This window comes from Atractosteus spatula, chromosome 4 (assembly GCF_055471065.1).
Source record: "Atractosteus spatula isolate fAtrSpa1 chromosome 4, fAtrSpa1.hap1, whole genome shotgun sequence".
Lineage (NCBI taxonomy): Eukaryota > Metazoa > Chordata > Actinopteri > Semionotiformes > Lepisosteidae > Atractosteus > Atractosteus spatula.
In genome coordinates, this window is record NC_142709.1 from 59,197,724 (window position 1) to 59,269,812 (window position 72,089).

Consider the following 72,089-nt stretch of genomic DNA (forward strand, 5'->3'; position numbering starts at 1 on the left):
ATAAAGACATACCATAGTGGCATAGTTTACTGACGATTCGTGGCTACAAGCTGTTTCTGGATTTTAAATGCTGTTTTAATACAGATTACTCCAATTTGACTTATTGAGACGATATTTCTTCTTCACGCTCAGATCTCAAATGTTCCCTAGTGGTTCTGGCCCAGAAAAGCCTTCCCATTGGGCTTATCTCTGTGTCCGTGTCTGTCTTCGCTCAGCAACACACAGCTATCAATCCTGTTTTTTTTCTAAAATGCCTAAGGAAAGAGGTGCACATGCTTTTTTATGTACACTTCAATTAACAAAATGACTGAACATGGCACAGTTCCAAAAACTCCTCTCGAATTTTTTTTAATTTAACAAAAGCAAGCTTAACTTTCCTCAGGAAACAAACAAGGACTGGAATTTAACATCTGAGGGTTCAAAGGTGATATCCCTCTTCTCTAACAAGTGTCATGGTTTTAATTTGTCTAAGCTAAAATATGGTTCCTTGTATCTACAGTAAGCTTTGTATCAGTTGCATGTATCAAACCTTTAATGTGCTAAAGTTCAGAATCATGTTATGAAGCTACAGTAACATAATCTCAGTAAAGCTTTTTAACCAGTAATGCCCAAATACTTTGTGTAGAGACATTACTGCAAGATTGATGAGATTTGATGTCACTAAGGCGGTCAGTGATCGTGGGTGTTTCACCTCATTGTTTCTTTTTTGTGAAAACAATGCCTATTATATTGGAAAATACCTTCAATTTTAAAGGGGCAAATTGCTTTTTGACTCCGTTCACTGCTATGGACCTCATACCAGCACTGGTGAGAAAATGCAGGTCATATGCACATGTCCTCTGAAACATATTCTGTCAGCCATGTTCTTACTGCCACCAATGCTTGGAAAGTGCCAGGTTAACTAGCACATTAAGAATACCATGTTCTAGCTTAGCCAGTTGTGTCTCCCTGTGTGGGGAATCCTAGCTAAGGACATAATCTTGAATCAAATCATTGAGCCCTGGGTTCATTTGAAAACCTGCTTCGTGGATGAAGCATTAGGGAGCAGAGTTGCAAAATGACTTATGGCATGTCTGTGGGATCCTAAAACAGCGCATCACTGTAGACAAATGTCTGACCAGTGTAGTTGTTCTCTAATGTGACTGCCCAGATACTGTCTGCATCCATTCTATACAACATTTATTAATGATCCTGATGTGAAAAAGCAATAATTACTTTTTTGTGTGCACCGGATAATTACACTGTGCTGACAAATGAGCATTGCAGTCTTTATCACATTTCACACAACACAGAGCTTTTTCTTCACTTCCCTGTGCACCTGAGAGAAAACACACGTGCAGTCTTTACAACACACGTGAGTTTAGCCCCTCATCATAGCTTCTTTTCCTGGGATGTTGTACTGGCAACAATCTTTGGAAGTTTTCCATGCATCATAATTGTTTTCTAATTCAGTATGTTAATTAACTAATTAATTTGGGAATAGGAGATTAGATCACACTCTAAAATAAGCTGTTCTGTCTAAATAGCTACCCTTTTAATATTAAAAATGAAAACTGTCAGCTTCTGTCTTTGTCTGCTGTGCATTTCCTGGATTATTAGTTAAAAGCTATATGAGCAGATTTGGTTGAAATGGACATCTTTAACTGTTCAGGCAGTGGAAACCAGTTATGAAGGCCACCCTAAAACATAAATTACACAACTCTGGTGGTCTCTGTTTAGCTCTTAGAGGGCAGAATAAGTCATAAGGAAAGTATAAGCAGGCACAGGGTACAGGTCTGGAAACCATCCAAGAAAAAAAGGCTGTCTAATCATGATTATTGAGAAGCTTAGAGTTCATGAGATAAAATGTTTGCAGCAGTCCCGCAGTGCATAATAACTTGTATTACTATGTATATACTGTCTGTGCAAATAGATTAACATAGTTTTTGCTGCCATCACCCCCACCCAATTTTTCATCACGTAATTTTCAATGGATCTTTTTGTTTAGTTTTGCATTTTTAAGTGTCAGCACAATGCTTCCAACAACTGTTGCAACTGGAAAAATTAGGACTCCTTTTCAGGATGAGGATGCCTTCATTTTTGAATGCACCAAAGCCCATAGATATTAATTATTGACCTTCAGAGGTAAACTGGACAGTCACTGTGGTCTCAGGCTTCTAAAATTTAAAAGCAGTTTAAGATGAAAACCACAAGAGGGCAGACAATGTTATCATTTTTGAAGAACTTTTTACTCTAGCTTTGACAAATGTCATTTAGACTCCTTCCATTTGCAAGTAAAGTATCAATACATTAATTGTAAAATATTCTGTTTTAAAATGTACAAGGTGTAATCATTTAATAAACTTAAAAAATGAAAGAAAAAACAAGTGTGGTTGAAATTCAGCTTTGTATGGATTTCTATAGAGCTAGTATTAGCCACGGTGATAATCATTCTTCTGGTTTTAGTTTATTAAATAATAAATAAATGACTGTTTCCTTATTTGAATTGTTTGAATTATTTTATAGACGCTCGTTTTTGTTCTGTTTTTTTCTACTGCTTAAAATGAGTCTGTAAAGTGACTCTGTATTGTAAACATCCTGTGAGGATGCACTTATCTCAACAGCAAACAGAAGCAAGCCTGTAGTTTCACCTATTTATGGCAGAAATGAGGAAACGGAAATTGCACACTGGTAAAGAATCAAGAGTTATAAATCCTTCCTTTGGTTCTGATAGGAACTTTCTGTCCAGCTGGATGTACTGAATTGCAAACATATTGTCACACATTTCAAGTTGTGTGACAATATGTAGTTTCATACATTTTGACTATTATATCGAAGAATCTTTATCAAACATGCGTTTGTGAAGATTTGCATTGAAAAAAAAGAAGTCTTAAACTAAATTAATTAGAGGTTAACCATTTAACATCAGTGTCCAATATGTTTGTCTGGCTTTTGTAAATGTGTCCACAAGGTGGCAGCACTGACATATCGTAAATTATTAAACCCTTTAACCACTCGCGGTGTTTACCATCTTTCTAACATGAACTGCAAAGGGAGCATACGAGAGCATGAAGACAGAATCTTTATTATCCCTAAGAGGCCATTTGTTTTACAGCAGCAGAATAAATAAAGGGAAACGCAAATAAACAATACACATATGCATGCACAAGAGAATAATCTGTGATGGTGTTATTGTCACAGGTATAAATGAGAACCTAAATCTGTTTGTTTTTAAATTGGGAAATCTGTATCTGCATTCTGAGGGGAGCTGTTGGAATTCAATGAACAGACCCTGTGAAGGGTTTTCTAGGTTGGAATATGCTTTACACAAGACTCGTAACTGACAGACGTGGAAGAGGGCTGAAAGACCAGCACCAATGACTTTCTGACGTATTTTGACAACGCTCCCCGATTTGCTCTTCCTTCTTAGACTCAGATTGCCAAACCAGCAGATAAGTGCAGAAGTTAAGACAGATTTTAAAAATGTGATCAACAACGAACTATCAGCCTTAAAGTGTTTAAGCCTCCGCGAGAAAAATAGACACTTTTGCGCTGTTTTCGAAAATAGAATCGACGCTTGCCTCAAATTTAGCTTGCGGTCAAGAACAAGGGAGAAATACACATTTTTGAGGGAACCAGTGGAGGAATACAGCTTGTTAGACAAAGCAGTGTTGACTCTTCTGCAAGAGTTAAAATTCTGTCTGTTAGGAAGTCAGTAACCCTGCTGACAAGATTAAGATAAAGACCAAAGTAGATATTAGTTGCCAGTAAATACTGTTGCATACAATTAAATGCTGAGGAAAAATCCTCAAATAGCATCATTACATGAGTCTTATTTTCCTCAAGATGCTAGAAGACAAGGTGAAGAAGGCATATAGTAGCATCGTCCACACCTCTAGTCAGTTTCCTATCTGCATAGAAGAAATACAGCAGGTTTCACTGAAGGAAATCATTTAAAGTGGCTTTTGGAATACCAGAATAAAGCTGCACCATGATAAGTGCAGATTCTATTTGTCTTTCAGAATGGTAAAAGGAGTTATGATGCATATAAATCAGCACCACTCTGGTTCATGTTATCTTTCATTGCTGGTTTCCCTGGTGTAAAGTGTTTGTGCTGTATTTTCAGGATTCTAGCAGGAGGAATCCTTTCCAGCTTAGTCAGATGAGATTCTATAAGAAGGCTGCATTTTATCTGCTTTCATGGTTGTGTTACTATAATCTTATCTCTACATTCAAGTGCTGTGCAAATAGCAGGCAGGAACCTTTATTGACATGTTTGACAACACTTCTAAGTGAAACTGATCATTGGGATGTGGAAAAATACTGCTTACCTACAATCACACTAAATCTAAGTGATTGTCAAGTCACTGGTGATGTCTTAATTTTCTAGTAATCGCTCATTTGTGAAGGAAGGCCTGGATTTTTCTCTTTCTTCATATTAAAACAAATAAGGAACATATAAGGAAATGTATGATGGACTTCCAGTGGCTGACCTTAAGTTCTAATTAAATGTTAAGTTCTGTTAAATGTAAATGAAACATCGCCTTACTCAATGCTGAAAACACATAAACAGAGAAGTATGCTACTGGTTATCATGGTATACCCTGTCATATAATCCAGTTTGCTTTTCTGAACCATTATGTTCCGGAGTTATTTTTTGTCTCAAGCCAAACAAAAAGTAATATTGTTTCTTGATTGAAGACTGTGTCATCCTGTACGTAAATTAATAACTCCATAAATTTCAGAATAGGTGTAATATTCTCCACTTTAATATCATGGTGTATTTAGCAGAAGTGATTTACCCTCCCTAATATTAAAAAGTACATTTTAGTAGAATACATTACCTAAAATCACCTGATGCCTTGCTGAACTTGATACCTAGGAGAGTTTTGTTTAAATGTTTTTTATTATTAAAGGCAGCAAATCTTTTTCAATCTACTGCACTTTGCAGCATGAGTTTTGGAACAGTACTGTTTAACTAATCAGGTTACTTGGTTATTGCCTTAAAAGGTGCCTTATATAGATTTCATACCCCACAATGTCAATTTCTTTATGTATACTTTATGATTTTCCAAGCTCTGTTCAATTTATTACACCTTGGAAAATCATATGACTGTGTTGTTTTTGGTTGTAGTTTTATGATTACAGTTACTGAGAGTGTTAGGGCTGGATTATAATTGTGGTCAGAGTTTAGGGTAAAATTGTACTTAGTACTTGCTCTGTACTTAGTGTTAGAACTGTCCTTAATAGGTAGAGTGGAAAACCAAATTAAAGCTGAGTTATAAAGCTGAGTTATGGTTTAAATGAAAGTTACAGAATGTAGTAAGTGCTAAGATACATTTTACGATCTGTGGAGGAGAGTGCCCAATACAAAATTTGCTTCAGATGAAAACCTAAAGAAAACATGACTTACCAGTACAAGACTAACAGAAATGTTATATATATATGCTCGTTTATTTTCTAAATAAACAAAACCCATCAAGAAGCAAAGTAGCTGTATTTATTCAGTCACTGCAGTGACAAAGATTTTAGTCCTTACAGGGCCAACGCACTTCTACAAGGAATGTACTGTAACTGATGCCTCATTGTGATAATATGTTTGTTTATAAATCCCATTGATTTATTTTTCTATATTAATGGTCTTTTTGAACTTCAAAAATTAGATTTTGGATTGCCACTGGCTTTTGGTAGAACTGTGTGAAGAATCCCCCTTCTCTTTAAAAAAAAATCTTTGTTTTTTTTTTCGCAGATTTCATAAAATGGTTAAAGATGTGTTTCCTTGCTCACCAAGGTCAAAACATTCCTCTTGGCCTCGAATAGTCTTGCCAACAGGTATTTATAGTCCTCAGGCAGCAAGGACGCCTACTGTCCCTTCTGCAGCCTCAAAAGGTTGTTCAGGGGCCACTTGAGGTCCATGTAGCACAGTTGGCACACATGGTGATACAAGATCATATTTTGGTTCCACAAGGGCTCAGTTTCACCTTGGACTCTTGTCTCCTGGCTATGAAGCCTGGCTGCAGTAGGTCACCAACCACCCACTTCCCCTTCAGGCCAACCAGACAAAGTACATGGACCTTCCCCACCACAGGGTTTCATGGTGACGGCCTCAGAGGAGGTAGAATAAGGTACAGGAAGACTGTTTAAGTCACCAACACACTCTGTGCAGAGCAACCTTTCCATTTACCACTCAGATGAGGCATGTGCATTTATAGACTGCATGGCATGATTTATATTACCTTGGACTTGGGCCAGTGGAAACGGCAGTCTTTGGTTTGGATAGTAGGTCCACCCACACCCCCTGCTGGAGAGGTCAAGAAAGCTTAACCACCACATGCCTGCGACTAACTTTCCATCGTCAACCTCTCTACCCATTTGCATGGTGATTCGAAGGACTGCCTTCTCTGTTAGATATTCCTTAGGTAGAGTTTGAACTGTTGCTGTCATCACAGATGCTCTGCTGCTGTTATGTGGTTTCATCAGTGGGCATTTCTTAGGTTCCAGGCACCATACTGCCTCTGAAGAGAAAGTGGTGGTGAGGTAGTAACAGGACCCAGGCAGAACAGAAGCTTACTTAGGCTGAGCAAGGCAGGTCTCAGTATAGGAAGGAGGGAATGTGTCGATCAAGAGAAGTGTGCCAATGAAGGCGAATCGTACCAGCAGAGGAGGTCCGCAAGACACCAACATGGTCCAGACGGGCTGTCTGGGGGGGAGAAAGGAGACGAGCAAGACAGAATTCCTGCCTTCTACACCACTCAGTTTTGTCCTCAGTCTGCAAGCGACCTACCCATCTGCTGCAACATCATTGTCTTTGTTGTCAGGGTTTCATCCTGCTGTCAACATCAGTTGCCACTTTGAAAGTGTGGAGATGGTGTTGGTGTTAGTGACTGAATAGGTTCATTATGCTCTGCTGTGGAAACCCCTGCTTAAACATGGCAGGTCTCACCAGGTATACATTCTGTTCTGTTTGAGTGAAACTATGGGCTGTGGACAAAAAAAGGTAGTGACCTTGACTCACTTCAGCACTGTCCGTTTCTGGGAAGCTGTTTTTTCATCAAGAGACAAATGTCTGCAACAAAGTACTCAGCAACTCCTCTGTCTTTTCATGTAGCAAAAAGACATGTTGGCAGAAAACAGTAGCAAAGCTTCTCCCTTTTGCTTCCAGTAGGCTTTTAAAGCCTTCTACGATACTGTCATCCATGTCTACCACTGATGGGGTTAAAAACAAAAAATGGAACTAAAAACAGTATGATGGGACCAACATGACCAAACAGCTACCATTAAAACAGAACATCAGAGCAGTGTAATCTAATCTTGTCAGTCTCAAAGTCTGTTCACGCCTCATCCATCGTATCCATTAAAAGAAATGACCCAGTAGCCTCTGAGTGCCACAATATGTTGAAACACCACAGCTGCAATTAAACTAGTCATTACAATACCCTACCAATATCTTTGTTAACAGGATGGGGTCAGAATGATGTTGTTAGATAGTGGTGTTTGCTTTTCCTGCTTAAAGTTAATTTTAACAGCACATAAAAAACCCTCAGTGATTTATGAGCGAAGACCTTTACAAAAACATAAGTGAATTCCAAGGTGTATTAAACATTCTTGGGTTGTAATTAAGAAAAACAAAATAACTTTTTTTCTCTTAACTCTTAACATCCCACAATACCAATTACAAGACAGCAGTGATACATATAATATTTGCACTTCTTAACAAGCAAAACTCTTATTCCTTGCTAATAACACTGCCTATATCCTACTAATAACAAATTATTATTTATTAAAATTAATTTATCAAACCTTTTGTGCTGTTTACTTGGAAACATCATTTGAAGCCTCCTTATAACAGGACTATTCAACCATGAAACAAGGATTCTGAATTTTCACAAAAATGGAAAGATTCTGTACATATATTCAGTACGTGTAATATCTAATTCTTATTATTCTAACGTAAAGCTTTAAACTTGACAGAGAACAATATGTTTTACCTGTCTAATTTCTGCAATATTTATCTGTATTATACTGTATGTGTGCAACAAAGCTGTGAGTATCTGTAGCAATGTGACATTGGGTTCAATTCTGGGCCTTGGATGTTATCTTCTTGTAGTTTGTATGTACTTCCTGTTTTCATGTGGGTTTTCGCAGGGTGCTACAGTTTCCTCCCACAGTCCAAAGGGTATGCTGGTAGGTTAATTGTCTTCTTGGAAAATTGTCACGGATATGAGTGTATGTCTATGTCCGTGTCTGTGTGTGGCCTGCAAGGGACTGGTGTCCTATACAGGGTTCTGTATCCCGCCCTGCACCAGTTTCTTGCCAGGTTAGGCTCTGGCTACCCTACAACCCTGCATCAGGTGAAGCAGTTAGACAATGGATGGAAGGAAACACTGTTTTTGCTTGGTAGTAAGACCCAGAAAACATTGTGCTTTTGCTTGATAGTAAGACTAAAAAACATTCTTACTGTCATTTGCAATAAAAAATTGATTCACTGCTATTCTTTTCTTTTATATGTCTTATCTCTATGCAGTCTTTATTTGTTTATTAATCAAAGTTGTATTTCAATTCACTTAAAGTACCTCTTGAGGAATATTTGAAGATTTCTAAAGCAGGACACAACTACAAGTTACATTGTCTTTTTCTACTTTTCTATAGATTTTGTGTTTTGAATAATGAGTTTAATATCAAGTACTGTTTTTTTATCTCTTTTAAGATGTATCTCATAATTCTTTCTCATCTTTGCAACATTGCCCACGTCAGGCCATGTTGTATGACTAATGTCTTGTTTTTGTTTTGTCACAGATAGATTATTGTAATGCTTTCAATGCTGCAGGCATTTTTTAAAGGAAATCAATAGTTAAACTTCAAGAGACAGAGACAGAGACAGAGAGACTTCCTCTTGATGTGCTCTGCATTCAGCGAATGCTGGTTTGATCTAGCCATTTCCAAATCCAGGATTCCTACTATAAGAGACAGTGCTTTATTTTTACCCGTTTCCTGTTTTAAAACTTTGTTCAGCACTTCTTTTATTCTTTGGCTTTAAATTAATTAAAGTCCATCCATGACCTATTGTTTTTTTAAAATTAGAATTTCCAAAAACCTTTTTTATGTACTCAGCAATTAGGAATTCACCGATAATTTATGACCGGCTCTGGGCCAACAACCCTTTCTGTATCTGGGAGAGAATGAGGCATGTTGATGTGATCTTCCAACATGCTTCCCTGCGGCACCTTCATTTGGCACAATGGAAGCTCCGCAGTGTCTGATAGGTGACGCAGCATTGATCGGAGGAGTGGCACAACTAACATCAAAGCTACTATGCAGACCTCATGCTAGTTACTGCTGGGTGGAAACCCAAAGAAAGCATTGGATAGCTATTTTTAACCATCTTACAACAGCTCTCCACCACTCATGGAGCTGCTGCTCGGCTTGCTACATCATTTAAGCTCAAATTTCTAGGCCACAGAGCTCAGCCTGCACTGAGCAAGCTCCTTTCATGGTTCAGCCACCAATGAACCCCTGTGATTTCATTTTATATTTTCATTTAATCCATTCTTTTTCGAACTGCTTTATCCAATACAGGGTCACAGGGGGACAAACAAGCAACAGGCACAAGGCAGGGTACGCCCTGGATGGGACACCTGTCCATCTCAGGGCACACACAGACATAAACACCAACACACCAGGGCCACTTTTTTCCAGAAGCCAATTAACCCACCAGTTTGTCTTTGGATTGTGGGAGGAGCACATGGACGAAACCCACACTAATATAGGAAGAACATACAAATTCCAGGTTGAGAATTGAACGCAATGCTAACCTCTCCTCCAATGCCACCCTATTTTCATTTAATGTTTTTGTAGATTGCACCGTGTTTTGATGTTTATGGAATGTGTATAGAATTCCATAAGCATATTATGGAATATGCTTAATAAATAAATTTGTTATTGAGAGAAAATTACTTAGGGTCTAGCTCTGTGTTGCCTGTGACAGACACCGTACAAGTATCTGATTTAATGTACTGCCTAATAGGCAGTGACTTTTAATACAACAAAAAGGAAGCTACCGTTCTTATAAATCAATAATAAAGGCAGACCAATGACAAAAAAAATAAAAAATGGAAACAGCAAAGAGAACTTTGCTAATAATTTTAATTGTTTTATGCTTTTTTTTTGACAGACTATAAGTTACACAAGCCTTGCTTTGGTAGGGGTCATACTGTAGCTGATACAATTAAAAAGTGTGGGCTAGATGGACCAAATGGCCTTCTCTTTTTTATATTGCTATGTTTCAGAAAATAATAAAGGTACAGGAAAGATTGGTTAGACAAAATACATATTATATGTGATTTCATGAAGTAAAAATATTGACACCAAGAAACTGTAAAAAGCTCACAAGTTCAAGATGAAGTGTGCGCATTCCTCATTAGGATAATGGCCTCATGCATGTACAGAAAAGTTTTATGGTCTGCCTAGTAGAGCTCAGACAGAGATCAGGGCCATTCCTGGGGTTGGGTTATTGGATTTAAATCCAATCCAACCCACTCTAACCTCTACAGATTTTCCTCAAGCATCTGGCATGCCCATATCCTGTGCCTATTAACAATAGCATGCTGTGATTAATTGAAAACATACGAGGTCACCATTGCTACTGAAAATATTTACAGTGGTCTTTAGCTTGTCTTTCATTAGTAGCAACTGATGAGTTGATGCCTTGGTAAAACTCTTCTTGGTAAGGCAACATGTGGGGGAGGAGACGGGAACTAAAACCTCACAACTAAGGCATGTGCAGACACCAAGGTAAATGCCTTAAAGACAGCTTTAGGGGGCATTTATTCACGTTTATTCACAGGGGGCCACAGCTGTTCACAGAATCTGGGTCGGAAACACACACGTGGAGCTCAGTCACCAATATTTTGAGCTGTTAAAAGCACTTTAAAGCACCTTGCTTTCCAGACCATGTTCAGGTTTCACCTTTACATCATAATGGCTGATTCTGACCCATATATCTCATTATACAAGGAACATGTGATTTTCTTTCTGGCACTCAGACAGAAATAATGATAAGAAGCAAATCTGAAATGCGTAGAACAGTGTCTTGTGGACATCCTGTGCTCTCCAACACCCAGTGTACTGTGAGTATGTTTTTACTCTTCTTCACTGTCAGGCTTTTGATTCTAATGAGGATCCCCATGGTTATTTTCTCCAGCTATCAGACTTTCCTCTGACTACTTCAATTTTCAGTTTTCAAAGCTCATCCTGAACGTGGCCCCAAGAAAGCACCAAGTTGTCTGCGCTTCACAATAAATGATTTTATAATACTACTGAGTTTTTCAGATTTCTCTTGAGAGCCAGCATAAAGTGGTTAAAATGAAGGCTACAAATATAATTAATTATTAGACTGAGACAGTTTTCCTTTAATCATTTGTGAAGAATACGAATGTTGCATCTTGGTTCTGTTGTTGCCAGTCCTAATTCCGGAAATCTCATATAGACATGCATTGCCACAATATTTGTGGCAGTATTTTTTTTTCTTAAAACAGGATTCATGATAAACGTCTGCAATAAAATCATCATTTTCTCACCTAAGCATTTTTTTCTGAAACACTTTATTTATTAAACACTATAAAAAAAGTTTTAAACATCTGTCAACTACTACGCTTCAGCTGTTGTTTTGATCTGACTCAGGGGTGCTATAGGACAAATACTGTAAGTAGTCTGCTCTGTAGTCTCAGGTCTCACTGCTCGTTTTTTTCCACTCCAGTCTAATAAGAAAAATCCTTCTCTCCAGAGAAATTAGGAGCTACAAATCCTTCACATGGAATTCTCTATGAAACAGATTTGTTGAAAGTCATCTTTTTGAATGGATGAAATTTAAAATTAGATGGAACTGTTCTGCTTTTCATCAAAACTTGCGTTCTAATGTAGAAAAACCTCTGAAATAATATGAGAAAAGTAGCTACTGTAAATAAGACAGACTTGCTGTTTAATATCAAGGTCACACAAGTCTTTTTAAGCTGGGTTCAAAGAAGAAAATATACAGACTTAGAGGAAACTTAGAGGAAACAAACATTGGTTCTGTGTTCTGTCTGAAGCAGTGTCACAGTGACATAGAAAAAAATATAATACAGTATTCTTATCTATTACATCTACATTAAACCTTATCTTGTCATTTGAAATGAATGTGAGAATGAGTAATAAGTTTATGCATCATCATTATTTTGTTGTTATATTTCTATTAATAAATATAAGATTGCTGTACCAAACTATGTATTAATGACGAAGAAACAGTAAATTGAAACATGGGAGATCACACTGGGGATGGAGAAAAGTAAAAGATATATATCGATTTCTTTGAATTAAAACATAGTTCGTAAAGTATTTTATTACACCATGAAATGCTATCCAGAGAGACTCGGCAAAGTTTATTTCCAGATTTCTTTTCACACAGGAAGTTTCACCCACTAGAGGTTTATATTAAGCCAAATTCAAAACTACCACATTCACCCTATATTGCTCCTTTGCCCATTGTGCTATCTGGGAATATACTGTAACATGAGTGATGAATTTAATCATTTGGGGTTTTTTAATTGAAAAGAGTCACAGAATTGAGCAACAAAGCAGAAAATCAATCCCCATGTGGAAACTTAGGGAACAACTTTAATGCTTAATTTAAAACATATATCATTTCTCTTGAAAGATCACTTTAATTTAACATATCACTTTACCATAAAGTTATAACATAGCACTGTGGGGGCTGTAAGATCACACTTTCACTTAAAGTGGTTTTAGGCTAGATAAAGAAATCATAACTACTCCATGGTTTAAATCATACATTTAGTAAAAATACATTTTACATATAAAATACACTCTACATTTTAAATAAATATGTAGTCTTGTGAGAATCATAGCCAAAAAGCTTTAATTTACCAAAAACAATTCATTTAACAACTGGCCTTTTTGTTGCAAGAGTGTTTGTCACAAGGAATCAAATCACCAATAACCCATGTAAAAAACAGTCGGTCTAATCTGAAATCATGAAAGCAAATGTTGATTCAGCTGTTGTTGCACCATATTGTGATTTCAGGAGAATTATATGGGAAAAATATGGTATTTCTCTGAATGACATCTCTAAATGTGCAATTCAAGTTCTCTGGTTTTCTGCAGTTTGACAGTTATCACAGTTCCTGTTCTTGTACTGAGTTGATAATAATATTCACTCATACTGCATTTATGAGTGTAACAGATGGTTTGAGAAGTTGTGTAATTTGTATGCTTTCACAAGTAAGGTTACAAATGAGAGGAGAGGAGACCATTCTAACCCATTTGATAGTATTAGATAATTGATTCCAGGATCTTGTCTAGCCATTTCTTGAAAGAAACCAGGGTACCAGCTTCAACAGCATGGCTGGGTACCTTGTTCCCACAACCCGGTAAAGAAGCAATTCCTGTTCTTGGTTTTAAATATATATCCATGTATTTTGCAACATTCTATTGCCTAAGAAGTGGATTCAAAGTAAAGTACAAAATAAGGACATGATTACATGAGTCATAATGTATTAAAAGAGACCTTTTGTCCTTTTGGGAAGTAGTATTTGTTTTTCTAATAAAATAAATTACACAATAAGCATCTTACAGTAAGTACACACTCGTGCAAAGTTATGCCATTTCTTCTATATTGCAAATGTTCTTAAAAAGAGTGATTGTCCTTTATCAATCAGAGCAAGTGGATGCTGGGGCTAGATTTGTGCACTGAAAGAGTCCCTCCAAGGAGCTCAAAGTAGCAGGGATTTCCTCCTTAGTACAAGGCCCACAATCCCCTTCCAGTGCTCCCTCGCCATTAAGAAGCCCCATTTGGCGACGTCGTGCTTCATCCTCCCTCTGAGGTCCACAGGGATCCTCTCCTCCAGCTCCCTCGCTCCCTGCTCTGTGTTGTGCTGGATGAGAGTGTTCCTCGTGTTCCACAGTCCTTGTCTTGTGTGGGACACTAGCAGCCAAAGCAAGTGCTGTGTCCTTTTGTCCAATCCAGTTCGTGCCAGCTCCAGCAGGATGCAGTGGTAACTGAGCACCGCTCCCACTCCCAGGAGTTGCATAGTGTTGCCCCACACTGCTCTGGCAAAGGGACAGCTCCAGAACACGTGCTCAAGCGTCTCCTCGATGAAACACGTGTCCTGGGGGCAATACTGGTTCCTGGTGAGCTTATTGCATAATATGACTTTCTCTTCCTTCCAGGCTTTTTGAGGTTTTGTGTCTGGCACATTTGTTCTCGCATATTTTTTCAATTCAATTCAAAATTAGTTTTATTCAAGTCAAACTTTATTGTCCCATTGGGGAAATTTGTTTTACAGAACATTACAATGCAATGACAGACAACATTTTACCAATCTAGAAGTCAGTGCAGCAGTGTTACAGCAAGATAAGGGAGAAGATAGTTACAAGACATTGTTTGAAAGAGATATGGCAGCGCGGATGAAAGTTTCCTGTTTCTATCAATATTACACGTGGGGACGCAGAGAGACACAATCCATAATACACTTTGCTTTCTTTGTCACCCTTTATTTGTAGAGGATATTTAAGGCAATTTGATTTGCCCCAATTAATCTGCTACTTATTTTGACTAGTTTTCCCAGCCTATTACAGTCAATGGTTGCCCAGTAACACAATGGGTAAAGGACCAACAAGTGAGACAGTATGTTAAGATACTTTCATTAAAAGACTTGTAGAAAGATGTTAGGATGGTTCTATCTACATTGAAATAGCTCAGTTTCCTTTTTTATAAATGGTGTCACAGCATTTATCTCAACTCAGGTTTTTGGTTTTTGACCATTCCCAAGTATTTGTAGTCAATGACAAGTTCTACAGTCTGACCATTAATCTGCATCCAATCCATTAGTCTGCATTTTTCCTAAAAATCAATGACCAGCTCCTTTGTTTTAAAACATTTGCAAAGAGAATTTGCATTTGCTGTTTAGCTAGACGTTCTTTAAGAGTTCAGGTGGGTAGCTGCGTCAGCATGCGTAGGCTGCAAAGGAACAAGTAATAGGTTTATTCCATGCTGAAAAAAAGAAGAAAGAGAACACAATGTTTCGGCCGTGGAGCCGTGCTCTTCCTTCTTCTTTCTGGCTTTGTATTGCCAAAACTGAAATAAAAAAAAATTGCAAGAGCACTATTAAAACCTTTCTGGGGAGTCTCTAAAGAAAGAAATCCAGAATTTAAAATTGGCTCTTAAATTAATGGCCTGGAGATGATAGGTCACTAATTTTACCATCTGGAAAAGGTAAGTCTTCCGTTTTAAGACTTAGCAGTATGCATAAGGTCTAACGAGACCATGATAACTTCACATTTAAAATTTTATTACCTGTTGTAACAATGTGGTAGTGGGAGGAGCCACAGTGAACACCGGTAGAAGTCAGTGCCCTGCTTAAGGGGGTAGAGAGAAAGAAAGCAAAAACAAAAGGAAAAAAATGCACCGCTTTGCACAGCGGCGTCCAGATTGGCCTGTCCCCGTTTAGCAGGGTGCAGCCTGGGAAAAAAAAGAACCGCTTGTGACAGGGTATCCAGACTGGACTTTACCTCTCTAATGGGGTCCAGACCAGAAAAAAAGGAGAATGTGAGGCCAAAACAGAAGAAAACTCAAATCTGCCCCGGTGAATCCTCACAGCGGAACAGAAGAAAAAACGAGGTCTCAATTCTCTCTTGACTGTCGCTGGAATGCACTCCCCTTGCGGGGGTTTGCATGTCCCTCTGGGGAGGTGCTCAGTGTGTCTTAAAGGGCCTCCACAGCTGTGGCTCGTCCTAAATTAGCCAGGACAGCAACGCGTCAGTCTTAATCCAGGGCTCTGCCTCCACACTGAACACGCCTCCGTGTCATGCCACACTGTAAAAAATGACATGTTGCGCATGTAATTTGCATTTTGCATGCTTACACTGCATGTCAATAGTCTTTCACGAGGAATGACAGCAGCCGAAAGCTTGGGAGAAATTAGAATCGTTTATTGTGATGTGGAGATTTGGCGTAACCCGCTTGGCTGAGGGCCAACCTCCCGGCCATTGGACGGGGAGGATAGGACCCCCATGCGACCAATGGGGTAGCTGCAAAGGTGGAGAGGGGGTGGAGGAGGGATGCAGAAAACGAACGAGGAAGAGGAGAGGGTGACGTTTGATATTTATGGAGACCGGTTGCTTACGTCAGGATTAGTGAGAATTGCAGCAGCTGTGTCGAATGAGCGCGGCTGCCTTCATTCCTCCCGAACTTTCATTAAAAACTCCATTTCACGAGGAATGACAGCAGCCGAAAAATTGGGAGAAATTAGAATCGTTTATTGTGATGTGGAGATTTGGCGTAACACGCTTGGCTGAGGGCCGACCTCCCGGCTGTTGGACGGGCAGGATAGGACCCCCAAAAGAACCAAGCAGGACCCCCAGTCACCAGTGCAGAAAAACAAAAACAAAAGATTATTGGGCCAATTCAGCTGAGGAGAGAAAGTGCCTGCTTGAGGATACCGGGGTTAGTTTTAATGTATGCATGGTAAGCCTCGGAGGATCAACGGCCGAGTTGCTTGATGAGATACTCGGGTATGCCTTGGCGAGCGGCGGAGGATGCGGCCCCTGATCTAAAGGAGTGCCCGGAGAATTGTTTAGGAGGGTATCATGATGCGGCCCTTCTCATTTGCGAACAGAGGGGCGGTAGGCGAAGCTCCGGCAGAGGTGCGAAGATGTGTCTAATGGGATAGAGGCTCGTAAGGGCTTATGTAGGAACAGAGTTTTGAAATAATAGATGAGAGTGGCGGATCTGAGTTGGTTGGTTTTGCTTTTCTTGAGATAGAAGGTCAGTGTCTCAGAAGATAAGATGGAGATGTTGGATAAGCAGGGTTGAGGAGAAGGATCGAAGGATGTGGAATTAGCGGTAATTTCGGAGCGCCTTAGGAAGATAAAGAAGGCTAACAAGAATAAAGATTCAAGAGGGCGGTTGACCCAGGGTGAGTGGTAACCTGACCTGACAACTTTGATGCAGGATTCAAGGATGTCTGAGGTAAGTGGTGCGCGTAGGTTCGGAAGTGGTTTTCAAGCCACTGAAAGCCTTTAAGGAGAGTAATTTGAGGGTGGATAAGGGATGGACAGATCGTGCTGAAAAGGAGTGGATGCCGCACAGGTATACTTTGGTGGTGGATGCTCGTACCTTGAGTGAGTTTCTACGATAGCAAACGAAGGATGATACGGTGAGAATGTCGAAAGAACGGAATTTTATGTTCGCAGAGAGGTGGAAGGATTGGAAGCCCTTCCGGGCAGTGCAGTAAGAATTGAGAGTTTGAGGGGCGATCCCTAAGAGGATAGTTTGCTGGGCCAGCTGGAGATAGCGATGGAAAGGATGATTCAGAGGAACGTGAGTTTCGAATAGGGAGGTACTGTGCATGGGTTCGGTCTTGCATCTGGTGCCAAGTTCCTGACTTGAAAGCGAGAGATAGAGTCAGCTATCTCATTAAGGTGGCCTGGAATGTGAGCAGCTACGCGGATGAATTGATGTGTGAGAGAAATCCATTTAAGGCAGCAGAGGAATTTCATGATGGATTAGGATGAAGACCTTCCTTTGTTGGTTATATGAACTACTGCGTGGATGGCCGAATGGATGAGGACGGTTTTTTGTTTCCAATTGTGGCCCCAAAGAGAAGCAGCAACGACAATTGGAAATATTTCTAACAAGGCCGATGACTGGTTGGCGAGAGGGATTGGAGAGAAATCAGGAGGCCAAGGGGCCGCGAACCATTGGCCTTTGTAATAGCCTCCGAAACCGACTGAGGGGGCTGCGTCTGTGAAAAGCTGGATATCCTCTGTGTCAGAGAGGAGGTCATCGTAGAAAAGAGATATGCTATTCAAGTTGGCCAAGAGAAGCTGCCGAAGCCTGAGCTCGGATTTGCAGTTGGCTGAAGGGCTTACGTGGTGGTAAAGAGAGGGCACGGAAGAGGCGAGGTCGAGAAGGTAGACCGTCCTTGAGGGATGATACGCATGGCGTAATTGAGGTGGCCGTGCGGAGAGAGAAGTTCCCTCTTTGTGCGAAATTTGGCGGAAGAATAGATAGAGATATACATCTGGATCCTGTCGATTTTGTCGCGAGGCAGGGAAGCGGAGAAATTGATGGAATTGAGGGTGATCCCGAGGAATTGGATTATATGAGAGGGGCCAGTTGTTTTGTCCATGGCAAGGGGTACCCCTAGTTTCCTAAAAATGGAAAGAAGTGTGGTGGAGGCTCTTGCAGGTGGGGTGTGAGGAAAGTCTATGGTAAGGAAATCGTTGAGAAGGTGGACGAGAAAAGGAAGCTTATAGTTATTCGAGGGGATCCAGCCGAGAGCTTCGGCTAAGGTACTGAAAATGTTTTGGGCTACTCCTACGTCCGAAGGTAAGGCAGACTGCGAAGAACTTGTTCCGCCAATGAACTCCGAAGAGGTGCCAGAGGTCTGGGTCAGGAGGCATAACTTTAACGGCGCTGGAGATGTTGGCCTTAGCGAGCCAGGCGCCCAGACGGACCGCTATGCCAATGGGATTGATGTGGTATGCAGGGAATGGGGAAGAGTCAAGTGGGCCAATCATGAAACCATTCTTGACTTTGGATGCTAGCAAGGAATCAACGGACTGGGGATCGGCGGTGGCAGATTGCAAATTTTTGCAAAAGACGAAGGAAGAAGGAAGTGTGCACGGGCCTGGTGAGAATCCGAAGGAAAGGCCGTCGAGTAAGATGTGGGTGGAAGAGGGGTCGGGGTGACGGAGCAGGCCGAAAGCAAGAGCGGGGATGTCGATTGGGGTAGACAGAAAAGCCAGTAGTCTTTTGGGAACGCTGAAGGTGGAGCGAGCATGGAAGGGCCAGCGGGGGCAGGCAGAGCGAGCATGAGCTTCGCCGCAGAAGCTGCAAATGTGAAGGAAGCGACGAAGGGGAGATGTACGTGTAGAGGAATTGAAGATGTTGGAAATTTGTTGGCCTCTGATCATCACGATGGGGCGACCGCGAACATCTTTGGACCGGGAAGGTTTGAAGAAGACCTGGTGGGAGAATAGATGCTGTGGGGGAGAAGGAGCGGGAGTCAGGGTTGGGCTTGTGGACGGTATCTGGGCAAAGATTTGATGAATGTGTCCAAGAGGAACAGAAGTCGCAGGAAAGAGCTTGGACACCGGTGAAAGTGCGGCAGTAAAGCTCAATGTCGAGGGCTCCCCAGTAGGTGCGCTGGTTCCGTTGGAGTAGGCGGGCAGCGGCCTCGGCCAAGAACTGCTTATGGTAATCGTAGAACAGGGAGCCCTCGAAAAGGACAGATAGATCAGGGATGCTGTGCATGTAATCGTCGAGTTCCTGACGACGTTGGGGAAAGGCGGAGCACGTGATGTCGCAGAAAATGCTGAAAGCCAATCAAAAGTCGGAAATTCGAAGGACTGGAGCAGAGTGAGGGTCGGAAGATTTGAGAGTAACGGAAATCGAGCCGCAGTCGACTGTTCTAGTATCAGAGTTGTAAGTGGAGGAAGAGAGAAGGTGAGCTAGATTGACGTCCGCACCTCAGAATTTTCGCCGGAGTGAAAAGGGAATGGGAGGAGGACTAAACTTTAGTGTGTTAGGAGGAGCTGGGAGAGGAACGGCTGTTCGGAGAGAAAAGTCCTTAGTAAAGGGGAGATTGGAATCCAGGGCCGAAGGCATGGGATGACGGATGCCGTGTTGGACAACGGGGAAGGGAGAAGATGAGGAGAGAAGAAGAGCGGAAAGCAGATTGTGGTAGGAGGGGTTTGACGGATCTGGGGCCTGAAGCTCAGTGGCTTGGGATATGGAAGCCGAAGACTGTTGAGGAATTGAAGCAGGGGCGAAGGCTGCGTTAGGGACTGAGGAGGCTGCCGAGTCGTCTTGGACGCCAGGGGGTGGGGGAGGGTAAGGGCCGCCTGCTGGCTGAGCTGGGGGTCGTTTACTAGCTGGCCTTCGGGCCGTGGAGACAGCAGCATGGGCCGAAAGAAAAGAAACCGGGGCCGAAGGCACCAAGCTGGCGGAGCTTGAGCCGTGTTGGACGCCGGAGGTAGAGACAGAGGAGAGTGCAGAAATTAGATTAAGCGGAGAAGGGGGGGGGGAGGGGCGTGAGCCTGGGGCCTTAGACTCGGCAGCAAGGAGTTTAGGGCAGGAGGCTGGGTGGAAGAGGCTAGGTGCAGTTGTTCAGCAGAGGAATGGATTGCTTGGGAGAAGAGAGACACGGATATATCAGGACAAGACAAGACAGAAGATGCGACAGGCAGAGGCGCGGGCGGCCTCGGGGTCCTCACGTTGGGATGAGTGGCGGCGGCGCGGGTGATGTCATCAGAGGGTGCCGGGGGAAGCTGGGGAGTTGATGTTTCCTTGTGTAGACTGCGGTTAAGTACAGGGAAAACAGCTTTTTTTTTTTGGAAGCGTTTCTTTTAAAATGGACGCCATGTTTTCGAAGTATCCTCTGGAGGCTTGCTACGGTCCAGTTGGAAATCGCGAGAGATGATCCAGGAGAAGGGGGAGCCGATGTGCATGAAGCGCGGCGGAAGGGACATCCTCAAGAGAAGCGGGGGTTGTCTGGAGATTTTGCCGTGGACGAACGGGAAGGCTGGGTTTGTAATGAGAGAGGGACTACGACGGCGGAACGCAGTCTTCGGCGAGGAGTTGGATCTTGTGAGGACTGGCTGGGAGATGAGCGGCGCTGATGTGGCACGGCGGCTGAAGGAGGCGATGAGACGGAGGTGAGGGGAGCTGTGGGGGGTGGACTGGACGAGAAGGGTAGGAGAGTCTCCTGCGCTGCAGAAAAGGTCTTCATCGGAGCGGCGGATTTGTAGATCCATGAGAAGGGAGCACGGATTCGAGCTAGGCAAAAACAAACCATGCAGAAAACGAACGAGGAAGAGGAGAGGGTGACGTTTGATATTTATGGAGACCGGTTGCTTACGTCAGGATTAGTGAGAATTGCAGCAGCTGTGTCGAATGAGCGCGGCTGCCTTCATTCCTCCCGAACTTTCATTAAAAACTCCATTTCATTTCTTATTTGCTTCCAACATAGCATGTTGTAAAGATAAATTACTCCAGACGCACTTGAAATGAATGAAAATAAAAATAGCAATAATTGAAATCAGTAAGCAACGATAAAATTATATAATATCTGGATTGTGTGGAAAAATGTCCATTTACATACATGTAAATGTTTTTACTGTTTTATTAGAACCTTTCTCAAGTGTGTGACATTTTAAAACTCATAGAAAGTTTGTAGAAAAGCCAGAAGTTTTTTGTAATAAATAACCTTAATAACCAAGAAGACAAATCTGTTGTTCAGAGGCAGGAACATTACATTGACTGCTTGAAGGCAACATTAACTTTTTGCCATGTGATTATCTAATTTATTTCCCAGAGAAGCTGTGGTAAGTAACCTGTTTATCTAAAAAATATACCCAGTTCTTCTTCCCTTTATCACAGCTCTCAGCATTATTTCATTATGTCTTCATAATGGTCTCATAATCTGACGATTTCATTTCTGCAGCACATCTGAAACTCTATTCCGAATACATCCCACTGTAAGTGATGATTATATTTAATAATGTGATTGCATTGTATTTTGGAAAGCAAATGATTTGTTTTCTTCTTAATTGACCTTTTTCCCAGTTTACTGTTCAATTCCAACCTTTTGTATTATTTTGAATGACGGACATTATACAGTATATGGTATTTATTATAGTATACAGTAAATATATGACATATGGACAGAGGATGTAGAGTATACAGTTCAGAAAAACTGCAGACAAGATAGTATACAGCAGGTAATTCCATTTACATTATCATTTGCATTATTTTTAACAACTAAAATACACGATAAATGATTCTCCTTTGTGTCAACAATATAAAGTATTAGTATAATCTCTTTTCATATTGATATTAAGATGGGCCTGTAAAATTCCAGATCTTCCAAATATTAAAGCCAGCTCCAGTTTGTGTTATCATTTGATTTAAATCACTGTACATAATTTTGATATTTATTTTCTTGCTTTAAAATATAAAATTCAGTTTTAAGATCTGTCAGACATTAACATCCAAAAGCCAGTCTGATTAACCTGCTTTGCCTCTCAGACTCCATGATACCTTTTCTGTTCAATCTCCTTGTTTTAGGTTTTCAATTGTCTCAAAACGTTCAAGAAAATAAGACCAAGAACTCAGTCTTAAGTTCAAGGGGAGAAGCAGGGGTTAGTAAACTAGAGAAAAGAGCACCCGGACTGCACAGGGGAACCCAGGTGGCCGACTGGGTTGGATGACTCGGCAGCCGCTGGGGCATGAAAACATGAACAAGCCTGACTTGCGGAGAGTTGGTAGAGAGGCGCTGCGTCACAACTGGGAGCTAGGCTCTTGGGGGTAGGGAAGGAAGTGGGAGACTCCCCTTATTCCCCCTGTGGCACTGTCTCATGACCAGGTGCTGCCCTCAGGGGACAGAAAGGAGGAGATAGCCCCTTGACTCGCTGAGAGTCGCATGAGAGGCACTGCCTCGCAACTGGGAACGAATCTCTCAAGGGGGAAGAGAAAGAACCCCTGACTGGAGGAATCACTTTGAGAGTTGCTGCTCAAAGGGTCAAGAATGAAGAGAAAGCTGCTCAAGAAGGAAGCAAAAGAAGTCCCCTGGTTTCTTTGAGGTGCTGCCTCGCGACTGGCATAAACCCTCAGGGGATCGAGGGAACAAGAATTAGTTAGAACAAGAAGTTAAAGTTCCAGAGAATAATGTGGCCATGGGTCCCCTCTGGCTCGTGCTTGAGAACCTCCCCAGAAAGGGTCAAGGTGGCATTGCCATCCTGAGGTCAGACCCCTCAAAAGATGGACCCCGGACAAACACTTTTTCTCCAAACACCCATGAGGACAAACAAAGTGTGTGCCAATGCATAATGAAACAAGAGAAAATAACAGGAGAGGAAGGTAAAGAGGCTATGTGTGAGCCTGACTGCACAGTGGAGAGGATAAAACCTCTACATGCCAATTCAGGGGAAAACCTCTGGAGGCCCTGGCAGAACAGATGCCCCCACTCCGGGCATATTAGCAATAGATAATGTGTAGCTGAAATGCCTGTGGTGTTGATGTAAAGGTGGACTGCAGAAGAGGACGACTGGCTTTTTGTTTAAATAAGTGGAATATCAAGGATAGCTGGAGCAGTGGAGATGGCAGCTCCAATTCTGAAGAAACAAGGAGAGTAAACTGGGGGTTGAGAGCAGCGTTGGAGATTGAAACTCACAGCTGAGGAGAAAACATGTATCTGGGAACTGATGTATCCACAACGAAGTGGGTCAGGCTAGAAAAAATGAGAGGCTGGGATAGAAGTCAGGTCACTCAATTCTGGAAAGCAGAATACAGAACTCTTAGAGATGCTGTCTCTGGATTCCATTAAGTGCAAGATGGAGTGCTGGAATAGAAAGCAGTGAGGACATTAAAGGGACTGAAACATGAGGCAGAACTGAATCTCAGAGGTAAGATCGTGATGCACTTGGAAAACAGCAAGAAGAGCGAGGTTAAAATGGAAATAAAGGTGGCTGGTGGAATGGGGGAAAGGTAGGGCATGCAGTCCTGGCAGAAGAGTAGGCCATGTCGGCAGATGGGGCTAAAGCATGTAGTAACATGTCCATTGAAGCTGGGTGGAGATTTGATTCTAGATGACAAAAGAATGCGGAACTCGGAACTTGAAGAGGAAAAGAGCTGAGATGGGCATGAGGATGCAGGATTTGGGTAACTGCAAACGGTAAAAAGCGTTGGTTGTAGCATTGGAAAGGCCAGGGAGGAGATCCTCGCTAGAGCTGAAGAAAATACAGGTGAGATGGAGAAAGGAAATTTGAAATTAGGGGAAGAGGACCTTCTTTTATCAGTAATGGAAGTAGTGGATTTGATGTCAGAAATAAGATTGATCACTGGTCCTGAGGTGTCACAGACATGAATGGCAGCAACAATAGGGAAGAGCTCAAGAAGGGCTGATGATTATACAAGGAGAGAGACAAAACCACTGAGTGTTGAATATCACTGAAAGACTGATGGAAGAATTAGAGAAATGGGGGAGGTCATGCAGAGTAGAACACCAATTCTTGTAGAAGAGAGAGGCAGTTCTGAAGACGGAGTAGAGATCCACAGTCTGAAATCCTTCCAAGCGTCAGCTGATATAGTAACATGGGCATTGAGAGATGATGGTTGTAGAAAGCGAGAAGGTGGGAGAAAGATTTGGCTTGAGTTATAATGCAGATGTCATAATTTTAATGCACCAACTAGGATAGCAAGTCATAATTTCAAAATCTGAAATGAAAACAGACAGCTGTCGGGAGGAAGGTGAGCTGCAAATTTAACCGTATTTAAAGTGAAAGGGCTGTTCTGCTGGATGCTTACAAAAACCAATACCAAAGGGGTGATCCAGAATGATGAAGAGGAGACTCTAGGAAGGATGGTGGACTGGTGGAGCTGAAACGAAATCACATAAAAGTAAAAAAAAAATAACGGGGCTAAGTGAGGTGGAATAGGAATACATCTGTCGAACAGTGATTTGAGTTGCCTTGGAAGAGGCCAATCCTTGTAAAGGAGATGAGTCGACGTGTCAGAGGTGGTGTGGCGGTGTTTTGAACGGAGAGCTACTATGTAATTCTATACCATTCTATAGGAATGCCTGCTACGAATGTAAGTGACCAATTGTATTTAAAAAAAAGTTATCTCCAGCAAATAGAAAGATAGGAGAATGTGCATGATTTTGGAACAACGCCAATCTTGTAAGCACAGGAAAGCATAGAAATGTGTACTACAAACGTAAGTGACCAATTGTATTTAAAAAAAAGTTATCTTCAGCAAATGAGGAGGTAGGAGAATGTGCATGGTATTGGAACACAGGCAATCTTGTGAGCACAGGAAAGTGTGATAGATAACAGAAAAATATTTAATAACTGTTCGAGGTTAATTTGAGAAAAATACACCTTGCGTCTCTGTGTTTCGCTCCCAAGCACATTAAATAAAAACTTCTTTTAAATTCTTAGACGGACTCCTGAAACGGAAACGGGGAAAAATGCAAGCTTGCAGATTGCTAAAGCAGGTAAGCCCCACACTATTTGTGAAGAACTTTGTTTACCGTTGGCAAAAGAGCTGACTCGTATTATGTGTGGAGAAAAAGCTGCTAAACAGCTCAATCTGCTGCCCCCTTCAAAAGACACAGTCACTCATAGAATTATTGATATGGCACATGATGTCAAACATACGCTGATAAAGCATGTTAAGATGAGCAGATGTTTTTCACTCCAATTAGATGAGTCTGTAGATGTCTTTGATTTGGCCAATTTGCTCGTTTATGTTAGGCGTTTAAGGATATGTCCCATGATGACTTTCTGTTTCTAAGCCACTACCAACAAGAACTACAGGAGAGCACATATTTCAGATTCTGAATGAATTTACTTAGAGAATGGCATCGACTGGATAAAATGCGTCGGAATTTGTACAGACTGTGCTAGAGCGATGACAAACCGACACAGCGGTGTAGTTGCATGAATTAGAGAGGTTGCTCCAGATATGAAGTGGACGCACTACAGCATCCACCGCGAGGCCTTGGCCGTCAAGAAAATGCCTGAGGATTTAAAATCTATTAGACTCTGTTGTGAATTGTATCAAGGCTTGACCAGTGAATTCACATCTGCTTTGCTCAACTAAACAGGCTCACCCCTGTCACTGAAATTATGCTTTTTTATTGTTTATTTTTAATTGTTGTTCCTCTTGTCATTCTGTAAAGTACTTTAAGAAGCCACCTTTAAAGATGCTATATCAAATAAAGTTTATTATAATATCTATTATATGTGTGTGTGAGTGTGTGCGCACGCTCATGTTGGTCATTGAGATTTTCTGTGGTTCTGTGGGAAGATGACTTGTAGGTGGTACTTGGATGCTTTGGTTTGATCAGGGGAGGTACTTGATCCACAAAGTTTGAGAACCACTGATTAGAGCATTAACACTCTCAAATAGCTGTTGATTCTCAGGAATTTTGGATTCAAGACTTCAAAGTCTAATTGCAATGTTATTATATACATTATCTGTGTAGGCACCTTGTGAGATGTTTTGAGCTACAGAAGTCTGTTGAACAGTTTGCTCTGTCTCACAGAAAACAATGACAAACATATTACATATACACTACTGTAGCTTGTACACCCATAATTAGGGATCATCACTGAAACCCTCCCATCAGCATGGAGCAGATGAGCACTGTTCTGTTTCGTCTGAGAAATGCACTGTCAAGCACCATCTACAATACTTTACAATATGAGTCAATCATTGCCCACAGTAGTGTCAAAAAAGTTAGGAGGAGTGGAGCAGCTCTCTCTGAGAGTACTGCCAGTTCAACTCTAGGCAACTCTAGGGGTCCATGTTGTGTGGTAAGATGAGGAACTCTGACTTAACAAGCCCACAACAATCCAGAGCCATTCCAACTGTTGTGTATCTCTGCTTGGGAATTGCAGTCAAAGGTTGACTGGAGCTCCATTCTTAGTAGTGCTAGATCTGCTCTCAGACTGAGGGCCATGCCACTCGGGAAGCCTGCATTGTGGCATTTTTTAATTCTTCCTGACATTTGATGAAATAACTCTGGGGCTGATCATCTCTTTATTGTATTTTTCTAACATGAATCTTTTGACTCTACTGTAGCTGGGCTGCTATAGCAGGCTTCATAAATTTCAAAACCTTCAATGTTTTAATAATCTGTCTGCACAAACAAATAACTGAGCACAAAACAAAAACGTATTTGAAAACGATTTCAGTTCATGGTCTGTGAGATATTTCCTGTTTGCATGCAAGTATTTGTTCTCACTGTCATATCTGGTCATTCTCTTGAGTTATTGAGTACAATAACACAATAACACACTCATCCTGGTGTCCAGTGTCGCTCTGATAACTATGACATGTTCTTTCTATAAATAAGCAGCACTCCACATGTGAAGAACCAATTTCCATGACGTCGAGCCTTACACAACTTGTTAAGCCTGTCTAATAATCAGACCAGGATGTACATCCTTAAAATGTGCCTGGGAGTTCTTACTACTCTCATGAACCAGATTAAACTTGGGAGAAACCTAAAAGGAAGGTTTTTTTTCAGTAAGTCATAATTAATTTTCATACTTATCATTTCCTTTAAGATAATAATCTGTTTGAAAGTTATTTTCTAACTCTGTTTTCATTTTATTACAGGTATAAACAGGGTTAATTTCACATGTTTTCAGAAACCTGATGTAGAGAGAGTAACATACAGAGTTATTTCATGCAGTTTTTCTTTCAACCTGAGTGTGTTTTCATCAAAATTCTCAAATGTTCAAGAAAATAAGACCTGGAACTCAGTCTTCCATTAGAGCATTAACACTCAAAATAAGTTCATAAGGATGTTCCTGAAAAGGTAGGCCATTTTCTCATTTTTAGAATACCTTTGGAACACTTACTATAACCAATATTGAAAACTAATATTTGTAACAGAAAGACTGATGAAAAAGTGTACATTGTAAAGTTTTAATCTGTTCCAGTGTAGTCAGCTTTCAGAGGGTTGTTCTATTTCTGCAGCAGAACTGCAGTACTAGCTTGTATTCTTTACATACTGTATCGAGCGTTTCTTGAAAATCAGCTTCAATGTCCTTGATTTAGACCAAGTGTATGTAGCATAAAGGCAAGCTATTTTTAAAGCAATACTTGGCAAAGCAATTCATCATAGGTACTACTTTATTTTTGTTGCACAATAAATCTTTTGTTTATTCAATCCAATGGTCACGATACATACTGTAATATACACTTACATTATCTAAAATCACAGTGTTGTGTTTTCCTCATCCAAATATTTTAACAACCTTGATAATCCAACATTGATGAATCACTTAATATACCCATGGCCAAAAAGGAAGAAGGAAAATAAAACAAGTAGAGGTTGACTTGCAGCCGTAAGTGGTATCATGAAAGGTCATGTTATTAAAAGTGATGTTAGCTGTATCAGCTCCGGGGTGTAGTGTCATGATTTGAGGTGGGATGGCATTGATTTTTGCTTGGCCTCTGTGTTATTTAACAAGCTGCTTGTTAGCTCTGCCACCACTGTACATCCTGTGGCAAATTTACACTCCCCTTTGCTCAGCATTGAGAATCATTCATCTTTTCATTTGCACTTATTAATTAAAATCCCTCTCTGAAAACACGGCTGACAGGGATAGTTTTTTATTGTTTCTTCCCTTAGAGATTGTTTTAATGCTTTAGATTGTATAATGCTTTGGCACATTTGATACTTAAATAATCAAATGATTTTCTTAATATTTCTCATGAACTCAAGATGAGCCTTTTTTGGTAATATATTCTTTTATATTCTTTCTACAGTCTTAACTGCAGATAAAATTGTTCTTAACCAGCCCTAATCGGATCTTGTATTTTCCTTGCACAGGTTAGTGTTAAATACATTTATAATGCCTGGCTTCCAGGAGGGTCTGTTAATATCATTAATTGCTCAAAAGTGTACCCCAGCCATACTCATTTGATTTTAAAGATATACTGTAGCTGCACAATACAGTCTTGTGTCTTTCATGCTGATCGTAACTGTGTTACATTATTTGATTTGTAGAGGCTTTGCTGAACAACACTCCTCCAGGCACAAATGATTTAATACTCAGGTTAATTTTCAGCCACCAGGATGATAACCTGCAACAGACTGTCAGTTACTTGTGGAAGAGTCTGTCTTTACTTCCCCATTGACTCATTATCCATTTCAAATTTTACTTCTATGCTACTATCCTTCAAGCATATTTGCATGTAGTATACGTATTGATATTCATCTCAGATTGTACATACTGCATATGCATCCATTGCAAATGGATTGGAAACAAGACATTTCTTTCAAGTGACACAAATTTCTGCTTGAATCAAACCTGTTGAATCAAGATTTCCACTATGGCTTATGAGATTCTTCAACAGATTGACTGAGAAGACGAATGAAAAAGCAAGCAAGTTAGAATACGTAGAATACTGTAACTACCACTTCAAGAACAATAAAGATGACTCTGAAGTCATCTTCTCTGAAGAGAGAAGAGCTGTTCCGGGAAAGAGATAGGAATTTTGGAGAATGCATCAGAAAGCCATTTATTCCCAATATGAGTCATACCACCCAGGAGCCTGTCCCAGAAGCTCGGGTTCTAAACTTGGACAGGAAGTGAATTTATCATAGGGCACGTGGACATACGGCACAAGCACATTTTAGAGACACTACTTAGCCTAGTCACCCTGTCTTTGGAAGGTGGGGGAGGTACTGTAAGCAATATACCAAGACAACACTCACAAAAATGTGGGGAGAACATGCAAATATGCACACCAGTCTGGATTCCATCCCAGGCCCCAAGAACGGTGAGGCAGAAAACTTGAGCCGGCATCACACTACATGACTCAACATGACTACTAGTCAGGGGGCATCTCAAATTTAACGACGGCAGTTGCTGAATCTCGCTGCCTTTTCTGTTCTAGAGGGTGTCAAATTATACGACTAGGAATTGCAGGGGGTGACTACTGTAATTACACGATATCATCACGTTTCCAGATCTCGTATTGTGCCACGAAAGTACCGCGAGGTCACCTCATTTTGGCAGCCAATCAATGTGGAGCACACCGGAATAAGAGGAGGAGCACTGCACTAAACTAAACAAATGACAAACATCAAAAATTGAACAGACGTCTGTGCTGGCTCCAAAGTTCAACGAGCCTCTCCTCCATTTGCACAGTCCAAAAGACTCGCTTTCCTTCTTTCCTTGCAGCCGCATTATATGCATTGTACATCTGGTTGAGCACTCATTGGCTGTTGACTGTCGCAGACACAAGAGCCCACTCCTACGACTTGCAACTCGCTATGAGAAAATCAAACCAGTTTGATTTTATTGTAGCGAGTCGCAGAGAGTCGTAGGGGCTGTTAAGAGCGCTATGACTGAGTCACTGGGGGTGTCACACTACACAAGTGACGGTAATGGGCGCACGCTGTGACTCTCTACAACTCGCTGTGATTTTCGTACGATTATGTAAATGAAGGCTACGACTGAAAGTCCTAGGAAAAGTCGTGAAGTGTCATGCCGGCGTTAACCTATAGACTCACTGGAAAAAACAATGTAATAGTGCAGTGATTTTTTTTTTCAATTCAGATCAGCTAATTAAACAAGTCCACTTTTAATTATCTCATCATCCACCCAGATGCAACAGTTCTATTGAATAAGGGCAGCAGTTTATTTATATCAACAGTATGTCTATGATGTTAATATGTGTTATTAGTAGTGTGAATTAATCTGCTAAATCAGAAGCATATTGTACTTGTCTTTCAACAGAGGAAGACTGCAATAAGAAGACAATATACTGTATAAAGAGATCTCACCAGCTAGTTTACTGGTCAGCTTTTCTATCTCCTTTTAGAAGGACAGCTCTAGAGCCAGCAACTCCAAAACTGGCAACTCACGCACAAAGAAGGCTCCACATGCCAAAATGTTTTGTTTCTTTTCTTCTCTTTTCAGCATGGAGGAAACCTTTACTTTACATGCCTACGCATGCTGACGCAGCTCCCTGCTTGAACTACTTCGACTCTAGAATTAGTCTGAAATTAATCTGAAAAATCATTGGTTTTCTGTTACAATTTCAGAAAACTGGTAATATGTGTTAAGGACTAAGATACAGTATGTTGTTTTGTATTTGCTAACCCCCTAGTTTCAATTTAAAAGAGTGAACGATCTTCAGATCCAGGGAGAAAAGTGATTCCCTTCCCTTGACCTAGGTTCTGTGTTAACTGATTTCTGTAAATGGATTCTTCAGACTCTACAGTGGTCCTCATTTCCCTGTCAACATTGAACTTATTTCCCTGTCCAAAAATAATATTGACAGCTGCAATAATTCTGGAGAAAAAGCACAATCCCTTTGTTTTCACAGACTTACTAGACATTGGTGGTTTCACAAAACATCTGCCTCATATCCCATTAAAGGTCAATACCACATCACAGCACGACACAGATTTTTCCTTTTTGTTGATTTTAATTTTATTTTGAGATACTGATGTAAAATCCTTTAGCTAAAAAATGGTTCACTTGTCATTGTATAGTAATGTAAACATAAATATTTAGGGATTAATTAAGGAATTTTTGCAAAGTAGATTTATTGGTACTTTGTGAATCTGGGTATTAAGTACGGTGGCATTACATTCATGGACACACTTTATTATTTTGGGGGGATGGAGGATGGTTATCTTAAATTCAACTACATTCTGTCTTTCTGACAGATCAGCTTATGAAATCAGGAAACAATGTTTTGACTATATTTTCAGCTACGAAACAATGGCGCCATATTGTCAGGGTCTAGAATTACATCCTGTTTTCAACCAAATATTTGTTTGAAATTATTTTTATATCTTTATCTACATTTCAATTTCTCTCACATTATGTGAATTATGATATTAATCAGTAAGTGCCTGAGCCTGAATACAGCAGACACTCTACTTGATTATTTAATAAACATTTTCCAATGCCTTTACAATTACAATGTGTAGTAAATACAAAATAAGTTCAATTGCTTATGAACACACTGTTTCTAAAGCGCATGCATATGCAGTATGTATTGTTCTTGAACTCTAGATGAATATAGGCAAACATACAAGTTTTGTTTTTTAATCCTCACAGCTACAGATCATATATATTGAAAGACAAATAAGAATGAATAGAAAAGAAACACCAGGTGTACTGAATTTATTGTTAATACCAAGGAAAAAAAAATATTTTAAACTTACCCCTATGTGTGAGTTTCATAACTGGAACAATTTCTAGAATTCTAACAATACTGTTATGAAATAATAGTATATAAATATAGCTATTTTTTAATCTGATTAAACTAAATTGCACCCTGCCCTGTGTGCCAATCTCCCACAGAAAATAGATTTCAGTAGCTGGCCTGATGATTGCCATGCCTGCATACGAGGACACAAAGCAAAATGAAGACACGTGTAGTGTGATAGTTGGCTATCAGTAACATTTATTCAATCTTATTTCTTTTTTTGCTGCTGCTTCTGGGCTAGTAATGCATCAGATGTCAGGAGCTGTCAATTACCTTCAAGCTCTCTAGAGTGGCCAAATGATAAGCTGATAAACACAATTTGCAGCCATACCTTAGAAAAAACCTTAATAAATTCTTGCTACTATGTACAGTGTTTTCATATACAGTACAGTGCACTGAAAGCTATCAGATGGTTTTATAGTTGTTTCAGATAATATTTGCATTGTATGTCAGTATATTATAGGAGCCAATCGAAATCTGTTCCACATGCAGTGATACTGACTATACACCTCCTTCAGTCTTACAACAAATTTGTTACTTAACCTAGCATCAGTTACTGTCATATTGTCAATATGTTGGGCTGTGGAATGGTTTAAAAACTATACATACCATACATTTCAGCTCAAACATCTTGAAAACAAAGTAGTGCATTTAATGATAAAACATATTTTCTACAGCATATTTATATGTACAGGCACTGTGCACATAAGTAGGGAAAAAGTATAAAATTATTTTTTACTGTGAATATACAGTATGCTTCATTAAGATTTTACAGTACAGAAGAAAATATCAGCTACTTTAAATTAACTGAACTCCTGCCTAAAATCCCATGATCATGATTATCCTATTTATCAATGACTATCAGATTATAAACCTTCATCCTGTGGCCTATAATCAAAATTGTCTTCAGGTCCCAGGTGCAATGTTAACATTTTGACAGAGGTACTAGACAAAGAGTATTGTTACAAGATTTGTCCTTGGGATTCACACTAAGGCTAAGGACTCATAGTTCTACAACAATATATTATCATAGTCATCTAATTCAGTCCATTTATTGTCTGGTGACACCTTTTACATCATCAGCAGGTGCACAAGACCAAAACGGAATAACGTTTGTGTGCTTCTAACTTCAAATGTCTCATCATTTTGAAACTGTAACAATAAAAAAAACATTATTATTGACATTATTGATACAGTGATCCTTGATCAGGGACAAGCAATTAAATTAAACATTTATGTAATGTCAGTATCAAAACATGTTCTGATTCTTTTGTGAATATTTCTCTCTGATTTTTTTTTACTTGGCAAAACAGTGTAACTCAATACTGCACTAATCTGTCAGTGACATTAAACTTTTTGATCCAGGGAGCTCCTCCCATTTCCTGTTATGGTACATTTATTTGTGTCAGGGTTTTGAAAGCAGTGTGTGACAACTGGATCAGAGTAAAACACGTTTGGCTGTCATCAGGAAAATTAAAAAGAATTTAACATTAAACAAAATCAAGTGGACTGAGATGATCGAGCAATCACATTATAGAAATGTGACTTTGCAAATATTTGTGATTTTGCAACAGAGTTAGTTAGACTCCAGTCAGTGCTTGTTTTCTGACAGCTGAGTATGTAAGAGAAGGTTGTGCTTAAATCCTTATTCTCCCCATGGAATAGAGCAATTGTAGGCTATTCCAAGTGGGTATGAAATAGAAAAAAACTGGCAAAACCAAATAAAAGCATGTATATGTAGGACACATCTAGAAACTATAAAGTTTCTGTAAGCTGCGCAGTTCTACTCTTTATACCACCACACCATAACTCTGCCTTTTTTGCTGAAAATTCTCTTCCCTGAATACTTTTATGCTGGGGTACATTTGTGTCTTCTTTTGACACCTACACATTTATATGAATATATTGATAAACAATTCCATTAAAACAATATACAAAAGTCAGTAAGACTGGGTCTGCTCAGGACTGGAACTGGGGAGACATTGAAAAAAAAACAGGTTGTTGCGGTTAGCGATGCTACTGGACCAGCTCTTCATTTCCGGTCCACAGGTCCTTAGCTAATGGCCAAATCCGCTGTGCTATAGGAGGTGATCCACTCTGGATGACGTTAACCCGAGGTCCTGACTGCTTGGTCATTTCAGATTCCCATGGAACTGTTCATTAGAGCAGGAGGTGTTAACTCCAGTTAACTCCACTCTGGGCTTCCGCCATCTGGCCTCCTGAAATTTCCCTCTTAATTCAAATGGTGAATTTTTTCACATTTCTCTGTCTGAACTGCTGTGTACTCAGCTACCAGGTGTCACAGTGATGCATAAAATGGGTCACCTCCTATACAGTATGTTATCCACTGGGATGGAAAGCACTATATAAATATAACTATTGATGACTTATTCTTATTATTGTTGTTGTTGTTTTAGGTGTTACGGAAGGTTAGTTCATGAGAAAAAAAACATACAGGGTTCCATAGTACTTATTACACACATACATAATAGATATTGGCCAAAATTTAAGTTTTCATTAATAAACAGAAATATTGTTTCTTGTTGACCTATGACAAAAAAAAATCTAAAAAGTGATAAGCATTGGTGCCTCGCAGAGCTGGAGCCCTGGGTTCGATTCCATGCCTGGGGTGCTATCTGCGTGGGTTTCTTCCAGGTACTCTGCTTTCCTTCCACAGTTCAAAGACATGCTGGTAAGTTAATCGGCTTCTGGAGAATTAGCCCCGGAGTAAGTGTGTGCATGTTTTGTGTCTGCGTGTGTCCAGCGATAGATTGGCATCTCATTCTGGTCACATCCGGCCTTGTGCCTGTTGTGTGCTGGAATAGACTCTTGTTCCCCTGCCGCCCTGTAGTGGATCATGCAGTTAGTTAATGGATGGATGGGTATTTATTGATACCATTCTCTATGCGTAGGTAAGGAATAGTCTATACATTGTCTAAGAATAATTTTCTTTGCCATTAAGGGAAAAAAAAAACGTTTTCATCTGTTATCAATCTGATCAAATACACACATTTCTACATGAAAACAAAATACTTTCTTAAAGAATTTATGTTTATGTTTTGTTTGAATTTCATCCAAAATGTTGGTGTTATTGGACTATATGTCCATCTTTATACAGTATGTTGCCCCCCCCTTTACAGTTCTACCCCTGCTCATCGACTGTTTCTAGTCTGTTTCAGACTTGGTTTTCTCTAATCTAATCTGCGATCAAGCCTTGATAGCCGTCTGAAAACTTGATTTTGGAATTACCCTTGGGGACCCAGACCTTGGGACGATTAGTGGAAACACAGCCCAGCTCTTCCGGTGACACTGCTGGGTGCAGGGTGCTGGCTGGTGGCTGATACTGATACTAAGCTAAAGGGACCATAAGAAAACTGAGAAATGGCAAAGGGCTTGGCATTTTTGAATGATTAAACTGTACTTTAAAGTAAGCAAATCAGAACTGGGCAGTCAGGTGGCATGCTTAAAAATGGGTTTTCAAAAAAGTTCACTCGTTAGTAAGTTTGTGAAAACAGGGTTCAATATACTGTACATTTATAGGGGTATCTCATCTTTTTAACGTTACACTGAAAGTCCTGAAATTAAAGGGGCTGCACTGTAGCCAGGTTTCTACCGAAAGGAAAGAACTTAAAAATCTTCTTAATGAAAAGAAATGGGAGGTATGATAAATTATGCAATGTGACTGTGCATTTGACGAAAAAATTAAAGTATGAAATTGACAATTAAAGGTACAGTTTTTCTTTAATATATACAACAAGGCAGTCACTGTCACTTAATAAAATCTTGAGATCCTAAATTCAAGCTGTGAGCTGAAACTGAATTGGAAGCTTTTGATTAGCTGACTGAGACGAGAGGAGAGATCTTCCTTGTTCAAGCCAAAAAAGAAACTAATCCATATGCTAGGTTGAACTCTTCAGTCCTACTGGAGTGCATGTACTGATTACTAACCAGTGGCTTTTGCCACAGTAAGACTAGAGGGTTATGAAGCCGATGGCAACATTGTAATCAGCAGGAATGGGGGGGGGGGCAGTGTAGTGGGAAAGCGACAAAGCAGAAGGTTTACTTGTACCTGTTATAATACAAGTTATACCCTTCGCTCTCCCTGGAGGCAGGGTTTGACTGTTAAGTAACAGCTGGTCCGCCATCCAAAAAAAACAACTACCATATGCACACAGGATGTACACAGTAACAACTGGAATCTGCGACCAATTTCCTAACGCACTCACCCAAGCCACAGAGAGGGAGGTGCCAGTGACAGTTCTATTAATAAAACTTCTCTAAGCCCCAATTAACAGGGCTCTATTAGATGGCTTGGGAAAATGTCGCTTGCAGGAAAGACGTAGAGCTATTAAAGAGCTGGTCGGTGAAGGACTCCCCAGAGGGGAGTAGGGCAGTGCCTTGAGTACAGATTGTGGGGGCTGAGCTAAGAAACTGATGAAGAGATAAACCAGCTCTACAACCCACATGTGTGCAGTGTCTGCGTGCGACTTACTTTCCCTGCGAACTTACATAAGGTCCGTTCATCTCCAGAAAACCAGAGAACTCTGACAGTGTCTGTTGCATCACCGGAGCCCTTACCTTTCCTCACGATAAGGTAAAAGCATTTTTCTCAAGTGCAAGAGGTATTTCTGAAAGTGTTGTTTTGGGTGGATGTTTTTTTAATTTCGTTTCACTTCATTGGGAAAGGTGTACTATACAAAAAATTACCAAAAAAAAACAAAAATCAGGAACTCTCAAGAAAGAAACAAGATTTTTGTTTAGTATGCAATTAACAATTATTTTTAAATGCAAGTAAAAGATGGAATATTCTTCATGAAGTAATGATTACCTGTGTATTGTGAGATACTGATGTTCTAACTGTCTCTGTTTATTCAACAGGAAATACTCCTTAATATGTACTTGTCTTTCAATCTTTGATGTGTTGTTGGGAGCAACATTTCTTCTACATCAGGTAACAGAATGCCTTATTGCTTGTTTCTTTTTCCTAAACTTTATTTTCTTTACTCGGTAAAGTACGCACTGTATGCAAGTACAATAAATTCATGCTTTTTGTACCCTGTCAATACACTTCTGATCTGATTCATAAACAGAAAATATACGTCACTAATAAATCCCATACTGTATGTGCTTTAATATAAACATTTAAGGCGAGGTTAAATATGCTGCTCAAAGTTTATTAGATTACCAGATGGAATGCCTCACATTTGGGGCTCAATTTGGGATGGAAGTAAAATCTATCAGGGGTGGCTCTCTGTCAGACAAAGTAGAAGGACACTGTAGCTCTACAGATGTACAGTATGTACTTGAGTTTGTACTACTGTTCTCCAAACACAGAGAACATTTTCATGGGAGCTTTACAGAGAAAAACATAGAATATGTACCCATAATTTTAGTTATGAATCATTCATATGGGAGTTTTAAAAGTTCTATGCTCCAGAGCATCATATGTTCTTAATTTGCTGATTTGAGTTCGGAACGTGCCAATCTAGAATATATAGGTATGGAAAATGTATTTTTCTCAAATATAGTTTTGGAATTCCACACGGGCTTTATTTGGCAGAGGAATCTTGGAGCACCTTTGCATATTAAAATGCTTGCAAAATTACAGTATGTATGTCCTCCTCCAATATAAAAATAACAAGTGTCCATCTAAAATTGTTTCATTTTGTCTAAATTATTTTCTGGATATCAATTACCTTGAGACACAAAGCATTGTGCAATTGTTTTATAATGTAATTTTAGGTAAAAAATAGAGTCTAATGCTTTTTAAATTATGTTTTCTTTACTTGATTCTGTCTTTTTTTGTCTCTCTGGGAACAGCAGTCTCATTTGTTTTTGTAAGAAATAGTTTTTTTTTTTTATTGTTTTACATCAGTAAGGGAACAAAATGTACATAGCAGAGCTGAGAGATGCTAGATCCCCCCCAGTGAATAATGTCTTTTTTATGATCACTACAGTCTGGTGCACTTTAGGAACATAGTTAAATCCCATTGCGTCCTAGTGGAACCTGCTTTCTCTAACACAGAGGTTGCAGGCTTGCTCTTCTGAGCTATAATTTATTTAATAGTGTAAGTTCATTCTGTGGTTCTAATGTAGAAAAATTTGATCTTTTTCTAATATTTGTGTTGTTTGTACACATTTCCCCATAATTTACACAACAGACATAAACCTATTATTAAATATTATATCATGGTTTCTTATACATAAGGATATAGCAATTTAGTTTTACTAGTGTATCTAACCATATTTTGTATATTGTGTTTCATTTTTGGATACTTGCATCTGCTGATGAAAGTTAATGTCTTCATATGTTTATGACTGAATTGTCTGGCTGCCATATGGTGCTGTCAATAACAACCGGCACTCTTGAACCTGACCAAATGACTTTGTAAATAAAAAAAATCTATATTCCACTAGCTAGGATCCTCACATTCACAGGATTCACAGCAATTTCTGAACTAAAGCTGGAAACAATGCCTTTGGAATTCATCAGTTCAGGTTTTTACAGCTAAATAATACTGTAATATAGGGTAAATGATACAACATATATTTCTAAACTGGCAAATACTGTAAGTTAACTTCTCCTGTGCATTAGATTTAAAAATAAAGAGCAGTTATTTCATGTCTTGGTACTAATACTTTAGTGCATACAGTATTTTGGTTATTAGAACCTCTTAAACTAGAGCTTTATGAGGATTAATAATTTTCATTACCCCAACAGATTTTAAGAAATTCATACTTCAGCAGATTTAAGGAATGTTGTCTTATAAATTCTGATATCAACAGAATAGTCCGACTTTTCCAGGTACTGATTTTGTTTTAACCTTGATACATACTATACATTTTAAGGATTACATTTAAAACGTTCAAGAAGCCAAGAGACTTCTAAAAAGAGGAAAATGGAGTGATTATTTTATAAGAAAGTACTTTTTTAAAAATGGATTGTATTTTCCATTATAAAATGAGAATTTACTACATTTTATAATTGATATTTAGTATTCCTATGTTACTTAATGTGATGATATCTTGAAAAGAGACCTTTAATTCTTTTTTTCACAAATTGAGTATCCTCTTAATTGTTTAAAACATTGGGCCACTCCATGCAGACAGATGAAGTAATTGCAGCACTCATAATACTCCATAGACCCTTTATGCAGCTACCGTACATTAATCACAACATGAGAAATGTACTAGTCTAAATTAAAAGGGAACTGCAGTTCCAATTTCTCAGACCAATAATTCTCAGTAACAAAATAAATTCATTGCCTGTATCACAGCATTTTACAAATTCCAAATTAAGCACAAAATCATGAACTTTTAAAAAAAATACTGTAAGTCGCCATGTTGTTGTAAACCGCGATGTGAAGCGGCCCTTCGTGCTCACTAGTCTCCGTAGTGACTAATGTAAATGTACGAGCAAATAACTACAGGTTGTTCAGCAGACATTTCACTGCAAAAATGTTCCAACGTGATCTGATGGCGCTGCCCATAGCTGGATATTTTGTCAATTTTATGATGTATTGGGGGGTTTAGAAGTTACTGTGTGCATTTTACTGTATTGTAGTTTGAAATGCACACATCAATGCCGATTCTTTCTAACCCCAGAATAAAAAAATAGCATTAGTTTTCCTTTAAAACAGCTTGAGATGTTTTGGCAATCTAAAATCAGCAGATCGGCCTTTTTCTACTAATAATTAGATCTGTAGATTTGGCGAGGTTAAAATTCATTGTCACTTCTTTTTTTAATTATTTTTTCTTTCTTTGCTCTAACACCAACCATTCGATAATTTACATCAGATGCAGCCTTTCAGTCATAGAAAAATTTGGGCTTTGTTGCTTTATCCCTGAACAGAGCATTAATCTCTAGAGTAGTAGGGCCCTGTAGTAAAAGTAGTCATTTTCTGCTCGCTGTCAAGCATCTGCCTGGCTTCCAGTATTCTGTCATTTTATGATTACGCAATGAAGTACATAAGTCATAACCACAATTCTAACCTTGGCATGAGTAACATAAAACATTTTTAATTGAAAAAAAATGCATTCTCTGAATGTTATTTCCTGTGTTTTTATGTATTTGCAGCTTCTGGATCTTATTACATTCATTTTTTATGTTGTTTTATGTTTATTTTTCATTTCTTTCATTAGAAACATCACGGGGAAAACAGGAATGCTCCATACTGAAAACTTTGTTCCAGAGAGAGCTATATCTAAATTTGTAGCAAACCAAAGAAAATGATAGACCTGTTTTTTAAGCATTGCTGTTTGTTTTTCTTTGATTTTTAGGGCCTCGAACATTACAGATATTTGTGTTGCACTATTTCCTCACCTAACAAAAGAAAACAGAAAAAAGGTAAGTAGATTATATAATTCTTACATATACATTTGCAGTGCTCTATCTGTATACCTTATACCTAAATACCCTTTGTTAAGAATATTGAATAGAGGAATATGTTGTTTTTTTCCAAAGCATTTTTCACGCTGGAAATATAATATTACTGGTTTCTGGAAACACTATTAGGACATTAAACATTTTTCAAACATTAAAAATATTTTGCCTTACATTAAAACTGTATTGCATATTACTCCTTCTCTTCCTAGACTAATTCGCAGCTCAGGACTGCTATAATCGTTAAAAAAACACTTTTACATCTGACTTGTGACATCTGTGTCATTCATTAATTGCAAAGTCTTGAGAGGAAACAATGTGATATTTCATGATTTTGTTGCCTTTGGCACATAACATCCTCTAGCTGCAATAGTCCAGACATCTGCAACTAATATCTTTGTTAGTTTATGCAGGAAGTTATTTTGCAAAGAATCGATTTACCATGCAGCCTAGTGCGCTTCTTCATACTAAGAGATAACAGAAGAACATGTGCAGGGGGGGTCAAGCTACCACACGCTTACAGATGGCTATTGAATTTACAGTATCAGACAATAACATAGCAGGGCATTTTAAGGTGGTGTATATAATAAGTGCAGCACCATGGCATGACAGTTAGTGCCTATGCCTGACTGCGCTCAGTTCCAGACTGTGTCACTTTCTTGTGTGGAGACTGCTTGTTGTGTTGTGTCCATGTGTATTTCTGGTTTTCTCTCACCTTACAATGACACGCTACAGTAGCAATGCTAATTTGAGTTTCCAAATGTCTCCCTGTGTAATGAGTGCACATTCCCTGCAATGGACAAGCATCCTATCCCACATGTATTCTCCCCTAGCACCCCAGATTTCCAGGACAGCCTCTGGGTGGCTGTAACCCTTACCAAGAATAAGCTGCTTTCTGAGAATAGATGTACAGTATATAATACTGAGGTTAATGTTTATATCGGACAGCCAATTTAGCAGGATTTGTGATTGCCAATATGACCCAGAGGTCCGAGGAATTTAGATCTTGACTCTTACGCTGTGAGGTCCACAGGTATATCACAACTCTCCTATGGCCATATCACAACAGTTCTACTATTTTTACATGTACAACGTAACAAGACCACGTTCACAAGCCCTGTCACGAATGTGGGCCCAACTAATGCTCGGCCATTTCTCAGTCCACAGTTATTATTTCTTCTTCTGTCTTGAATTAATGCTACTGGAACCCACAAGGACTTGAAAGGACAAAAGATGTCTGGAACTGCTCAATGACAGGCCCAGCTGCTGGCTGACTGTAGGGAGCTCTGTTGCCAGATAGGACAGTGAGACATAAAAATAATGTGATTGTTTCCTTTCATCCTGCTGGTGTCCTTTGGCAAGCCATGTGGTCTAAACACGCACTACGCTTCTAAAACTGCATACCCCACCGCCCAAGGACATCACTGATTACAGTTGATGGGGTCTGTAGGAAACATCCCTGAGCTGGGTGCCACTTAATTGCCAGGAGTGTGTTCTTGGGCATGAACCCTGTTTATCAGTCCCTACACCAGACTGGTCTGTGGTCCCACACTGTTGTATTGTGATGCCAGGAACTGTGTCTCAGACTGGAGGCATGGCTCACATCATCTTGAAGCTGCTATGGCCCAGTTAAATTCTAGATCTAGATCTCCTGTTTTTGTGTAGTTTGTCTACCAACATACTGAGTATTGACTTTTCTCTCATTCTGCTTCTTACAAAGTAATCAGAGAGTAATCTTACACACATCTAAAGCCAATTAGAAAATGTCTAACTCACAAATCGGTGTGAACATAACAATACAAAATAACTAACAATGAATGTTTTTTTTAACTATACTACTTTTTTACAAACTAGTTATAGAACAAGAACATACTTAAATAATATTTTCTTACACCTGTACTATAGCTAAAAATACAACACCTTTTAAGTTTTAAATGGAAGTAGCTGCTGCAGACATTAAAACAGTTATCTCTTTTAAAATATTTTTAAATACAGACTGTGTCTTTCTGCCACAATCATTTTATCTCTGGGAGATCTTTAGTGAGTCATAGATAAGGGTGAAATATAATCATATAACAGAATACTTCCTTCTGTCTTTTTTCTTTTTTGTTCTCTTGACATTTAATGCACATGTTACCATGAATACCATTTTTTCTCTCTCTTGTAAAGGGTACAGAGAAATTAATCAAAAAGCGAATGTCTTTTATTCTCCATGGCATCAAACATAACCTTTGATTACTAGGTACTGACGTGTGTGTCTGTTTACAGTGATTTATTCTGTGTTTTTCTGTTAATACTTACTACAAAGTGATGTTACAAATGGCTGGCATCAAGCTGTCAGATGGGGCTGACCTTAAAGATGTAACTCCTGTTGTTACTTATGAAAACTGTAAAGTAAAGCTTTTTTCCAATTTTTTTAAGGAACAACAATTAAATTACTCTGTAAACCTTGTTAGCGATGGATATTTACCCCAAAGGGGAAGTGTTTAATGGCATGTGTTTTTACAACAAAGGGGGTGTGTTTAATGGCAAGAGGTTGAGGTTTTGTATCTGGCATAAAGTAGTTGGCTGACACCTAGTGACCGAATGTTGCTACTGCAGCTAAATTGTTATGGAAGATTATGATGACCCTCTTATCTGAGGTTGTGTCAAATAACACATACTGTAATATACCCAAATTACATTTTAATAAGTTTTTTATACTTTATTTATCAAAGATACATGTAATAACATCATGAAAATAATAATGCATTTTAAATTTAATCTTACAGTGTTGCCTTTTAAATTAAAATAATCCACAGCTTTGTGTTCATTATTCCTGTTTTGAAAAATAAATCACTAAAGTGAAATCTAAACTCACCTGATGAAATTGCAGTAGGCCAATATTGCCATATCTATAAGAGAATAAAATACATATACAGGGAAGGAATAAAGCTGTAGCTGCATTGTAAGCTCATCCACTTTGTGTTGTGTATCTAAAAGCAGTTCTAAAAATTATAGAACCAGAAAACCCATTTTTTGTACTCAGATAAAAACAATATACTGTACATGAAGAACCATTAACTCATATGGAAGCGCCTACCTAAAGCTTGGGAGGAGTAATGACAACCAAGCATATTTCACCCAGGTGTTATAGATCATATTCATTACCTTTTAATTGCTGTTTGCTATATTTACTGTATATCTTAAGCAAACACCTGTTTTTGCATTTTGGCTCACGCATTCCTTCCTCCACGTGATCTTCACCTTTGCCTCTGCTCCTCACTCTGAATAGGGGCCCAAGTCTATGCTACAGTATATCCAGGAGGCTGCCCCTTAAACAAGCAAGTTGAGCCAAAACGTATTTAGACATACTGAATAAACATTCACTAAACATCTAATACTTGGGTTTAACTATTCTTTGTGAAATACGCTTTAATCAGTTCAATCAGTTCGATCAATCCGAAGTAGTTCAAGATCATAAGCAAAAGGATATCTTATTTAATTCCCAGAAACAGCTCCAAATAACAGGGTGAGGAAACACTTTAAAAAGAATAGTGGAGAAAAGGCATGTGTTGTAAAATTATACAACAACCAAGTTTTTCTCAGGAATTCCTACTGCCCTCAAGGACAATTGTATGTTATAGGGATTATTCCTGAACAGTTTTGCCTAGGTTTTTCTTCGCACATACTATACACACACAAAAGTCCACAAGGTTTATTTCCAGGAGAAAGCTCTCAAGCAGATTGGATTTTCTCACATGTAAAAGGTTGCTGCTCCAAACAGCATGGTAATTCTGTTTATTTAGGTGTTTGATAATCAACTATTCTCAGGCAAGGAGATGGTGTGAACATGACATGGTTCTCATACTGTGTCCTTTTACAGTACAGGAACCACAATTTTCCTTGGTTTCCTAATACAAATATACAGTATGTACTGCATAATACAAACGCAGATACTCTTGGTATTATACATGTAGTGGTATAGTGTTTTGTTTCATATGTGTTAAAAATTACATTCAGAAACAGGATAGACCATAACATCAATTTACTAAAGTGTTACTTAAATTTCACATGTTCTTATGACAATAAACCTGTCAGTATTATTTAATTTTTGTAAAATAACACCATGAGTGCATTACTCAAAAAAGAGAAAAAACAGACACCATGGAGTTTCCTGCTTTGTGATGGTTACTCTGATGGTATTATTCTATGTCATACCTATCTTTGTATAGTTTACCCACTATTCCAACAGTTTTGTAGTGCTTTAAACATTACTGTATACGTAACATGGTACAATAAACCATAGTGAGGATTAGAAGTGTAGGTACTATGAAGTGTTAGAGTGGAAGAAACCATACTTCTGACTATAACACTAAGCTATTTCTTTTTTAAATCACTGAGTTTCAAAGATGAGATTAATTCTAGTGTTATGCTTAAACTACTGAGATTTGGAACACTTCTTTCCTAGTCCTAATTTATTCTGTGGTATCGTCTCTTTTAAGACAAATTGAAGTTTTCTAATGATACTAATATTCTGAATAAGGAAATGAATAATTGTAAATCCTGTAACGCAACAATTTAGTTTGTAAACAATCTAAAATCTATAATCATATAGGAGGAGACCGATTTTAAAAATTATCCTGTCACTATAATGATATTCACTGTTTTTATTTCACATTTCAGCATTTTAAATTAATTAGTATATGAGGTTAATGGGATTTAAAGCCATTTCCAAAGGGGTTTTCAGCCTGTAAGTTTAAGCAATGTATTTTAAAATATATACTTAAAAACATAAATAGCATTATTATGAGGCTTATGATCACACTGAAATCTGCTGTTACAGAAGAGAATCTCTTTGACGTTTTTCTTGTGTTCTTTGTAGGAAGCTGTGAGTGCTTTACTGCAGACCTCATACCTGGAAGCAAAAGAGACGACATATCACTTATCTTTGAAGAACCTTTTTTGCCTTAATTCTGTAACGAAATCCCTATTGGTTTAAAGGATAATGGAGAATACTACACAAGTACCAAACATCACAGTGAATTGCACATCATCCGGAAGGCATGCCTTTCTCTTTATTCTGATTCCTGTCATTTACAGTTGCAACTTTGTTATAGGTATAGTGGGGAATGGCTTGGTGGTCACTATCATTTATTGTTACATTAAATTAGAAACAGTCGCCAGTATCTTCATACTGAATCTGGCTTTGTCCGATCTCATGTTCCTCATCACTTTACCTCTGTGGGCCACCTACACAGCCTTGGGTTATCACTGGCCTTTTGGCAGCTTCCTGTGCAAAGCAATCTCCGGTTTGGTGATGTTCAATCTGTACAGCAGCGTATTTTTTCTCACCTGCTTGAGTATTGACAGATACCTGGCCATCGTTCATCCCGTTAAATCTCGTCCAAAACGCACAATATTTTACGCCCGCGTAACCTGTACTCTAATCTGGATCCTTGCGTTCCTGATGAGTGTGCCAAATATGTGCTTCCGTGACGTTTTCTTTGTGAAAGACCTCAATTTAACTGTGTGTGGCCTTTTGTATGAGCCTAATAATACTAATCGCATCTTGGTTGGAATGAGTTTGATGAAAAGCATCTTAGGCTTTTTGATTCCCTTTGCGACCATCATAACCTGCTACTGCCTCATTGGAAAAGCCATCCTTGATGCCTATCACGTCCAGAAAAACAAGTCCAGAAACGACGAGGTTTTGAAGATGCTTGCTGCTGTTGTAGCGGCTTTTTTTGTGTGTTGGTTCCCGCACCAAATATTTCACTTCATGGACATTCTTGTTAACTTAAATGTCATACAGAGTTGCAAAATTGTGGATATTGTTGACACCGCCATGCCATTTACAATCTGCATAGCTTACTTCAACAGTTGCCTGAACCCTATTCTCTACAGCTTCGTGGGGAATAATTTTCGAAAGAATTTACTCCGCCTGCTGAAATGCACACCTCCACTAGTTGTGTCTCATCCAAGCCTTTCTAGCAAAACAAGTTCAATTTCCTATCGGGGATCAGAAATATTGCATTTAACAACAAATAAGGTTGTTTTGTGAGATGTAAGGTAAGTGGTGAACATCCATCCATTTTCTAACCGCTTTATTCAAAACAGGGTCGCAGGGGGAGCCTATCTCAGCAAGCCATGGGCACAAGGCAGGGCACAACTTGAATGGAATGCCAGTCCATTGTAGGGCACACACAAACACACACATACTCAAGCCAGGACCCACTTTTCCCAGATGCCAGTTAACCTAATGGTATGTGTTTGGACTGTGGGAGGAAACTGGAGTATCCAGAAGATCCCCACACAAACACAGGGAGAACATACAAACTCCAGATAGCCCACCAAGTCTGGAACTGAGCCTCCAGGGCCCCAGTGCTTAAGGCAGCACTGCTAACCACTGCGCCAGTGTGCCACCCAGGTGGTGAACAATATTGCCTCATTATCTCTTTAGGGAAATTTAAGAGGGGCTGAAGGATTCAGACAAGGTGCAACTCAAAATCTCATATGAACATCTGATGGTAAACTTATTCCAGAATGATTGCTCAAATCAGTGTCTCAAACAAGTGTAATTTTCCTGCTGAAGAATTGAGATGCAGAAACACTCATAATGGTTCCTTCTGCACCATTGCAAGGGAAATATTTTTAAAATACTAAATGGTCACATCAATGCACATAGAGTAGTATTAAGGCTCAGTAGCTAGGGGCCCCTTAATCTAGAAGAAAAGATTTGTCTTACAGCCTGTGTAGAGAAATCACAGTTCAGCAAAATAAGCTGTAAAAATTCACATATTTTGCAATAGCCATGAATGAAATCTGTACTGTTGCAAGTAGAGGAGAAAGTTCAATTTAAATAATATACTGAAACCATTGAATATATTTTTTAATGAAAATGAGAGCTATTTTGTTTTAGCACACATTTTTAATTTTATATCCTTAAAAACAGGAATGAGACTTTACCTGCAGAAAAAAATATTAACAAATATTGCTTCTGTTAATACGCCTCGATATAGTTAATGAGTGGGAGTCACATAATTCACGATATCTACACCAGCCTCACCTCAGATGTTTATTGTCCTGATGCAACTCAATGTTTTGAACTAGAAAATCTGGATATTTTATTTCATGAGCAAATAGTCATTAACAAGCTCAAAAACAGCATGTCCAGAACCAGGAATACAGTAATGCTCAAAAAACCATTTTTCCTAATGTATCAATTGTAATACTTATACAAACGTTCTGAGCCTAACCTCAGATCTTTATTTAAATGTTCCATAGGAGTTCTGTAAGAGTGGTGCCCCATACAGGGAAGTACTTATTCAAGAAATAAATAAGAGAAAGCAACCTGAGACACACAGACATTTATTACCTGAATGTTTTTAGGGTTTAAGGAGATGTTTCACACACTTTATTATGTTGACCAGTTTGCATTTTTAAAATTTAGTATGAGTTAATTTTTTTCCATCATACTATTAAGTACTGTACATTCTAAATCAAAATCTTGGAAAGTTAGAAGCTTGTCTTAAATTAATTTGTATTATGTGGTATCTACATAAACGTGTTATATGTGCATATAATTCAAAGAAAACCAGAGTGGATTCGTTATAATTTAAATGGACCTACTGTATTTATCAATTCCTGTATTCAGCTAACGATTTAGTGGAAACTTGAGCTTTGACACTTGTTTCTTGCTGCATGGACTCTCTACTTAAACAACCTCAGCACATGTCTTTCCAAATGCTACTGACTGTGGGACATACAGTACCTTTTCTTAATGATAAAAGCGTTTTATAGTATGGATTTGGGACGTATGTTAATTTTGATCTACTGTTTTTTTATAAAGTGCATGGTCATTGATGTCAGTATTGGTTTTCTGTAATTGCAGCTGTCTGTGTAGTCATTACACTGGAGTGTCAATGGTGGGTTGTGTGGAACCGAGTATTCATACAGCCCCTGCCACTTAGACAATCCCATTTATTCAAATATGCATGTTTCAGCAATAAAGCCACACACCTTCTAGTTTATCCTCAAACCCCAGGAAAGGCTATAGATAAAGTAACCTGGAAAGGGAATGCTCAGTGGGTTGAAAGCCTTTAAAAAAAAAAGAAAATCAAAAAGGCCTTTTAAAAGCAGTATTTCTGATACAAGGTAGCTAGCTCATTTTGTAACATACTATGTAGAACCAGGGGAAATACAACGAAATGCCAAAAGGCCACATCATAATCATGTTATTTCAGTCTCGTTAGACTGGTTGTGTGGTCTTCCGTTTTGATACTCCACAAGCTCATGTTTGTGGTGCTTATACAGCACACCATTGAAAGTTAATTCCCTTCTGACCCCCCTTTTGAAAATGCTGGTACTATCAAGAGTCTGCTAATAGGTCTTGGTGAAAATGTTCATGGTGTTCATGAAAAACTGGGAGCTGGCAGACTCCAGATCCAAATCCAGACAAAGTACAAAACTCTGTTTAGTGTTTGGATGATTGAGGTGATTTCCTTAAAATTATCAGTTTTAAAACTAGGGGTTATAATGTACAAACACGAGTTACTGTTGTAGGCATTTTTAACGGTCATAAACTGCTGTAGACACAATGATAAGATAGTTTAATAATTTATTGACATTTATATTACTGCCTACATCAGATAAAAGTTCAAATATGCTAATACTGTATGTCTTGACTAAATCTGTTAATGTCACACAAAAATACTAAATACATAATTTCCAATTAATCTATCTGGTGTAAAGATAATTCCACATTATTTATTGTCCTTACTATAAATATTTTACTATTTTGTGTTCATGTATCATAGTAAACACTTTAAATGAGTTGTATTGATACTTTTTGATGTGTTGTATTGTAAAAAGAGTTTGTACATGAACTGTTCAATAAAATATTTTTAAAAATAAATAATAAAATTGCACATGTGAACTATGGCTTTTGGTCTATACAAGGGAAAGACGATGAAATAATGGAATGAATCAATACAAAAACAAGAAAAAGTCATGAATGCAACAATTATTTGGAAAATCCTGAAAGCAATGAGTGCTAAATGGGCCGTAATCCATCCATCCATCCATTTTCTGCCCACTTCTGGGTTGCAGGAGAGTCAGAACCTATCCCTGCAGGCAATGGGCCAGAGGCTGGGTACACCCCGGACTAGACCCCAATCCATCACAGCGCAGACACACAGACACAAACACAGGCACGCACACACCCACACCTAGGGACAATTTTCCCTGAAACGATCCAGTACGTCTTACATCTCCGATCCACCTTCCAACTCTAAGCTGTCTGGGTAATGTTGAATCTGACTAAATGTTGATCTCTAGGCTTGACCTCAATATAATCGGGGTGTAACGTCTTCAATAGTAGAACCATAATCACGTGAGCTAAGTACATCCAATAGGCTACATGAAATCATGGGTGTTTGGATCGAGAATTGGTTAGTAAATAGAAAACAAACAGAGAAGCACACAAATTGGAAATCCATAGTAGACCAACTGCTCTTCATTTATATCATTGTCGTACACTGGGGTATAGTTAGTAAACTAGTCAAATTTGCGAATGACAATAAATTAGCTGGATTGGTACAAAGTGTACAACCAGCAAATGGAATTCAAAACATTAAGATAAAATTCAAGACTGGACAAACACCTGGCAATATAGTATAACATGCAGGTGGCAAAGACTGTAATAATAAACTGTAAATACAAGATGAAATGAAAAAGACACATCTTCTAGACAACGTCAGAAGCAAGTATTAGGAAATATAGTTTAAAGCACAGAATTTAAACCAAGGGCTGTTAAATTTGTATAATGCTCACGTAAACCCTCATAAAATATTGTGTACAATTCTGGTTACCATGTTATAGTAAAGATATTGTTGCTCTGGAATTGGTCCAGAGAAGAGCAACCAGATTCAGTCAGGGGCTGAAGGGAATGTCCTACACCGACAAGCTGAAATAAAGGAATGTTTTTAGTGTTGAACAGAGAACATTGCAAGAGGACCTGATACAAGTGTTCATAGCCAATTCAAAAGGAAGTGACAGGTCACTCTAGTGGTCATCTTCAGAACCAGCAGTGAAACACGAACCAGAAGACACAAGGATAGAGAGTGGGAGGCATGTCGTTACCCCTAGGGCACTTGGAGTGTGCAACAAGCTTCCGAGCCGTTGTTAAATCCAATATCCCAATACCCCAGAACTCTGGATGAGATCTAGTTACGATCCATTTACTACTAACTGCCAAACTAGCTAGATGGGCCCAGTAGCCTCCTCTTGTTTATAATCCTTCTTATGTTCTTAAGGCATTTTCATCGTGGGTAACGGGGTTTTTGCTACTTCCATTTGACGTATTTAATGTTTTATATACAGTACTTTCAATTTTTACAGTTATTTCATTTATCACATGTTGACCAATAATTGCATTTAATAGTATAGTTTTTATCTACTGAAGTTTTTCGTTTTAATGTATGACAATGTTTTGTAAATGACAAATATTAGTTTGCAGTACTACTTGCAGTAGTAATTAATTGATCTATTGGAGTTATACAGTGCTATTTAACTAAAAAAATACATTATTCAGTATTCAGTTCTGGGTGATTTGTGAGATATGAAATGATCTGCTTTTGACTTTCTCAGGTAAAGATGACTGCATACACCCCTGTACACCCAGTGACTTTTGACCATGTCCAAATGTTTCATATTCAATTCCACCAAAAATATGTTTTCAACTTCAAAATGACCATGTACCCAACCCAGTTGAGTGATTAATTCTTAATGAAGTCACTCAACCAGGAAACATTGGAGCAAAGGAAAAGTGCATTAAGAGAATAATGAATATTTATTCTAATGGTTACTTCAGTCTCTTTATGGAGTAAACTATATTATGGAAACAGAAGTTTTATTTTTTTCTGTAAATATAAAAAAATATATAAGTAGCAATCCTGTGGAAATTGTTTTTTACAGTACATTGTGTGATATTATTTGTGTCATAAAATGGTAAGATGTGACTGCATGGAATTAAATAAGAAGAAATAATTACCAGCTAGGGTAAAATCATTCTCACTTTGAGCTGTGTAAGGGAAACTCACCTCACACAGTATCTCTGTCATCCCAGAGCCAGAGACTCTCAAGCTCAAATTCCTCTGTTTCCCAGCTCTAGATGCAATAGCGACTCTTGTGGTAGCCAATAGACTTCCACTGACACTGATGATGAGACCACATTTCGGGCTGTCAGCTCTATGGAAAATGTTTTAATAATTAATGCCTCTTTCTTACTGAGTCCAGCTGGTCCACAAAGAGCTCTGTCCTGGGAAGAAGTAAACAATGGCACATTAAGCATCCTGAGAGATGAAAAGCTTGCACAACCATAGTCAGGAGAATTGCCATAAAACATGTTTATATGTAATAAACATAAAATTGTTCTTTACTATTTATGGGCACACTGCCAAACAGTAAATGTAATAACAAGGAATCAATTAGGCATTTGTTTTATTGTAAACTCCTATACTGAAGTGGGTTTACGTGCTTAAAGATTGCATATGATACAATGGTTTGTTTTTAAACTGAATACTTGTTTATACAGCATACAGTATATTATATTTGAGGTATACAGTACAAACAAATTACCAGGACAAGCAGTTCCCAAGATCAACCATCTGGGGAAAAGAATATTCCAAAAGATAAATAAAAATATCTTGAATAGAAATAATTGCTTTATTTGTCCCATAAATCAGTCTAACAATATCCCTAGGATGTTTGTGGACAATAATAAATAATTCTTAATCGTAAAGTTTGATTCTCATAAAAAGGTTTGTGGTATTTCACATTGTAATATTTCTGGTGTGCTATTACAAGGAGCTAACTGTTAGCAACTCAGTTTTAACAGTTGATCCAAAGTAAAAACCAGTAAGAAAACTGTTATACTGCAACCAGAACAGATTTTAACCTTGGCTCAAGGCTCTTGATTTCACTCAGAAACACTGTGGTTGAATTGTGTGTGGGGGGGTGATTGGTCAATAATTACTCTTCATAAAAAGATAAAACAAAACACATTACTCCAATGGAAAATAACAGGTGTTGAAACTCAGAGGTAGCTCTGAGGGCATCACACTACCATGGGAGCTTATTGGTTGATTCTGGTAGAGGAATGTGGTATATAAGATACTGTATAAGACATGTGAAGAGCTTCCGACAGAATGGGCAACATGAAGGCACTTCTGCTCCTCGGATTTGTTGCAGTCTCTCTAGCAGTACCTTCTTCAAGAAGATTTGATGGGTATAATCCTCTTTGTACATCTGTACATATACAGTAAATGCTGTAAACAATGCAGTACCTTTGCTTGACGTAAGGTGATATGAGCCCATTTTTTGGTTTTGCAGAGAAAAGCTTTACCGTCTGAAGCCAGAAAATGAGGTCCACGTTGAAATAATTAAAGATGTAGCCAATAGGATTGAGGTATGTTTTGCATATACTGTAAAAGCTATTGTAAAGGTATGGGGTTTGATCTCTGCTTGTCCCCAGCTTACCAGCCTGCCTGGCCAGCAATGGCTTGTCATAACTTCTTCTCTCACTGGGGAGTCTCACCAGCAGGGTTTGCTCGTGGCTGCAGAGGCAGACCACCAGATACGTACTGCATAGATGTGCAAAGTTTGATTCTAACTCTCATGTATATGACAAAATGTCCTTGCATAATTGTGTTCCTCTTTTTATGTATTGCATTCCTGTTGCAAAAATGCAGTTATCATGAAAGTAACAACTCTCAAGAAATTGCATATATAATACAGTACCTGCTGTATCTTGTGCATATAACTAATTTGCCTTTATTGACCCCTAGATTATAACATGGTGAAAGCAGGGTGATGCATGTATAGGGATTGCAGAGATTCAGAGTAGAAGAATGAATAGTAAGCTGAACACAAGCAATTCCTAACAAAAGCATACAATAAGGAGGGTAAATACAAGACAGAAATCCTTGGATTAGCTTTTGAAATGTTTTTTGTATTTTTAATCTGCATAATTCTCCTTTGATTTGATTATTCAGATTGATTTCTGGAAACCTGGCTCTGCAGAGTTGGTAACTCCCAAATCCGAAGTCGATATCCATGTCAGTGCTTCCCACTCATCTCTTGTGGCGACCCTTTTACAGCAAAGTGGAATGGAGCATGAGTACGTCAGTCACCATTAGACACCGATGGTCTAGTTTTGTTCATGGTCAAGAAGCTTGCATGATACTAAACAAGGTGTTTTTCTTTTCTGTGTACAGAGTGCTGATTGCTGACCTGCAGGCAGCTGTGGAAAAGCAGTTTGACAATAAAGAGCGATCAACAAGGGCTTACAACTATGAAAAGTATAACACCTGGCAAAATGTATGAAAAGTCACATATTGTTAGGATGATTTCAATAAAGTCTCTTGTGGAGCTCACAGTATAAAGTAACTGCTAACATTCTCTCCTGGTTTTCAGATTGAAGCATGGATTAGCAGCATCACGGCTGAAAACCCCACTTTGGTTTCAAGATCCGTGATTGGAACTACATATGAGGGACGTAAAATGCATCTTCTTAAGGTAGTTTATAAAAATCTTTTATTTGTTTCACACACCTGAAGAGTTCAAAGTTCAAAGTGTTATTTTACTGTGCAATAATGCCAGGCTACAGACCATCGACACCCTGTGTGATTATTTTGCAGAGTTATGGCTAGCACATTCCACCTAACAGCCCTGACATGGAACCTAGTGATTTTTGAGTCTTTGGTCCCTTCATTAAGACAGTTAGAAACTGTAATCAAAGTCCGTCAGGAAGTGAAGTCTTGGCTTGTGAAGTCTGATGTCAATAACTATGAGCCAGTGAGACTATGAAAAACTACTGTGTACCATGCCCTTCTTATTGCTGTACCACAGTACCATAGTGTGTAGTACCACAGCTGCTCTTGATACCTTATTTTTTAAACACCTTTGTTTATAGCCTATTGAAAAAAAAATTGTTGTTGTTTTTTTGTTTTCTCTGAAGATTTGGAAAATAGTAGTTCATTCAGTCAGCTTTTGAACTTTTAGTAACTCAGATGGCAAATTTCTATGTTTCCGAACTAAAAAAAAAAATCTTGAAAAGAAAATTCAAATTAGCCAATCTTATCTCCCCAGCTTGGCAGACGCAGCAGCTCCACCAAGCCTGCAATCTTCATGGACTGTGGAATTCACGCCAGAGAATGGATCTCTCCTGCTTTCTGCCAGTGGTTTGTAAAAGAGGTCTGCTACCGTTATAAACATGTCTGGCCAGCACCTTAGCGATATTATAAAACAAATACCTAATTTTGGTTGCAAAAGAAAAAACTATGTTTTTCAGGACTAGTGTGAATTTTTTTTAGTATCTTAATTCACCAGCTTATGTTTCCCGTTTTCTTTTTCTGACTGGCGTTTCAACTTCTAAAAAACTGAGGGGTGATTAGTTTTATTCTGTACTGTACATGTATATACTGCAGCAAACTGGTGATTAACCTGCAAGCAGACAACCAGCCAGACACAAATTGTTCTTAGTTATTAGCATCTTCCCAGTTTTCAGGTCTCAGATGTACTCAACTGAAATCCCTGTTCTGTTTGTTTAAAAAACACTTTCCTGGGCAATAGTACAGTTTATACAGTGCTTGTGTCCCTGGATTAGAACACATAAAATCTAAACATGTAAGAAAGCAAGAACTGTAAACAGTGTTGAAATGTCAAGCTGTCATTAATTCACTAATATAACTGCCATTTTTATTTCTTTCTGGCAAGACATTTAATTCATTATTAAGAGATAAACTAGCAAATAGAAGTATTGTCCAGCTTTGATAAGATATATTGCCATGACTTTACAAGGTTTGGTTCTGAGGGATCAACAGTCTGGCTCTGGGATGACAAACTGAACTGACTGAGTCTCACACACACATTAATGCCTAGTATACAAAACATAAAGATTCAACAAATAACTAGCATACAAATGCATACAACACAATTATCAAACTAGAGGAGATTAACAGTTAAATCAAGTGATCCCCTTGGAATGTAGTTTGTTGCAGTGGTGCAGAAAGGGGGTGTTGACACAATGGCTGCTGGGATTGAATGGCCAATCATTCCAGTGGCCAATGTTTATACTCTAGTAGGTAGCTGACGTTCCTACCAAACTATTGTTATAAATAAACATTACATTCCTGCTTAAATGTTTCGATTCACTGAACATTCCGAAACATAGCCTCACAGCATTTACTAGTTTAAAATCATTTGCTCTATTTAGATCTTCATTAGAAGTACAGTCCTTCTTTATACAATGTATCAACTAATTATTTTTCTAAACATAAATGAAATACATTTGTTTGCCTGCTTTTCCATTCCAGGCTGTATCAACTTACGGCAGTGATGCTACCATGACCAGTCTGCTGAATAACATGGATGTCTATGTCCTGCCTGTATTCAACATTGATGGCTATGATTACACATGGAAGAGCGTAAGTTAACAAGTCAGAAAAACTTAAAAATCTCTCTGCTTTTACAGTACATGCCCATCTTCACTGAACTACAAAGATTTCTTAAATGTCATTTCAATAATTTATCACAAGAAGATTAAGGAAGATTAAGGTCAAGTTATAAATTAGAGGGGGCTATTTGGCTCGTCTGCCTCATTTAGTTGGTAGCAGCTATTTGATCCAGGGATCTACTCTAAAAGAAGCCAGGATGTCAGCTTCAACAACATGGCTGGTTAGTTGATTCAATACTCTCTCTACCTTGGTGGGGTAAGGGGTTAAATTACTATTAATGGCAGCCCATAGCATGACATCAATTATGAAATCAAGACAGAGAGTGATCATTATTAACAAATGCTAAAATGATAATTGTATCTACAGATTTAAAATAAGATAAAATTGAAAGAAGGGTTTGAAAATCTACAAATTACAAAGCACCACTTTACTATATTCCTATAACCTGTATTCCTAACTACTGTATATTTGGTTGATATACAGTATGGAACCAAAACTGTTGTCTATCACAGCTGGAGACAACATGGCTCTTATTTCCTTATTTATTCATGATTGATTAAAGTTTCTTTCGGGCATTGGCGAGTACTGTAATTGCTGTTGCCTCGGTCCTGCAGAACAGAATGTGGAGGAAGACTCGTTCAAGGACATCCAGCTCTTGTTATGGTACCGACCCCAACAGGAACTTTGACGCTGGCTGGTGCAGTGAGTTCATTATGGCTACTTCTAAATGTGAAGAAGGTTACATTCTAGGAGGACAACATGAATCCAAATTGTTCATCAGATTGTTATAAGAAGTTATAACACTGTTTTTATAGCACTGTTTTTTTTCTTTTTAAAAATATACAGTGGGCTCTGTTGTAAAGATGATTCTATTGCTTTTCCCAAGGGTACACTAGTTTAATAAAGGACTGAATATTCACATGCACTTTCTGGAGTCATGTAAGCTGTGTGGAGGAGCAAACATTTTACCCTCAAAATAAAACAGGTTTATATACAGTACATTATAAACAGCAATGAAATAGCTAAGGTTATGCCTGTTGTGTTCAGTCCTACTCAGGGGGGGGTGAAATATCATCACTTATGTGTGAAATCATGGACATAATTATAAAGGGCTTGTGTGGCAGGAAAAAACACATTCCAGTAACCTATTTTAAAAAAATTAAAACTGAGATACGAAACAAGCAGGTAACACGAAGCATGCTAGCCAACAGAAAGCAAAAAAAAAGTCTCCCCTTTCGAGGCAAATGGGAACTACAGCACAACACAATATACCAATGTGTGCTGAGTGATAAATGGGACTCTCTCTTTATTATTTCAGCCACTGGAGCTTCAAGCAGCCCGTGCAGTGACACCTATTGCGGCTCCAAACCAGAATCGGAAGTGGAGGTCAAGGCTGTCGCTGATTTCATTCGTCAAAACCGCTCCATCATCAAGGCTTATATAACCATCCATTCCTACTCCCAGCTGCTGCTCTTCCCATACTCGTACACTACTGCTCTGGCAGAAAACCACAGTGAACTGGTACGAGCCTACTGTGTTACAGACGGCTTTCTATCATCTGTGACGGAAGGGCAGGCTAGGAAATGTACTGTAAACAAATACATAAACAGGATGATTACAACTCATCGTTTTAACCTTTATGCTTTGTCTAATAGTGTCAAAGCCTAAACAGGGTGATTGTGTAAAAAAAAATGAATATCAAGACCCACTGTAGTTCTAGGGAGAACAAAGACAAATTGAAAATTCAGATGAAAACCTTTTTCGATTTCTGAGCTGTTGGCCTTCTGTTTCTTTTCAGCTTGAGGTTGCAAAACAAGCCGCTCAAGCTTTAACCAGCCTTTACGGAACTAAGTACACTAGCGGTCCAGGAGCCACAACCATCTGTAAGTTCAAAAATATTCTTTTGTTGTGTTGTTTAACAAAACAGTGTGTTTGAACCACGCTAATCATGTTGCAAGAACTCAGATGTCAACTGACAATTTCTCCATTTATTACATTTCATACTGGAGTCTTTAAACCCATTTTAAAAGAAGAGGGCATAATGAAGGTGTAGTTCAGTCTGGTGACAAACCATATTAAAAATAAATAAAAATCCTGTTTTAAGATAAAGGTTTGGAGGACCTTAGATAAGGGTTAGATTTTGTGCTCCTGTAAAAACAAAATACATTTTCATTCTCTCGCTGCATAAACATAACCCACAAGCACCTCAACGTCAGAATATCCTTAACAAGACAAGTTTAATCAATGTTGGCCTTTCTTGTTCACTTCTGTTTTCCACAACAACCAACCAATCAATCTGATCTCTACTCTCAAAGCAGGACCCTTTAAGTTTAATTCTCTCATTATGAAAGAAAACTTTAAAGGAGTCACAGAAGGAATTAACAATGTTTACTCAGGATTACCATTTAAGATATACGGCGGAGCGTTGGCTCTGTGGCTAAGGATCTGCGCCTGTAACTGGAAGGTTGCCGGTTCAAATCCCGCGGCCGGCAGAGGAATCCTACTCCGTTGGGCCCCTGAGCAAGGCCCTTAACCCTAACTGCTCCAGGGGCGCTGTACAATGGCAGACCCTGCGCTCTGACCCCAGGCTTCTCTCCCTGTCTGTGTGTCTGTGTCTCCATGGAGAAAAAGCTGGGGTATGCGAAAAGACGAATTCCTAATGCAAGAAATTGTATAGGGCTAATAAAGAAACATTATTATATCATACTGAAGATGCCTGAAGCAACAAATCTGTAAGAACCTTTATATTAGCTTAAAATGTCAGATTTGAAAGATTATCACTGTTCCTCCAGACCCCCAGAGTAGCAGTGTGTGAGAGAGAAGTACGCTTGGATTTACACGAGATTTCCAGAAGACATGTTCACAAAGGATGATTTAAGTCTCCTGTATGTACAGTACTTGCCTGAACTTCAGTCATCATGTAGATTTGTTGCTTAGCTGTGTACAGTATCTTAAGTTCAAACAACACATTTGCCCTTGACAACACATTTGAACCATAAGACCATGATAATGGCTACAAATGAGAGAATACCATTCAGCCATTCTAGCCCCATTAGTGCTAATGAGACTAATGGAACTCTACGTTAGTCTCCATGCACTGTTCTTAGCATAAACATAATCATCATTCCACTGGCTACTTACATCACTGTTTTACAAACAAAGCTCCAAGGCTATATAAGTATCCTGAGTGTACTGAACAACTCTCTGAATAGTCAATTAATCACTTCTCCTCCTGAACACTTGTGGTTTTCAGACCCAGCTGCTGGTGGATCAGATGACTGGGCATACGACCTGGGTGTCAAATACTCCTACACCTTTGAACTCCGTGACACAGGACGCTACGGGTTCCTTCTTCCAGAGTCCCAGATCAGGCCCACCTGTCAGGAAACGATGCTGGCTGTCAAATACATTGCCTCATATGTTCAGAACAATCCTTATTGATCCTACTTGAATCAAATGCATTACAAATAAAGAAAAAGAGAATACTGCGTCATTGTTTTTAAAAATCCCTGAACCCACAGATACAGGATCAATCACTTTAGTAGCAAAAAGGAAACTCAAACTACTGTAAATGTCAGTTGCTTTCAATATGTTTAAACAGGCTAGTTTTTAGGTTGACACATCACTTGCATTGGACAATGTGGGGAAGCAACAAGGGAAAACAGATATTTAAGAAATAGTTAAAAGTGCAGAATTTAAGTAAAGAGATTTCATGTTAAAATTGTGTAATGTAGTGGTAACACCCTCTTTAGAAGGGTGTTAAAATATTTAGACACTCATTTATAAAATAATATTGCAACTCTGGATTCAAGCCAGAGAATAAGTCTGACTGGTTAACAAAACTGAATCTTTGTAATCTTTGAATAGCTAAGAATATGAGAAAACCTGATAAAGGTATTCAAAATTCTCAAAACCACAGACAAAGCCAACCTAATATTTTTTTCAGACTAACCAGAGCACATGAGTGGACACTAAAGCATTTAAAACTAAGAACAGCAGACATTCATTTATCCCCAGGGTTGTGGGAGTCTGGAAAAAGCAGCAGAGCCATGCTGTTGAATGTGGTACCCTGGCTCCTTGCAAGAAACATCTCATATAACTTTGTGGATTGAAAATAAATTAAAAGCTTTCAACCAAAAAAACAAAAACAATGTGTTGATCAAGTGAATATACCACATCACCACAAAACAAGAACAATAGTTGGAATACAGGAAATAATGGTAAGATGAAGTAACAAGAACCAAAACAATGTGAAATGAATCAAGTAAATTTTTGTCTCTGAATATTAAAATCTCAGACTAGACCCATAGTGAAGTCAATCTAATCTCAAAAAGGCATTTAGCCTTTTCATTAAAAAAAAGAGAAAGAAAACTGCTTCAATGGTTTTCATTATTTGAAACATTTTCAATGTGAGAATGTGCCTAAGATCATTACTGTATGTTCAGATGTCAATTATTCATATGAAAACAGTCAGGCACCACTGGACATATCTTCCTCAAGGTGAACAAGCTGAAGGACCCAGTTCACTTAGAGTAAAAGGAAGTTAATGTACTGTAGGTCCATTGAGAGTTTTAAGCCTAGACAAGCAGTCAGAGCAAAAAACAATAAAACTGTAAGTGCCTGTTTTTTAAACACACGAGGCTTTGACTATTACTTATTCCTTCTATTCTTGTTGTATTTTCAAGTCAGAACAAAAACGTTTTTATCTGTATTTTTGTACAGCAGGTAAAGGGTCAGTGAGCAGCTATGTAAATTTACATTATTAAATAAAGAAAATATTGCAAATTATTTGTCTCCTTACTGTACTCAGCTACTGTTCAGAAAGTAATCGATGGCAGGTATATTTTCATATGCCATTGCCCAGAAGAGGATTGAGCACTTTCAGGCTCTTAATGCATATAGGAATGCACATGAAGCATGCCTGTGATATATGGATTGAGCTTTCTAGGGGCTGAGTGCCTCATAGTTACATTTATAATTTAAAATTTACATCCCTTATTAGAGTATAGGGTACAGTTGCATCATAACCAGGGTGTTAAACTGCAATTGTTTTTATAAATCCTTGTTAATAGGAAATTAAGAAATTGTTCTTCTATTTGAAATACTGTACTGTGCATCCAATTAAAAATAAGAAAAACATTTTTTTTTGAATATTCAGTACTTGCAAGGTATGTTAACCAATAAGAATATTCAAACTATACTATTATTCATGTCATAGCCTGAAAGTATTGAGGTAGTTGGCACTAATTTGGGTGTTGACTTGAGAACAAATGCGTTTCATCGCCTTTGTGTTCGTCGCCTTAACTGTAGCAATAATGTTTTGGTACTATCAGGGACACTGTTAGTACAGTCACTAGGTGGCGCCAGCAAAACAGCGAAGAACAATGTCACGACGTATGGGCATTTCCTCAAACTTTGTTCTACGTTTTATTCAAAAGTGCAGCTGAACAGTTTAATTGCGTCATTATAAAAATCGCATTATTTTAATTCCGCTACGATGCACCTTCTGAGGTTTCGGGTAAATGTATAAATGTGCAGAGAATTAACAGAGGTACATTATTAACGACAATCCTTCAGAACAATCCCTATTTCAGATTCTCTAAGAACAATGCTCGGGATCATTCCAGGAAAACTAAACTACTGCAAGAAAAATGAGGAACTAAGATTTTTTTAAAACAACAAAGGGGTAGACTCCTTAATTCATACAACAGATCTGATGTTGGGGGAAGCCGAATACATACTAAGTTCGTTTATCTAGATCCCACGAATAATGTATTCAGAGTTTGCAACACCCCCCGTGTTAACAACATTTAAAATGAATTCCGAAACAAGTATGGCTGCCATAGTTAGGTAAATTGACAACTGCTATACTTAAATTTCATTTATCTTTTGTAACTTTGAAGTGCCAGGATCTATAAATCATATTAAAATTGCCTGGTAGGTGAGTCGTCTTGTACAATCTGAAAGTACTTCTGTTCCGCAGTTGAATGACGGGGATGTGTGTTGTCGGTGACCGCAGATCACATGACAAGGGAGTATATAAAATTGGTACTGCCTCTTCTCTACTATAAACTTACAGTTTCGTATCAGAGTGTGCTACTTAGGAATTAGTGGTTTCTCATCTGGCTACAAAAGAGCGTTGACCCTTCGCGAATAATGACAGCAGGTAAGATGTGCTGTGGGAAACAAATGGTGCATTTGATTTCTGCCCGCTTCTTCCTTTTTTTGGTCAGTGCGAAAAAGAAAACCTGCAGTGATGAAGTTGCAGGTCCGGGCACTAGTAATTTGAATTCTATTGAAGTTACAAAATACTTCAAAAAATTTAACAAAAGCAAAAAAATCCGAGTATGCAAAAATGGGATCAAATTAAGCCTGTTATAGTCGATTTCTTCGTACAGTCTCGGGTTTGTAGTAGCAATATGGTGTCACGGTGAGGCAAAGGCCTGTTTGTGGGCTACAATTGATGTCCGAGTGAGTTGTGAGGGGCTTTCTCTGTTTTCAGCTTTTCAACAGTCAAGGGTGATATGGTATTGCACTAAGAGGTGTGCCATTGTATCTCTTCGTGAAAGCACGCAGCACTGGCGTCATCTCTGATGTGTAAAGAGGACGGAAAAACGGAAATGCTACTTTTATGTACACTAGTCTGCTCAGTTACAGTATCCTTTGATTCCACAGCACGTCCAGTACTTTCACAGCAGGGTCGTTTGTTTGGTACGGTTTCTGATAGCTAGATATTAATTGGAATTCTTTTTAACTGTACCGGGTTTTTTTTCGGACATGATTTTCTGATTTTACTAGGCTTCCGCGTAGCGGTTAGCTGAATAGCAATTAGAATGACAGCTAGTTATTTTTGAAAATGTGGTTGAGTGACGTTTCCTTTACGTTCAAGTCAACTGGAGGTTACGCTGGTCAATGCATTGTAGTTTTCGGACGGCGGGATTAAACCTCTAGCATCTTGGCTTGGCAGACGAAATGTATCTTAAGACGTGCTCTCTAGACGAGACAAAATAATACAAGGAAGACGCAGGTGCTTCACTCATGCAGACTTGTTTTTTTTTATTTTGCTTGAAGATTTAAATTTTTAATTTTCATTACAGTGGAATGTCTTGGCTGCCATATTGGCTTGAATCTTTTAACACCGTATAAGAGTGGAACCTCTCTTCACTGACTTTTCAAAATTGAAATTCTGACAGTCTCTTCTCATTAAACCCATTGCAATTACCGTTTACTCAGGAGAAATTTCCCTCTGGACAGTCCCATTCTTGGTTCATATTAGGCAGCTGATGCACCCTGCCTTGTATTCGCGTGTTATGTTGGGGTGTTAAAACGCCCAGCCCAAGTGATTCCAAATTTTTGTTTGTGCCTGGGGGACCAGCGATTACACAACCACCTGTTTCATTTGTCATCTTGTACTTGGGTGTTGTATCGCTGCCCACACTGAAAGAACAGCCGCTAGTGATTTCCCCCATGGTGTGCGTGAAGCCTTTTAGTGCTGACATTGAACATCCACCCTAGTACTTAGTGTGGCTTCTTTGTCACTCACTCGTAGCAGTTCGCTGAATCTGATTTCTTTTTTAAAAAATCGTGAGCTAAATCTAAATTTAAATTAAAGCTAAATCTAAATCTTGAGCTAAGGCATTAAATATATTGCTCTATAAACACAGCAACAATCTAACGTGAATATTAGAATTCACTATACTGTAGGTTCTCCTTAAGTGGTTGGGGAAACTTACCTCTTTTTTCAAAAGGATTTAAAAAGATTTTGTCATTTTGGAGAGCTAAGTAAACCGTTGACTACTTTTAATTCTCCTCTAATATCTTGTAGCTTTTGATTTTTTTTTTAATCTGCACCGAGTCTACATGTGTTTTCTACCTGCCTAAGGTTGTTGTTGTTTGATAAAGAAACGGCAATTTGTAAGGTTTTGGGAAAACAGATCTCTCACAGTGGAAATTCCATAACATGTTTTTAATGTGAGTTAGGGCATGCTTCCCTTCTGAAGGGGTGCGTTTATTTGTAATTTTACTAGGTGTGTTTTTTCCCATTACATTACTTAATACTTTTTAAATTTGTCAATCCTATTAAAAGTTGTCCCCACTTTCTGCTTTGTCAATTTTTCACGATTTCATTATTTTTACAGTATATATAAATTCTATATTTTCTTGATATATATGGTTTTCCTCTAGATCTGAAAATATTTCCAAAGAGGCCTAAATCACTCCCTTAGAAATGCTGCTGGAAATAAAAAGCTTGTTCAAAATGTTTTCAATATTTCCATTTATTATCCACATTACTTGGCTTATCAAGGGAAGGCGAGGTTTCAAATTAAATTCACACTTGACATTTTTCTGCTTAAAACTGTTGAGATCTTATAAATATTCGTAATATTACAGTTAAGCTTTTACGTCAAAATCAGTATTTGAAATATAGAATTTGGTAGGCTTCCAGTGTGATTGCTACACTTTAATGAGGTTGGATCTATTGTTCTTCCATTTAGTTTTGGCTACATTTATTCATGAGGCATCTACTTAATTAATGAAGGAGTTTCATACAAAGACTGAAGGAAACTAAGCATAAAGACTTTTTCTAATAAAAGAAGAGGTATGTGTTCTCCTGTGCCCATAAGTATGATGGTTCAAATTCTAAATTGTTTCCGTTGACCCAGGCAGACAGTTTTAGAATGGCAGCTGGAGGTGAGCTTTCAACATATACTTTAACCCCTTCGCTGTGGCTGTTACAACCTCTTGAGCAAAAATATTCTCATGTTTCTTGACTGTGGTACTGGTATGTTTGTAAATGCAGGATAGGAAATGGACAGGAATTGAATCTCTTGCACACTTTGATTTCTTTTGTTTTAAATTTACATCTCTTTGGCGCAGGATATCCAGACTTGTTTCCTATTACATTTCTAAGAGTATGGGTATGTAGGCTAGAAACATCTGGCCACAGTTGCTTGTAATTCAGGGATGTTAATTATCCTTTCAGGACTGTTTAGTGACTTAGGCTACATGTAATTCCTGACGAATTTATGCATTAAGATTACTAAATGGTATCTATTCTTATTACAGTGTATGGTAAGCAAGGTCTGTGTTCCAGTACAAATGCACAGACTACTGTGTGGAAGTGGAAGTGTGCAGCTTTTTGAAGGACAGTGTCTTGTCCTCTGTGTATAATCAATCCAGCAGTGCTGAAAATGCTTTGCTTAATGTGTCTCTCTGCTTGGCTCACGGCCAGAGCATTTGCAATCCAGGCAATTGCTGATGTCTCACTCTTGTGCCCACCAATTGATACTTATTTTTTTCAATCATGAGTCAAACAAGAACAACACATTCCAGACATTCATGTAATTCTTCACCAAAAGTTTGTATTTCATTCTTGTTCTTGCCAGAGGCATCTGAAATTCATGTAACAGAGGAATCATAGTCCTTAAGTTTAATTTTGTAAAGAGTTGAGCTCGGTTTTAAATCCTAGCAAGAGAACATAGCGGTTGCAAAATTAAACTTAAGTAAAAGTAGACTTTTTTTTCTTTGGATACTGTAATGCTTATCTGAGTAATCAGAGCAATTGATTAATTCATCTCGGTCATGACGCATCTTGTAATCTTGTATAGTATAGCGTGGGATTTGCATTGTGGTGTGAATAATTTTTTTTCCACGTCTGTTCAATTATTAAATAGATCAAGCCTTCGTTACATTAGTCACGAATGATGTCTATTGCAAAGGAGCCTTGGTTCTGGGGACAACACTGCGGAACCACAAAACGTCAAGAAAGCTGGTGGTGCTTGCGACTCCTCAGGTGTCTCAATCCATGAGGTACTTCATTTTTTAGGCATCATTGGTGATCCTGCTGAATGTCTTATTTGAAAGTGAAATACTGTTAATTATGATGCATAAATCTACAAGAGCTCTTTGTCTGGTGTCGGAATTAGACTGCAATTTGAATAGCACTGAATAAAATTGTGATGTTTGGTTAAGAAAAGTACTGCAGTGTCTTTTCGAAGTTCCCAGTTACATTTGTGGTTCTTCTATGTCTTTGGGAGTAGAGTTCTGATTGTCTGCCTGGGGGGTGATGATTTTGCTCTTTATCACCTAGTTGATACTGTAAGTAGAAATTCAGTAAAATGGTCAGAAATAAAGATGCTTTGGTAATTGTCCTTCTTTTTTTTCCTTCCTGCACTAGGGCAGCGCTTCAGAAGATCTATGATGAGGTTAGGCTAGTGGATGTGTTAGACAGTGGAGATTCTGCGCATTTGACCCTCATGAAGAGACCTGAACTGGGCGTCACTTTGACTAAACTCCATTGCTGGACATTGACGCACTACTCTAAATGTGTTTTTATGGATGCAGACACAATGGTTAGTAGTCCACTATTGCTAAATAATATATGTGCAAACTAATGTATATTATTATAAATGAGCATGATCAGTGTATTCGTTAATGTATAAGTCAGGGGATGCACTATTTAGATCATTCTAAACAGTTTTAATTTCTTTGTTGTCTAGAAAGTTAGGGTAAGTTTATGATTGGTCCTGATGAATATTTAATGACCATTTAAAGAAGCCAAAGACTGAATAAATTATCTCCTGTCCAGCTTTCATGTCAAGCCTAAGGTGAAGCATGTATGCACGCTCCTATAAAGCTGAGGAAAGAGAAGAAGCTTCTGATTTATTTAAAATACTTTCTAATCAAATGGAGAATAGCTGGAGTACAGTGCATCCAGTATATCAATAATGCGAGTTTTCCTTCCTTTTTGTAGGTTGTATCAAATATCGATGAGCTCTTTGAGCGGGAAGAGTTGTCTGCTGCACCAGATCCTGGCTGGCCAGACTGTTTCAATTCTGGTGTGTTTGTGTTTCGGCCCTCTAAGGAAACTTATGATCAACTCTTAACATTCTGTTCAGAGAAGGGGAGCTTTGATGGTAAGTCTAATCTATCTCTCTGCTGTTCCTTACTAAGGGGACTAAACTTACATTCCTGTATAGTGGTCTGCATTGAAGCTTCTTTATTATGTTTAAATAGCTACATTTCTCCAATTTTGGAGTTATGTCCTGTGCTTTGTTTGAGCCATTAAGCCGTTTACAGAACATTCAATAAACTGCATTAACCAGCATCATGAGTGAGTGGATTTGCTTGTCTTGTTTTAACCCCTCTGAAAGTGAATTAGCAAATTCAGTGCCCAGTGAGAAATGGACAGCTAGCAAAAGCATAACTAGTTTAGTAATAATCTGGTGGTTTTGTGTTTTTTACACCGTTGTGTAAAAATGCAAAGAAACAAACATTTCCAAGTTTTGGGAATAAGTTGGCGGTATGGCTTTTGTAGGCTTTTGAGCTTCAGTTAAGAGGCTTGTATGTTGACTGAATATCCCTAGCTCCTGAATATAATGGCAGCTCCATCCGTATATTTACTCCTAATCTTGCTTGGTGCTTGATTTGAAGAGGCCTTTCCAAAGGATGTCATTTACCACGGATTTCCATTTTCAAAAACGGCATCTTGACAGTCATTTCCCTTGTGCTCAGAAAGAACTGAGCTTTGCATTTCAATTACCTTCAAAAAGCTTTTCGAAATTGTCTTCAGATGTAAACATAATGCACGATGCTAAATCCTCAGCGTTTCTGTGATTTCATTCTTCACGTAAAGTCTGTGACATTTTATTATATTGTTGTCAGCTTGATGTCACTGTATGTTTCTTTAAGATTTAAACAGCAAGCATATGAGGATTTATTAGTGGTCAGATTTTGAAACAAAAGCCCCTTTTACTGCATATCTGTTCAGTAATAGTGTTTTTATTGTAGGCATGATAACCTTTTTACGAAGCTGCCTTTTTACTTAAACAGATCCCTGACGTGACATTTTACAAGAGTACACAGTTCTAAGAATAAATCTCCTACTGGTCAGAATTGTACATTTACAAAAGCTGTTAGGCCCATGTCTGGGTCTGTACTTTTCGGAACTGTGGTAATCCAGCAAACTACATTCATCGAATGCTGTCCTCAGCCACAATGCACATACTGGCAGAAAACATAAGGCCATCTGAGTCCAACCGTAATGAGTTGGTGCTGGGCTATTGTACAGTTCTTACATGGATACTTCATAAATATAGGTTAGTGAATGAGCTTGTTTGACTGCTGTGTTGCTGCTGTTTAGTGAAGAATCACTGTGGATTACAACAGCCTTTGACCATTCATATTATTAAAACATGGATATCATACAAGAAGGAGGTTAATAACGCTTCAGTCTATCTTATATAGACTAATAATGTACAATAGATGCACCTGTTCATAGTAATGCAGATATGGCACATTCTGCTTCTCGTGAGCCTGGAGCCCTGCAGGGTTTACAGGTAGGAACTTAAGAGAGGTTACAAACAAGTACCATTAAGCCCATCTAGCTTGTGTGATTGCTAGTAGATGCTTGATCAGAGGATCTCATCCAGCTTTTTCTTGAAAGCAAAAACTAAGGTATCGGCTTCAACAGCATGGCTGGGTATCTTGTTCCTTACTCCCACACCCCCTTTCATAAAGAAATGCCTCCAGTTCTTGATTTCAAATGCACTGTCCATCTAGTTTCTACTTCTCCTAGATTTCACTTCTGATTCAGGTACTTTTGCTTTTTAATGGCAAGACTAAGTCCTAAAGGAACAGGTGATTCAGTTAATTTTCCAAGTGCATTCACTAAGATCAGAAAGAAGAGCCATGGGTCTGTTGGTCTTGATGAGCAGAGTAGTCCATCTCTAAGTTAATGCATGTACTGTAGGCCAGTGGGTTTCCAGTCCTGGTCCTGTGGACCAGGACCCACACACCTGCTGATTTCCAGTTAAATAATTGAACCCTAATAAACATAAGACGTTTAGTTTGAACTGTTTTTTTAGATCCTAACTTATAGGAGGTTTCCACTTAAGTGTTGTGTTTCTTAAACTGAAAATCTCCAAACTTTGAGTACAAGAAAATGAAAAGGTTCTAAACAAGCAGCATGAACTGTAGGTGCAATTAAGTAATCATTCAAGTAAAGAACTCGGAAAATCAGTAGCTGTGTGGGTCACCGGGACCTGACCTGCACAAACCCATTACAGCTACCTATGTGAGGATTTACGTTGTTAAAATAGCTCATTTTAAAAAGCTGAGTTATAATAATTTGTGTAATATTTATATTTACTATGTAGAAACTATAAAAAACATCTGTCTTTCAGTGCATTGTAATTATTTTATGGAGAGTATACTTAAAGATACAGCTTATTTTTTCAGGCAGTTAATTTCTGTGATAAAAGGAAATATTTTATGTGTACGTGAAAATCAAACTTTTCAGGGTACATTAAGGCATACTTTGACAGGTTTGAGATGATAGAAGTTTAGGGGAAAAAACATCAGACTTGGTTCTCTTAAAGCCTGTTTGTTTCCCCCAGAAATAAGTTGCATAACGTGTTTACTTCATGAAAGAAAGAAATGACCTGTCACTGTCCTGAATTTTGTGCTTCGTGGATATCTTAATTGGGACAGCTGATCACCACTGTAACTTGTGTGGATCCAAATAGTTTGGATGGTTCTCCCATGCTAATTGCCATATGTTACACTAATAGTGCTCTGAATTTAAGATTACAGTACCACTACTTTGAACCCATATCGTGTGTGGAATTATTTTTGTTTAAACTAACAAAGCTCTAAGGCTCTAGGAAAAATGTCCTGAATCCTTTCAAAATTGAAAATGATTTTACCAGTTCCACCTTTGGTATTGCAGACATGCTACAGGCTATCTGAGAACTATCTTCTGTAGTTTAATACTGTGCCAAGATAAACTTGGAACATACTTTGCAATGTTTGATCATCCTTTAGAAATGAGCACACTAACCCCATATAAAGTTATAAAGTGACTTGCACGAAGAGATCCCAGAGGGTTTTTGTTCAGCAAAACATAGTGATAGCTTGCCTATTTTAAACCATAGCAGTAGCGGTCCAGGAATGATTCTGCAGAAGCTTTCCTTGATTAGAGAACACAAGTGGACACTTGCTTTGCCACAGTTCTGCTTAAAATCCCTGATGCTGCATGGCACAATGCTATCATGTTGAAAGACTGGAACAGGTTTTCCTTAATTGTGAATGGCGTGTGAAGAAACACTCAGTCCCAGTCCCTCTCGCAAACTGATTTCCTTGGGAGTACTATAAGTGCAATGTGGAAACTATTAAATATATGTATTTGCAGTTTGATTTTACACTGTGTCCACACTAAAGGTTTGTATTAAAAGATTTGAGGAATGTACCAAATAAGCCTGTTTGTGGCACCATTCCTGTTTTAACCAACTTGGAAATCACAGAATTAATAGCTGTGTCGAGGCAGCAGTATTTCTCACAGGTTTACAGAACTGAGACCATTAAAGATCATCTTCTCCTTAATAACTGTCTTTTACTGTTTTAATGACCCTGCAGCCATGGAAATCTCCCCACGTTATTATTACATAAGTATGTGGTGAAAGTTTAAATAGAGCACTGAAGTACAAAGAAGGATATCACTATACTGTATCAACTACCGTTCACATTGCTATGTTAATATTGGCTGTCTTCACACCATCCAAATGAATTCAAATTCTTTGTTTTGGCTGAAACTGGGTATAATTCCTCACACTTATATAGAACTTTTCTGGACACTCCACTCAAAATGTTTTACAGGTAATGGGGACTCCATCACCACCATGTATAGCACCCACCTGGATGATGCGACAGCAGCCATAGTGCACCACTACACTCACCCCACATCAGCTATCAGTGGGGAGGAGAACAGAGTCATGTCATAGGTGGGGATTATGAGGAGGCCATGATTGGTTAAGGCCAATGGGAAATTTGCCCAGTACACCCCTACTCTTTTCAAGAAACACCCTGGGATTTTTAATGACCACAGAGAGTCAGGACCTCGGTTTTACGCCTCATCCGGAAGACGGCACCATTTTACAGGATAGTGTCCCCGTCACTATTCTGGAGCATTAGGATCTACACAGACTGAGAATGAGTGCCTCCTACTGGCTCTTCTAATACCATTCAGCAGCAACCTTAGTTTTTCCCAGGAGGTCTTCCATCCTGGTACTGACTAGGCTCACACCTGCTTAGCTTCAGCAGGTTGCCAGTTGTGAGTTTCAGGGTGATTATGACTGCTGGCTTAACTCATAAATAAACGTTGTAAATAGGTATATGGCTTGTTCACATATTGAATTTCAAATATACACAATTGCTTTATCAGTGAGAAGCAGCACAAACTCTTAAAATAAATGTAAAATAAAAAAATAAATGTGCAACTGTCTACACAGTATCCGTTGATAGACTGAAGGAACTGAACCTTTTTAGTCTTTAACAGAGAAATGTAAAGAGACCTGATACAACTGGAAACTATGTAAAAGTGTGCTTCAAACCAAGAACAGGGGTCTTTTTTTACCCAAAGGGTTGTGGGAGTATAGAACTACACAGCCCTGTTGTTGAAGCTGATACTGTGGCTTCTTTCATGAAACGACTGGTTGAGATCCTGGGATCAATTAACTACTAATTACCTACCAAGCCAGATGGGCGTTATGGCCTCATCTCATTTGGAACCTTTCTTACATTCTTAGGACTGTTTTAAAGGATCTAGGATTAATACTCATCGGAAAATTGTTCTTGAGGATTTAAGGGAAAATGCTTAGTGTCTGAGATGTTCATTGAAAAGAGGCTCGCTTATTTTGTAATTTAATTTTTATCTGGAAAACAGAATTGGTTAATGACAAGTTTTAGTATTTGTTGCTTCCTTAAAATCCCTGTAAGTATTGAAAACATAGCATTATTCTTTAGATTTTAACAATGTGCCTGCTGCAAAAAATCTATAAATTAACTTTTCCAGCAATAGAAAACATTTAACAATGCTTATTCTGTATTACAACATAGAGGAGTAGGTCATTGTGTTTAGGGGTAAGTATTGAAATCGTTTTTTTCATTTTTTAATATACTTACACAAATGTGTAAGTACAAAAGATAAATTGTCATTTATAGTATATAAAGCCTTAGTGTTTACTGTGAGTTTATTATGGAAACTTTTCTGAACAATGACCATGCATCTTTATTTCTGCTAATTTATGGGGTCTGTAAATCCTAAAATAGAAAAATGCAGTCTGAAAGTGTAGAGCTCTGAGATCAGAAGAATTTGGAGTTTCTGTTGTTGTTTTTCCAGTTGACCGGTTTAACACAAAACATTATTCATCCCGTAGTAGTGCAGTCATTAGTTCTAAATGATTGCCTTTAATATCTGTTATTTGCTTCCTATCAGACAGACATCAGTGTGATTTTTGGGATGGATTTCTGGAGCTCTGCCAGCTAAACTAGGCCAATTTAGTTCCAGTACACAGGGTGCTACAGGTGTATGGATCACTGGCTTGTCGTTTTCACTAAACATTTAATGCTTTTCATTTTGAAA

At 38.6% G+C, this 72,089-nt stretch overlaps 3 protein-coding genes across 4 annotated transcripts in view; all 3 read left to right on the forward strand.

Moving 5' to 3' along the window:
• The first annotated feature begins 30,152 nt into the window (after window positions 1-30,152).
• LOC148836700 (type-1 angiotensin II receptor-like) lies at window positions 30,153-49,070 on the forward strand. Of its 2 annotated transcripts, XM_088913994.1 has the most exons (4): window positions 30,153-36,383; window positions 36,668-36,740; window positions 40,070-40,136; window positions 45,037-49,070. In XM_088913994.1, exon 4 carries the CDS (start codon window positions 45,160-45,162, stop codon window positions 46,213-46,215), a length of 1,056 nt encoding a protein of 351 aa, XP_088770120.1. In that variant the 5' UTR covers window positions 30,153-36,383; window positions 36,668-36,740; window positions 40,070-40,136; window positions 45,037-45,159; the 3' UTR covers window positions 46,216-49,070. The 2 variants fall into 2 exon arrangements, with proteins under 2 accessions (XP_088770120.1, XP_088770121.1); XM_088913995.1 differs by lacking the exons at window positions 30,153-36,383; window positions 36,668-36,740 and adding an exon at window positions 38,509-38,594.
• A 3,294-nt stretch (window positions 49,071-52,364) lies between these two features.
• On the forward strand, window positions 52,365-59,121 carry cpb1 (carboxypeptidase B1 (tissue)). Its single transcript, XM_088913784.1, has 11 exons — window positions 52,365-52,440; window positions 52,545-52,620; window positions 53,207-53,331; window positions 53,429-53,531; window positions 53,628-53,729; window positions 54,303-54,407; window positions 55,529-55,639; window positions 56,284-56,371; window positions 56,988-57,190; window positions 57,468-57,552; window positions 58,923-59,121. The coding sequence occupies exons 1-11, from the start codon at window positions 52,370-52,372 to the stop codon at window positions 59,108-59,110; spliced, it is 1,257 nt and encodes a 418-aa protein (XP_088769910.1). The 5' UTR covers window positions 52,365-52,369; the 3' UTR covers window positions 59,111-59,121.
• A 2,572-nt stretch (window positions 59,122-61,693) lies between these two features.
• Window positions 61,694-72,089, forward strand: part of gyg1a (glycogenin 1a) — a 17,059-nt gene continuing 6,663 nt past the window's right edge. Inside the window, exons 1-4 of the mRNA XM_088913407.1 lie at window positions 61,694-61,835; window positions 65,344-65,479; window positions 65,847-66,021; window positions 66,423-66,585. Of these exons, the coding sequence (XP_088769533.1) occupies window positions 61,826-61,835; window positions 65,344-65,479; window positions 65,847-66,021; window positions 66,423-66,585 (484 nt within the window). The 5' untranslated portion in view covers window positions 61,694-61,825. The remainder of the gene's footprint in view (window positions 61,836-65,343; window positions 65,480-65,846; window positions 66,022-66,422; window positions 66,586-72,089) is intronic.

What these genes read in the sequence shown, in the direction of transcription:
- LOC148836700 (XM_088913994.1), top strand. Translation starts at nt 45,160, where the DNA reads ATGGAGAATACTACACAAGTACCAAACATCACAGTGAATTGCACATCA.
- cpb1 (XM_088913784.1), top strand. Translation starts at nt 52,370, where the DNA reads ATGAAGGCACTTCTGCTCCTCGGATTTGTTGCAGTCTCTCTAGCAGTA. An exon ending in AGTATAACACCTGGCAAAAT is followed by an intron (nt 53,532 to 53,627) that starts GTATGAAAAGTC and finishes CCTGGTTTTCAG; the next exon opens with ATTGAAGCATGGATTAGCAG. An exon ending in GCCAGTGGTTTGTAAAAGAG is followed by an intron (nt 54,408 to 55,528) that starts GTCTGCTACCGT and finishes TTTCCATTCCAG; the next exon opens with GCTGTATCAACTTACGGCAG.